Source organism: Salvelinus fontinalis, chromosome 13 (assembly GCF_029448725.1).
Source record: "Salvelinus fontinalis isolate EN_2023a chromosome 13, ASM2944872v1, whole genome shotgun sequence".
NCBI lineage: Eukaryota > Metazoa > Chordata > Actinopteri > Salmoniformes > Salmonidae > Salvelinus > Salvelinus fontinalis.
Window position 1 is genome coordinate 46,608,411 of NC_074677.1, and position 72,089 is coordinate 46,680,499.

Genomic DNA, 72,089 nt, shown 5'->3' on the forward strand with positions numbered 1-72,089 from the left:
ACAGGTCGAAAAGCATTAAACATGTATGGCAATTTAGCTAGTTAGCTTGCACATGCTAGCTAATTTGTCCTGGGATATAAACATTGAGTTGTTATTTTACCTGAAATGCACAAGGTCCTCTACTCCGACAATTAATCCACACATAAAACGGCCAACCAAATCGTTTCTAGTCATCTCTCCTCCTTCCAGGCTTTTTCATCTTTTAACTTATATGGTGATTGGCATCTAAACTTTCATAGTATTACCACGACGACCGGGAAAACAGTTAGTCTTTCAATCACCGACGTGGGTATAACCAATGAGATGGCACGTGGGTACCTGCTTCTATAAATCAATGAGGAGATGGGAGAGGCAGGACTTTCAGCACGATCTACGTCAGAAATAGAAAGGAGTTCTATTTTAGCCCTTGACATCGCAGACGCTCGTTGGCGTGCGCGAGCAGTGTGGGTGCATTAATTGAATAACATGTATTTCTAAATGTATTTTGCGACGCTCGCGCATGCGACGTGTCCGGTCTGGTCAGAATGTAAACAATTCCCCCTCCACCATACTCGACACCCTTGACCCACTACACAACGCCCTATCCCACCTGGACAAAATTAAATACCTACAGTATGTGAGAATGCTGTTCGACTACAACTCAGCTTTCAACACCAAAGTGCCCTCCAAGTTCATAGCCTTGGGTCTGAAGTCCTCCCTGTGGATCCTAGATTTCCTTATGGGCCGACCCCAGGTGGTGAGGGTAAGCGAACAACACCTCCCCCATGCTGATCCTCAACACAGGGACCACCCGGCTATCACCCAATACTCAACCTTGCACCTTAGACTGCTTCCCTATGTAATTAGTCATTGAACACTGGTCACTTAAAAAATGTTTACATACTGTTTTACCCAATGATGTATATACTGTATTCTAGTCAAGGCTCATCCTATATACACTTGATATACTGTAAGTCCAAATATTTTACAGTGGGTACATTGCAAAGTTCTGGGAATAAACACTCTACCAGGGTAGTTCACATATGTCATCTGCACTCAGATTTGGAGAAACAGACAAACTTCTCCTTCCTGCCAGCCATTTACCATCCAATTTATTTTACGTACCTCGACCACTCCATTAATCTTTTTCATTAGAGCAATGTCGAATTCTTCTGTACTCCAGAATGACTCGTTTGACAGGTGCCCTGCTTCGTAAATCGAAGCACAACACATCATATCCATCAATTTGCGTGAGATCCAACATGTTTCTTCTGACCAACAGATACAAAAAAAAATCCACTTCTAGTGATTTTCACAGATTTAACTTTCTCCACCAGTTTTGATATTTCAAACGGATCCACGAAGTTTGGCATATCTTGTTTACCCCAAAACATATTCCTACTATATAAAATCGGGAGTCTGCAGAAGTAGAAGTATTTTTCACATTTTTTGAACGAATGTCCATTTATCCTTATTTCCACCGCTATCAGATTCAAGCTCAAATTCTGCTTCCACCATCTTTCGTGAAGTTGTCAGCTAACATGCTGTCCAAACCACCTGCGTTGCTTGCGAGAGCATTGTAAAATAAATGTACATGTTATTCAATCATTTCATCCAAACTGCTCACGCTATTGCATAGCCAGGTGCATAGCTCGCAAATCCTGCCTCTCCCAAAGATTTGTTATAACTAACCCAAGATAGACCAGAACCTGTAATTTCCAATGGGAGCAAGTTAATCATAGTGGGCAGAATAAGCAAGGAGGTGGGCAGAGCCAAGCACGATCTAGTGAGATCATATTGGCTCATTCTAGCATTTACTTGCTTATTTCCGTTAGGGAACCCCTACTCTGTGAAGTGCGCATGTGCAATAACTCCATTTACCCATGCACTCCTTCTAAACAATGCAATTGTTACAAAATTTGGCATAGGGTAAAGTCTACTAGATGCAACCCACTATGTTACAGATTCTAGTTTTGGAAACAGAAAACTGTATGGATATCAAATGTTTGATCAATGAGAAAATGTGCAGAATCTCGGCCCAAATCCATCTCGCTCCATCTTCTCCACTATCTCCTAGGACTATCTCCTAGCAACAGCGAGCTAGCTAAATAACTATAAATATTTCGACCCCTCCCCATATTCATATAGTTTGTTTGTTTTGGTACTTTAACCTGCGAGTCATGGACGCTGCTGGAGGACAGACAAAACAACATGCGCACGCGAGGAGCCGGTTTAGTCAGCATGTAATCCATCTATTATGCAATGCATTCGAATTTGATTGGCTAACCGGAGATGTTAACATTTTGACCAATTAGGTTGAATGAATGAGTCGTTCGCAAAAAGTTCACGCGCACGCAACTCAAACTATCCAATAGGAGGACACCAACTGAGGCTGTATAAAAATTATTTTGTATGACGCGTTTAGTTGATCGAGTTGCAGCCGCCATCTTCTGACATAAAAAAGAAGAGTGGAAACGTCGATTACAGATGTAAAGGGAATACAAATAATTCGTAACGAGTTGGAAAATAAATATAAAGTCAAATGTGTTTATGGACTGCCTCGTAATAAATGGTTATGTTTCTGATAAGATTGGTTTAGTATTTGATCGATCACACATCGCAAAGATGGACGACGCGGCGAGGGAAGATGCCTGCCGAGAGTATCAGTCCTCCCTCGAAGATTTGACATTCAACAGTAAACCTCACATCAACATGCTGACCATTCTGGCAGAGGAGAATCTGCACTTCGCCAAGGATATCGTCGCAATAATTGAAGCACAAATCACCAAGGTTTTTATGAATATAGAATTTTCAATTTCAGCTATTAACTTCGATGAAGAAAGCTATGTGTAAGCTAACAGTAGCCTTGAAACAGCTGCCCATGGCAACATCATGGCGGCAACACTGTTGAATCGCTGTTCTTGGTGTGGCGACATAACGTTGGCTAACGTTTCTTGTCAACAGTACCAGTTTCGTTTCAACAAAATATTAACGTTATAGCAATTAATTTCATGCTGATTACATTTAGAAAGGTAATGTAACATTACCTACGGCTAGCTAATGTTATCCCCTGAGCTAGCTAGCTAACGTTAACATGTCATTTCGGAAAGCCGATTTGCGTTTGCTAGGAAATTATTCAGAAATTCAGTCGCCAGATCAGAGTAACGTTAGGAAGCCACCATTATTTGTCAAATCTTATATAAAGACGTTATGCTGTGGGATATTTTTCACATTTCAGAACTTAACGTTATTTGGAAACACGTTAACGGTACCGAAACCGAATCAAATATGGCGACATGACGGAGGAAACTTAATGTTGGCTATTTCAGTTAGCTAACGCTAGCATGCCAGTGCAAAGCATTCCACAAGTTTGACAGGTTTACACACGTGGTTTGGCCACATCAATTGCCAAATTTAAACCAGTACACACTGGCCTACCTAACAATGCAAAATAGTTATTGCATACATTTAGGCCTTGTTTCACTTTATACATAAATTACTTGAACCAGAATCTGGTACAGGATACGTTGAATATGGGGAGTCTCCTTTAAGGCCATGAAGCAGATTTTCAGGCTTAATAATGTCAAAAAAAAGTCCGCTACTTACCAAATAATGGAGTTTCGCTGAGCAACGATTGTAATCACTGCCGTTACGGCTGGTATGTACTTCCACAAAATTTGTAACCGAAAAAATGTATCGTGTGGAAAGAAACTATTGTTTTTGAAATCCACCTCTTGTGCACCTCCAATAAAATAACTAATTACTGCCATGCACGGGTCGATCGGCTGATCCAGTAGCAGGAAAGGTAATCTGTTTGTAACTTCAGGTGGCCTACAGGCCTAACGTTACTGCTGGTAAGTTATTGTTAGACAAAAGTATCTAGCTAGCTGAAGTAATAATAACAAAACAAATAATAGGTACACACAGATGCAGACCGAATATGTAGCTGTTGAAATTTAGAACAGTGTCAATAGTTTTCTTGTGAAAGTAAACTGGTCTCTTTCAATTTGACTTATCAGCTGCTTTTGATATTATCTATTTGAATTTTGAAATGTCAATGAATGGTAAAATGTGATAATAAAAAATATGAAATATGCTTTTTGTCTTTTTTATTTCCCAGTGTAATTTATTGGTACAGAATCAGATCTCTGGTTATTGCCTGATTGGTGTTCAAATCCGTTTTTGATCAATGTGATGATCATTGTCACTTATCAGAACCAAGGCGTTCACCGTTTATATGGGAATGTCTATTGGCTTAAATGCAGTATATTTGTATAGTTTGAATTATTTTGTGTTTTATTGACATGTGAATTGGGTTTACAACTGAAATTGGCATGTTTACTCATGACCATTTATCAAGTAAAGTCCTAGTGATTTGCTTTTCATGTCACATTGTTCATGGCACATTGTTCAAGACTTATCTTGCAATTGCACATTTTAAATGAACCCACCCCAAATCCTGCTCTATTCTTGTTGACCGCCTCTTAGTGTGTTACATCCTATTTTTGTTCTAAAAGGGAGATAATACTTCTTCAAATGGACTGCCCCTCAGTGGGATGTTATAACAGTGACTTCATTCAATAAAACGGGAACGGTACATGGAGTGATCTCTCTGCCAGAGACACTCTTTGGAGGTAATAAAAAAAAAAAAAGGAAAACTTTAACCATTTCTTCTGGATGGACAATATTTTTATTTTTTCCTGCGCCCAATACAAGACACAAGTAATAGTTGAACAAAGTACTTTTTATGGACATTCAATGTTTTGTTCGAGAATGAAGATACTTTTGGATTGGTATTTTCCCAATGGATTTTTTTTTTTTTTTTTTTTTTACACCTTGATCCTGTAACCGGTGCATTGCACAACAGTTCATGTGAAAATAGACAGATTTTTATAACAGTTTTCCCCCCTACATGACAATTGTTTTGCAACTGTTTTTTCCTACAATATTTTTTTTTTTATCATGCCACGGACAATCAATTGATTTTGACATTTTTTTAAAATAACTTTGCAATTATTACCCAAGACTGACAAGGATTTTTTCCCTAGCCCAAACACTTCTTACGTGTTAACTTTTTGCTTAACTAATACATAATGAATGTGAAGCCTTTTATCTGAAATGTTGGTATTAACCCCTGTTGTTTTCTAAACTTGTTGAGTTTTCTATTACCCTAGGCTCCAGCTGCCGAGAAGCTTCCAGTTTTGTACTTAGTGGATTCCATAGTGAAGAATGTTGGAGGCGAATACCTTGCAGTGTTTGCTAAAAACCTAGTCACTTCATTTATATGTGTTTTTGAAAAGGTATATACTACTTTATATTTTTGTGCATTCTTGAAGATTAATAAGCACCTTTTATAAAATTAGCTGACCACTGTACTGCTTGCTTTGAATGTCTAGTCTCTTCTATCTCTTTCCTTGTATAATGCATTTTTACTAATAAAATGGTGTTGGTGTGGTTCCCCTTTGATTTGGGGAAGTGCTTGATTTGGAAAATATCCAAGTCATTAATTGTCTTTGCATTAAAATGCAGTGTGGTATACGGAATGTGTAATATTTCACACTGTTTAACAGTTAATACAAAGCACCTTCGTTAGTGTAATTAGACACATTTTCCAAGTGCCTTCTTGATCTTGCCTGAATTCAATGTACTGCTAAACTATAGGCCTTTGAAGGTAGAATGTGTTAGTTTGTGAAGTACTGTGCTGCAGGTCTTTGAGTTGAACTGTGGTCCAAGCTGTGTCCTCTGTTTTGTAGGTGGATGAGAACACTAGGAAAAGTCTGTTCAAATTACGCTCCACCTGGGATGAGATCTTCCCGCTGAAGAAACTCTATGCTCTGGACGTGCGAGTCAACTCGCACGACCCGGCCTGGCCCATCAAAGCACTGCCCCCTACTGTGAACGCCAGCATTCATGTCAACCCTAAATTTTTAAAACATGTGAGTAAACTGTCTGTGTATCTGTATGTGTCCGAGAGGAGGATCTGCTGTTCTGAAAGCATCTGTGGATAGAGGAAAGTAGAAACTGCGCCCAAGTTATTCAAGTTTTGCTGTTTATTGCACAACCTTCGTGACAATATGATCCATAAAGTAAAAGACATCCTGACCCTTTGCAACACTGGACATTTTGACATTTCTACACAAACACACACTCCGCTACCTGTCGACCTGAGTCCTTCCCATCCCTGAATGTTTTCTCCCCGCTCTAGCCTGAGGAGGTGACCTCCCCTAGGGCCCTGTCCCCCGCACCCCTAGTCCGTGCCCCAGCCCCTGCTCCCCAGCCTGCAGTGGTCCCCAGCGTCAGTGAGAAGAGCATCACCCAGGAGCAGGTGATAAGGCAGCAGCTGCTGGCCAAGCAGAAACAGCTACTGGAGCTACAACAGAAGAAGATTGAGCTTGAGCTGGAGCAGACCAAAGCACAACTGGTGAGACTCACTATTGTACCCATTTCCCCCTTTTGAAAATCTAATTTAAATGTTAAAAAAAATAGGTTTGGTCCTCAGGGTGAATGTAGACACTTTCAGAAGTGTTGGTGTTTTGTAACTTAAACATTTAAAATCTATTAATAATACAATTTTAAACAGGTAGGTTTCTGTTATATTTTCTTCGTGTCTTCTGGTGCACTGTCTCGTTTACTAAACACAAGATGTTCTCAGTCCTGCCCCTCTTTTACATTTCAGGCTGCTAACGTGGTGCTGTCAACTCCAGCAATAGTGCCAAAGGCCACCCTGCCTCCCTCTGTCATCAAACCCTGTATCCCGCCTGTCTCTGACCCCAAACCCCCCACCAGGGACCCCCGCCTCAACCGGGCCGGCCCAGGGGCCCTCCAGGCCAAAGAATCAACCAGCCATAAGAAAGAAGGCCACGGTATGGGAGGACCAGCACACACACCGGAGAAACAGCTGCCAGAGCGACCCGGTAGGCCCGAGAGGACACGGCCCCCCAAGAAAGAACTTCTAGAAGTGAAAACCAAGTCCAAGTCCCTCTCTCCCATGGCTAAAGGGGTGCTTGGGAAGAGCAAGCACTATGAGGCTGAGAACGTGAAGACGACAGCCGACACCGCGGGCAAGAAAGACCCCAGGCTGAGGAAACATCTCCATGACAAGGCCGAACCGAAAGAAGAGGTGAAAGAGAAGAAGAAATGCACTGATAAGGAGAAAGAGCTGGATGAGGCAGTGATGAAGGCATCAGGCAGGGGGAAGATGGCCAACGGCACAGTCAGCAAACCGGAGCGTGAGAAACCAGAGCCTGTAGAGAAACCGGAGAACCAGATCAGAGGGAATGCCAGGACCAACGCCAGGAAACGCTCCCGTTCCCCCTCGCTGCACCTGCACTCACCTAAGAGGAAGACTGAGAGGAGGTCCCCCAAGAGGAGAGCCAGGAGCATCTCCCCCTCTCCTCCTTTACACAAACCTGGGAAAGGAGGGAGGCAGTCAGGAGGCAAGCACTCCTCTCACCATGAGGACTTCCCCCAGCACGGGACCACCAGAGAGGAGAGGGTAACCCCCAAGAAGAGCTCGTCTGAGCCCAGGAGAACCAAGAGGCCGGCTGAGGAGAGGCCGGTTGAGGCCAGGGACACTCATTCCTCCCCCCGCACTACGTCAGAGGGCAAGGAGACCAAGGAGAATGCCAAGCGCTGGAGGAGTGGCTGGGAAGAGAACAAACAGTGAGTAGGCTGATATATCATGTGAACTATCTGTCTTCCAAATGGGCCATGGGGCTCTGGTCAAAAGTAGTACACTATGTAGGGAATAGGGTGTTATTAGGAATGTACCGAAGTCTTGATATTGGTATGTTCTCAGTCTGCTGTGTACTAGTATATGTGGCATCACGTCAGTTTATTCTTATCCTCGCCTAATGGTATTTAGTGCCTTGAAAAAGTATGTGCCCCCTTTCAACAAAAAAAAAAAAACGTATTTTGATATTCTCTATATTTTTGATACTGAATGTTATCAGATCTTCAACCAAAATGTCATTTTAGCTAAAGGGGACCCAGGTGAACAAATAACACAACATTTGCATACTTATTTCATCAATGAAGTTATGCAACATCCAATTCCCCAGTGTGAAAAAGTAATTGCCCCCTTACACTCAATAACTGGTTGTGCCACCTTTAGCTGCAATGACTGCAACCAAATGCTTCTTGTAGTTGTTGATCAGTCTCTCACATCACTGTGGAGGAATTTTGGCCCACTCTTGCATGCAGAATTGCTTTAACTCGGCGACATTTGTGAGTTTACGTATGAACTGCTCGTTTCAAGTCCTGCCACATCTCAATTGGGATTAGTTCTGGACTTTGACTAGGCCATTCCAAAACTTCTAATTTGTTGCTTATTAACCATTTTCATGTAAGACCTAACCTAATATTAGGTTTTGGTTAAAGGTCTAACATTCGGTATCAAAAAATATGCAAAAATAGAGAATTATAAAGGGGGGCGAATACTTTTTCACGGCACTATCTGCCTCTGAACCTCAGACACACATAGTCAGCTTGTTATCTGGTGGTGTTAGTTAGGTTAGGGTGTGTCGCAGATAATACAGGTACAAGGCGTGTTCTCACTCCTAACCACTGCTCTTACATGTGTCTGCATATCTGTGTATTTTTGTACTCACAAGACTGAGGCAACGAAGGGGTGGTTTCTCAGACAGATTGGGCCTAGTCCTGGACTAAAAAGCGAGATTCTCTGTCGTCGGGAAACTGCCCACATTTATTTAAAATTGTCAAATAAATTAACTAATTCCTTCATCAGTCTGAAGTTGTCGTCAGAGGAGGCTCATGGGAAGGCGGCAGGTCCTCCACAGAGACGGCCGTCATACTCCAGCAGCAAGAGACCTACCACCCCCAAACAGCATCGCCTTAGTGTCGATGCTAACCTGCAGATCCCAGAGGTGCTTCACTCTGCCAGCAAGAGAGACCTGCTCAAAAAGGTACACCCACAAAAAAACATGGGCCTATCTCCTCAGCTTTTCCTCCCCACAATTTGAGTAGGTAATAGATGCCGCATTTAATTGCAAAGTATACAAGGGAGAATTGCTCAAAAGGTATGCCTCAACACAGGTGCTTCTTAAATGGGACCCTATTACCTGTATAGTGCACTGCTTTTGACCTGGACCAATAGGGCTCTGGTCAAAAGTAGTTCACTATATAGGCAATAGGGTGCCATTTTGGACGCAAAAATGGAAGTAGAATTATGTTTTACACATACAATTTAATCGAATTGTAAGAACATCCCCTCAGCCTTTTCCCACCCTCATGTTTTGTGTCGGGAATAGGTTCAGTATTTTTTTGTAGTTCATTGTATATTTATCAGGGTGTGTTTCAGTCCTTAAATTAAGTCTTAAATGTCTTAGATTTCATTTTCAAAGGTCTTAAAAAATGTGATGGAGATGATTAGTGTTTCCATATTGTGTCGCTGCTTAATTGTTCCCACCATGGCAAATTTTGTAATTTTTTAAAATAATACTTAAAGCGCACTTTCAAGATGTTTGTTATTTTGGTTCGGAAGCCATTATTTGGTCGACAGCAATGTTCATTAACCTGCTTCCTGCAATGAAAGTATCTGCCCTGTCCCGGTTTCGCTGCTGGCTCTCACTCCCGCTCCCCCCTTTGCACACGACGTGAAGAGAGAGATGCATTCTGATAAGCGACAGCATACTGACATGACAGTTGAGCTACATTTTGAAACGTAATTGCGAGCAAGACAGTTTCTAAAACAAACTACTGTTGCTGTTTTCAAAAGGAGGAGTCTCAGCTTAATGTGAGTAATAATTATTTCTTAACTGTCAATAAAGGAAATGACACCACTTTACAAACAGTGTAGTTGATGATACAGAGCGAGCCATTTGCGTTGAATAGGCCTACACCAAGTAGCCTATATAGGCCTACCTATGGAACATTTTTGTAGGATTACATTTAATGTTAGATCAATTTCACTGCCATCTAGCAATACTATCCGATTTAGAGTTAGCAATTTAGATAATGTGTTTTGAGTTCCCACTTCCTCAGTTGGTAAATCATGTAGCATAGGCCCTACAGGCATAGCCTCGGCCAGGGAACTAGTTTCAGCCGCTGGACGATTTTTGTCGAAACTAACTGAAAATAATTTGAATAATTTGTACACTGTCAATTGACTACAACTAAGCCCCAAAATAGATTGTATTGTAAAATAACAATTTCATACGTTGATTACTTTTTTTTTGTGGGAATACATATTTCCTAAATAAAATGTATTTTTAGCTGAATCCCTGATGATTTTAGTCTTTTTGTCCAAAACACATGCAAGCAAAATCATTTCTAAAGAGCCCAAAATATCTGATTGTTCTGGATCCCATTTAGACATGTTGCACATCAAAATATCCAGCATTCCCTGAACCTGTTAGATGAAACGGCTACCTTTCATGTCTTACTTGGCACTGGAAAAAAAGTCTGTCTAGAACCCTCCCGCTTAACTACCTTGCTTTGAAGTATAGCCATTTGATACCTGAATGAGGAATTACTTTATTAGACTTTTTGGTTGTTGGCTAATGTATGTTATAGCACAGAGTTGGCCAAACTCTTTGGCTCAAGGGCCACATTGAGCTTTTCAAACCACGTGAACGGTCACATACTATATACTTGACAAAACATTTGAAGCCTTTGTTCACCTTGACAAAAATAACAGGCATATAGCTAAAACATTTGGCTTCATGATATGAATGGAGATAGATGAAATCCGATTTACTGAACAGTTCTCAAATAATCTCAGCCAAATAACATACAATCTGAGCCATTGTAGTAAGTGCTCAATGTCAAATGAATGGGTGCAAGGCCAGTGTCCAAGTGCATCACTGGATAGTGCTGTAGTTCTCACATACTTTGTCTTGTAGTCTTTTTAGGTTTAGGGAGCCATCTGTTTGCTCCACAGTATAATTTTTCCCCCCAAGCAGGCAGACACTGTTGTGTATGTCTGAGCCTCTGGGTTGTCCAATCATCGATTCCATTGCAAGAAGTTCCTCTGTTATTTCAAAGTTATCATTCATTCCTCTGACAAAAAAAAATGTAAAGTTCAGCAGTGTCTTTGTCAGTTCTCTCATCCAGGGCGATAGAAAAAAGATTGTAGCCCTACGTTTTCTTTTTTAGCTCTGAGGTAAGTGCCTCGCCTATCACTTACACACGTCGGTGATGGATCGGTGTGATAAGCACATTTTCTCCACTATCCGGACAAAGTATGTTAGCAGTCTCCACCATAGTCTCAAACTCCTCTTTGGTGAAAGGCTTTCTTTGCGTTGCAATTTTATGTGCCACTATGTAACTTCCCTTATTTACCGATTCTTGAGTAGAGGACAGTTCGGTAAAAATATTTTTTGGGGCTTGCACGTTCAGAGGCCTAGCTTGCCTTTTCCTTGGAGGACAGATTGCTAGCGTAGTTATTAGCATGCTGGCAATGTTATTTTTTTTACTGAGGTTGTTTTCTTTCAAAACGGTTTTACTTTCTTGGCATATCAGACTGCTTTCTGTCCCACATAAGTGAAAAAGTATTTTTGATTCCACTGTTCTCTTTTGACGCACCAATTTTTCATGTCAGTGTTGTCTAGCATGGATAGTGAACGTAGATTCGAATTGAGAGCGTAAGCACCGAGTGACTGTGAGTGACTGTCTGAATGTATGCCTAATACCAGCAGCTGCAAGGCTACAGGACCATCTATCTGAGTTTTTGTATAGCATGGAAGAAGTACATTTTAGGGCAGAAAGCGCAATTGAAATAAAAAGACACGTTCAGTTTTAAAATGGCTCACCGGTCGCATTGAAGTGCCTGTAATTTGCCCCCTTCTTATAGCATATTACCTCTAAGAGAGCTACTGGGTGTATAGAACAGCGTTTCCGTTAGCTGGTAATTGCTAGCTTTTGCCCATAAAGAAATGGTTTCTGATTAATTGGCTGGGAGAAAAAAAACACGGTAGGCAGGCTATTAGCGCGTTACCAACCACTTTACAATGCGAGCTGGAGGCAGTATGCATTTTGAAAACATATTATGAGGTATGTCTTACCTTGCTTGAAAATCCAACCATAGAAAGGTGCAGGCAAATATTTTAGAAAGACTTTATATGCAGCGCTTGAGTTTCAAGTTTGGGGAAGCAAACAAATGATCTTACCATTTCTACCGATCTGCGTGTCAGTTATGATTTTCATTGAACAGTTTCATTTCAATAACATTTTTGTTTCTCAACATCATTGCCAATGGTTAATCATAAATCTTTGTTAAAATTCCGCTAATGCGAGAGCACCAGTCTTTGCCATATGGACTAGAGGTCGACCGGTTAATCGGAATGGCCGATTAATCGGGGCCGATTTCAAGTTTTCATAACAATCGGAAATCGGTATTTTTGGGCGCCGATTTGCCGATATATATTTATTATTTTTTTTACACCTTTATTTAACTAGGCAAGTCAGTTAAGATCACATTCTTATTTTCAATGACGGGCTAGGAACGGGGCAGAACGACAGATTTTTAACCTTGTCAGCTCGGGGAATCCAATCTTGCAACCTCACAGTTAACTAGTCCAATGCTCTAACACTGATTACATTGCAATCCACGAGAAGCCTGCCTGTGCCGCGAATGCAGTAAGCTAAGGTAAATTGCTAGCTGGCATTAAACTTATCTTATAAAAAACAATCAATCAATGACTGTCATTGCTCCAATGTGTACTTAACCATAAACATCAATGCCTTTCTTAAAATCAATACACAAGTATATATTTTTAAACCTGCATATTTAGCTAAAATAAATCCAGGTTAGCAGGCAATATTAACCAGGTGAAATTGTGTCATTTCTCTTGCGTTCATTGCACGCAGAGTCAGGGTATATGCAACAGTTTGGGCCGCCTGGCTCTTTGCGAACTAATTTGCCAGAATTTTACGTAATTATGACATAACATTGAAGGTTGTGCAATGTAACAGGAATATTTAGACTCATGGAATGCCGCCCGTTAGATAAAATACGGAACGGAATAAATGTTTTGTTTTCGGGGTGATATTTTCCAGATTAGTTAAAGGTATATGGTTTAGAGAGAAATAGTCGACGCGTTATAATTCCTGTAATAACTTGCGGCTGAACTTGAAAGGGGTTCCTTCGTTATTTTACCGTTCATGTCTTCCATAGAGAATGTCTTGATCTACTTCAAATAAGTTCTGTGTTTCGTGCAGGCTTAAACCGCCTCGACGTTTTGATACCCGTGTAAATCTCACTAGGATAAGGTAACGTTTGTCAACATATTTTCATAAATCCACTCTACAAAAAAAATGATCTTCGCTTATATTTAGCCAATATTGATCAGAGTTACCTTGTCCTATGGATATCTACACAGTTATAAAATTGGCAAGGTGGTGTAAGCCTACATGAAGCACAGACCTTATTTTAAGTGAATCTAAAAATATCCTATGGAATAAATGAAGGAACCGCTTTTCAGATTTTGCTAGAAGGTGTCATGGTAATTATGACTCGCGCTTTGGTCGTCAATTCTTACCATGCCCATTATTAAAATAGAATTTCCTGCATATAGAAATGACAGTTTTTGTTTTCAACATTCATCACAGGTAACTTAAACTCTATTTTTATTCAAACAGTTGAGAGTATTTGTCTCCTAAGCAGACTCTTCAGTATCATTGTCACTTCAGAGCAGTGTGTGTGTGTGTGTATTTATGTATTTTATTAAGTTAAAATAAAAGTGTTAATTGTTCATTCAGTATTGTTGCAATTGTCATTATTACAAAAATGGGCGTGTGTATGATATATATATATATATATAAAACATTATTTTTTTTATATATATAAATCGTCCGATTAATCGGTATCGGCGTTGAAAAATCATAATCGGTCGACCTCTAATATGGACACACTGATATACCATGATCATTGGCATCCGAATGGCCTAAATGAGCGCATGGAACTCAGATGGCTTATGCAGCCGTTGTCCATTATCAACTAAGTAAAAGTAGCCTACATAAAGCCGTCAAATAAATAATACAGAAAATATATTGAGGAAAATTCCACTTCTTTCAATCACATTTATCTCTACTCAGCCTGTTTGATTCCCTTTCTATCTGTCTTGACTTGAGATATCGCTAGTGAAGTGCAACATTGTGTCAACTGGATCTGTCCTGTAGCTGTCTCTTGCGAGCTTGCAACATTTATTAACTAGCCTTATTCTGGTCCCAGAGTTTCCCATTCCATTGAGCACTGGACAGACATCTGTTTTTGCGCAAGGGAAAGATGTATTTTATGACCGTTCCATTGGATATATGTGATCATTAGATTATATTTTACTCTTTCACACAGGGACTTGGTGGTTATCGAGGAGGAGATTTTTGGAAAGATTTTTCAAATGGACCTACTGTGAGGAACTATTAGGCCATCATTCGCAATGGCTGTTTAAAAAAAAAAAAAAAAAGATTTTGTTGACTTACTGTGTGAGGTGAAGAAAAAATTACTGAGAAGCTTATTAGTGGTGAACATGACGATCAGAAATCAAACATCCCAAATGGGCACTAACCTAGAATTGCGCGCAGCAGGCTAGCTAGGCTACTTCTATGCTTGCTCAGGCGTGCGTGCTCCCTCAACATTAACAAGACAGAGAAACCTAACCCATGTTCATTGCTCACATGGAGCACCAAACAAGACCATGAAGAAATTTACAATTTGTAAATTATTCTGAAATAAATCAAAACTTGTTTCTCAAGTGTAGAAGGTTGTGAACTCTGCAAACAATGTTTCCACTCTGAGAATGAGAACGGTAAATGACTGTAGGCCTAATTTAAGTGAAAAAATATATGTAACCAAACCAAATGACAAGGATTAACAGTTCTGGTACATTTACTACTGGTGACAAATGTAATAGGGAAATGTATATATATTTTTTTTAAATAAACGATCAAAGAGCCAACAATTCACATGAAACAATGAACCCGCAAGAATTGTCGGGAGACAGCTGAGTGGATGCATTCTGGAGAGACGCCTATAGGCTATCTTTGCCACAAACCCCTTCCCTTTTCAACATTTTAAATTATTTTTAAGACGCATTATCTTCACACATTTTAGATGCTTTTCACTGACAGCCGCAACTCAAATCAGCTAGGCATTTTGCCATGTGTGCTGTCTAATGACACTTCCTCATGACGTTTCTTTCGTTGTCCAGAAGCCAAATGCATAATCCTAGTCATATTAGCAACCCTTCATCCTAGTTGTTGCATCTTTAGAGTAACCTCAAATTTAGAAATAGGGTGTTCACCGCTGTCATACCGCCCGCATCAGGTGCATTGTTTATAATGGTGTTTCCCTTTTTCCTGCGAATTGCAGTTTGCCATGTTTTTTGTTAAGATGAATCACCAGAAGTGTGATTTTGGTGTCATTCTGAGCAGCGTGGGTGGATGCTCTGAGTAACACACCCAATGCAGATGTGTCCGGTACATTTCTCTCATGGCCGGTATATTGAAATCTTTCAGGTCATGTTGTCCAGGGCAACATTTCCTAAAGGAAACCCTGGTGTAGACTCCAGCCCTACTCTCACACCAGATTCTACAAATCAACTGCTCCACAGGACCTTGTTAAGCTGACTCGGGTGTGTTTTAATAAGCAGTGCTGGATTAAAAGCCTGCACACCCAGTGACCTAGCTCTCCAGATGGAGAGTTGACCACATGTTTTATACAGTAACCGTGCTGTATATTTGACTAACTTCTTATGGGCAGGTGGGACGGTAGCGTCACACCTGGCCAACATCCGGTGAAATTACAGAGCGCCAAATTCAAAATACAGAAATAGTCAAATTAAACATTCATAAAAATACAAGTGTTATACATCGGTTTAAAGATTAACTTCTTGTTAATCCAGCGACTGTCAGATTTCAAAAAGGCTTTACGGCGAAAGCATACCATGCGATTATCTGAGGACAGCGCCCCGCTTACAAAAGCATACAAACATTTTACAACTAAGTTTAGGAAATACAAATGTCAGAAATGGCGGTAAAATTAATCACTTACCTTTGATCTTCATATGGTTGCAGTCACGAGTCCCTGTTACGCAATAAATGTTTGTTTTGTTCGATAAAGTCCCTCTTTATGTCGCCAAAAACTCTGTTGTTGGCTCATTTTGTTCTTCCACTGGCTCGAAGGCGGTCAATACATGCAGACGAATACATCCTAATAGTACCGGTAAAGTTCGTCGAAACATGTCAAACGATGTTTATAATTAATCCTCAGGTTGTCTATTGTCTAAATAATTGATAATATTTCAACCCGACACTAGCTTCTTCAATAGAAAGGAAAAACAACAAACGACGCGCAATCAGTCATGCGCGCAAACTAGCTCTGGTTCATTCTAGACTCCACTGAAAGAATGGTCTCATTCTTACTCATTTTTCAGAATACAAGCATAAAACAGTCTAAAGACTGCCATCTAGTGGAAGCCATAGGAACTGCAATCTGGGTCATAACCATTTAGATACTGTATAGGCATTCAATAGAAAAGAACCCACATCAAAAATATCCCACTTCCTGGATGGATTTTCCTCAGGTTTTCGCCTGCCATATAAGTTCTGTTATACTCACAGACATTATTTTATCAGTTTTGGAAACTTTAGTGTTTTCTATCCAATACTACCATGCAATACTACTATATCTAGTTTCTGGGCCTGAGTAACAGGCAGTTTACATTGGGCACCTCATTCATTCAAAATACTGCTCCCTACCCAAGAGAGGTTAAGGAATTTGTTTCACTGTGCCATTGTTATGGTATTGAGTATTATTATACTGTACTAAGCTGGCATTGGTATGAAGCCACAATTCTGATACTTCATTTGTGAAGATTGTTATTGATTAGCCCATTGGGTTAGCTTAAACAAATGCAGATGGGCAACCCGACCCCATGCTTCAGCCATCTATAGCCAAGCCACTATGCTACTACATCCATTAAGCTACAGGAGAATGCTCATTGCTAAAATGGTACACCTGCCTGATAATGAGCCATACAGGCGATAGCCTTTGAAAGAGCCAACATGCGTTCATTTCTGGAAAGGAATCTTAGCAGGGGTGTGGTGTGTGCACCCCTGCTAAGATTCCTTTCCAGAAATGAACGCAAAATTTGTATCAAATTGGGACAAAGTGAACTTCTTCTACTAGATAATAGATAACTTTATCTTCTTCTTCCCTTTCTCCCTGTAGGCCAGTAAGCGTCTGGAGAACGGAGAGATCAGCCATGATGACTTTCTGAACGTGGCTCACCAGATCAAGCAACTGTTCCAGTACCAGGAAGAGAAGCAGCGAGGAGGAGACTCCTGGGAGGGCTCCAGTGAGGATGGCCACGGACACGCCCACCCACACCACCTCCCACCAACCAGGAAGAAGCCCCTGCTGGCCACACCCACAGGGGGAGTGTCCTCTGGGGCGGACTTGTCCGACGCGGAGCTTACCTACTATGAACACAAGTCCAAGCTGAGGAGGACCCAGGTGCTGTGGCAGCAGGAGCAAGGAGGGAAGGGCTGGGACGGAGAGGACAGCCAGGAGGAGGGAGAGGGGGTGCTGGGGAGGGCCGGGGAGGGCCCTGGGGGTGCCAAGACTGAGGTTAACAGGGAGACTAACGCCCTTCCTTCAGGGATGAAGTTCACCAGGCTTCCTAAGGACAGGCTGAAGGAGGTAGAGGAGGAGCAGCCCACCCCAGCAGCCATCATCCAGGAGTACAGCCACGGCAACGAGTTCCCCAGGCTCAAGTCTCTGCCAGGGCTACGCTTCAGGAGGATACAAGACCCCCGGGAGTCCACCGCCACCGACAGACTCAAAGGCAAGTGGAGTTTCATGTCTAATGATGGGACTATTTTATGGATACGTTTTGTTATACGCACACATGGTTGGACACCCAAGCCAAGGGAATATATTATGAATCAGAAGTATGTCTGTAAATGCAGTGCTTTATGACTTAGTTTTATTACTATCCGATGATAAATAGTTCCTGTTCTCATTTAGTAATTGTTTTTATTTCTTAGCTGGTGAAAGAGAGCGAAACTCTCCCCTCAGTGAGCGGCTGCCCAATCACAGACCACCGTATGATGAGAGGGAGGAGCCTAAGAGCGGCTACAATGCCCCTCCCAGGCGGTACGGAGGAGGTCCACTGTCTGAAGATCACTCTGTCAAACCTACGTACCCCCGTTACGACGACCCTCGCAAACACGACCGCAAACCCCCCAGCGGCCCCGTGCTCCAGAACTCAGTCAGCCTGGCACTGGACGGCCCCATTAGGAAGTCCCCGGTTCCTTTACCGGTACCAGCATACGAGCGGGAGCGCCTGTCCCCGTTACAGCAGATGGATGCGGCAGAGATGAGCCCTGTCCCACGCTTTGAGAGCCCCAATAGCGAGCACTCGTGTGAAGAAGGGCCCCTGGACACCCCCCCTCTACCCAGAACCCACCACCCAGGAGGTCCCCCCCGCGGGCCTGCGCTCTCCTCAGTACGCAGCAAACACAGTGAGTCTCCAGGACACACCCCTCCTCACACCGCAGATGGGCCCCAGAGATACGACGGTGGTCCCAAAGGAGGACCACCTTCGCCACGCTATGATGGACCCCACAAGGGTACTCAGTCTGTGTACGATGGGCCTGGTCACATAGGTCAGCCTGGCAGGCCTCATCCTGGGGGCCGTTACGAGGGCGTCCAGGGGCCCGGTAGGTACGATGGACCAGGGTGCTCCTCACAAGGCCCATCAAGGTATGATGGGCCCTACCCTCAGGGCCCCGGCAGGTTCGATGGCCCCCCGCTACATAAAGGACCAGAGAAGTTTGACGGACCAGGAAGATACGACGGCCCCTCCATGCCTCACGTTCCAATGAGAGGGGACTCACAAGGCATTGGGGGAAGGTTTGACGGCGGTCCGCCACATCCGCAGCAAGGTAGACCATCGGGGCGATATGACGGTAGATTTGACGGACAGGGGCCTGGGCCAATGCGTTTCGACGGCCCCATGCAGTCCAACCGCTTCGACGGTCCAATGAACTTCAACAACTCCCACATGCAGCCCGGCCCTGGTAGGTTCGAAGGACTAATGCGGTTCCAGCAAGGCCCCATGAGATTCGACGGCGCTCCCAACCAGCCAGGCCCGATGTGTTTCGATGGCCCAGTGAACCCCTCCACCCCAATGGGCCAGCCTGGCCCCATGCGCTACGACCCCCTGCCCTCTCTGCCCCCCCAGGGCATGCCCCCACGCTTTGACTGCCCCTCCGGCCAGCAGGTGTCTCCCAGGTACCACGCCACTCCCAACCTGCAGCCCCCACTTCGGCCACTAGGGACACCCATGTATGACCCAGTCAACCCCGGAGGCCCCCAGCAGTTCCAGACGTTCCCAGTGCAACAGAACGTGGTGGGCCAACAGGGGGCTAACTTCACGGTGTCTCCCGTCCCTGTGTCCCAGGCTGGGTTCAACAACTCCTACGTCAGACCTCCGTTCTACACCCCTGGTGTGCCTCTGCCACCGGCAGGGAACATGCAGCAGCCGGTGAGAACATCTTCTTGATTTATGACATAGGGGATGAGTCCCAAATGGCACTCTATTCCCTATTTATTGCACCACTTTTGACCAGGGCTATTTGGGACGTACACCACATAGTGATTATCAGAAAGGTCGAAAAGTACATTAGACTTTAATGATTTCATCAATTGAGAAGGTTTCATATTTGTGTTTGTACGTGCACGTATGTGTGTATCATTTTTCTTTGTGTGGTTAGTATTTTATTTATTCTTTTATTATTAACACAGCAGCTACTCTTCCTGGAGGGATCCTCAAAAAGCACGAATGATACAAAACATCAATAGACAATAACTCAAGGACATAGCTACATACATTTTAAATAAAAATACACAATTTTATGCACTAATGCTACTCTGTCACTATAGTGTTTAAAAATCTTCCGTCTGGATTTTAATGATTTGTATGTTTTTATATATCGCAACGCACTGCTCTAACCTAAACCGCATTCAATCATACATTCACATTTACGCCATCACATACATACACTTTAACTATCCTGCTTATGGGTCGTTCTATAAATAATGGGGCCAATGTGTTACATTGGGATACAAATTTTAGTTTGAAACATTAGCTTATTACTCCACTTATACAACAAGATAGGATTATGCATCCTTGAATTTGACTTGCCAGTGTCTGTATGAACCCTGCTTAAAGCACAATTGTAATTTTAAGGACCTCAATGTTATACAATTGTATAATTTATAGAATTGTACATATCTAGGCCTAATATAGAACCCCCCCCCCCCCCCCCCTCAAAAGCATGCAAAAAGTGTCAGTAGGCCATTACCATTTTAAGAATAAATGTTTAGGGCTTGCCAATGCATTGATATTATTACATTGTAAAATATGTGAGAATAATGTGCACATTGCCTGGTTAAATAGATTGGATGCAACATTGAATGTCATCCTCATAATAAGCACACATGGATTTACTGCAGCAGAGTAGCGCAGCACCCTTTAGCGGGAAACAAACGAAAGTGGACACATCTGTCACAAAAACGGATAAAAAAATGAAATCACAGATAGTTATAAGGGAGTAGGAGTACATCAATTGACTACAATAATTACTATAAAGCATTACTTAAAGCACCAAATTGAGGAAATGAAAGGTAGGTAGGCCTATTCCAGTACTTTAATTTCTGAGCTACTTCAAGTCAAATTTAATTTGTCACATGTGCCGACTACAACAGGTGTCAACCTTACAGTGAAATGCTTACTTACAAGCCCTTAACCAACAATGCAGTTAAGAAAAAAGAACCCCAAAAAAATAAGAAATAAAAGTAACAAAAAATATTAGAGCAGCGGTAAAATAACAATAGGGAGGCTATATACAGGGGATACCAGTAAAGAGTCAATGTGCGGGGGCACCGGTTAGTCTAGGTAATTGAGGTAATATGTACATGCAGGTAGAGTATTTAAGTGCCTATGCATAGATAATAAACCGAGTAGCAGGAGCGTAAAAGGGTGGGGGCGTGCAATGCAAATAGTCTGGGTAGCCATTTGATTAGATGTTCAGTAGTCTTATGGCTTGGGGGTAGAAGCTGTTTAGAAGCCTCTTGGACCTAGACTTGGCCCTCCGGTACCACTTGCTGTGTGGTAGCAGAGAGAACAGTCTATGACCAGGGTGGCTAGAGTCTTTGACAATTTTTAGGGCCTTCCTCTGACACCGCCTGATATATATGTCCTGGGTGGCAGGAAGCTTGGCCCCAGTGATGTATTCGGCCGTATGCACTACCCTCTGTAGTGCCTTGCGGTCGGAGGCCATGCAGTTGCCATACCAGGCAGTGATGCAACTTGTTAGCTTGCTTTCAATGGTGCAGCTGTAGAACTGTTGTCATCTGCAAACTTAATGATAGTGTTGGAGTCGTGCCTGGCCGTGCAGTCATGAGTGAACAGGGAGTACAGGAGAGGACTGGGCACGCACCCGAGGGGCCCTCGTGTTGAGGATCAGCGTGGCGGATGTGTTGTTACCTTCCCTTACCACCTGGGGGCGGTCTGTCAGGAAGTCCAGGATCCAGTTGCAGAGGGAGGTGTTTAGTCCCAGGGTCCTTAGCTTAGTGATGAGCTTTTGAGGGCATTATGTTGTTGAACGCTGAGCTGTAGTCAATGAATAGCATTCTCACATAGGTGTTCCTTTTGTCCAGGTGTGAAAGGGAAGTGTGGAGTGCAACAGAGATTGCGTCATCTGGATCTGTTGGGGCGGTATGCAAATTGGAGTGGGTCTAGTGTTTCTGGGATAATGGTGTTGATGTGAGCCATGACCAGCCTTTCAAAGCACTTCATGGCTTTGAGTGCTATGAGTCCTGCGGCTTTGTGAATGTTGACCTATTTAATGTTCTTATTCACATCGACTGCGGAGAGCGGAATTGCACTGTCGTCTGGAACAGCTCATGCTCTCATGCATGTTTCAGTGTTACTTGCCTCGAAGCAAGCATAGAAGTAATTTAGCTCATCTGGTAGGCTTGTGTCACTGGGCAGCTCTCGGCTGCGCTTCCCATTGTAGTTCAATAGTTTAAGTCCTGCTTCATCCGACGAGCGTCGGAGCCGGTGTAGTATGATTCGATCTTAGTCCTGTATTGACATTATTGCCTGTTTGATGGTTCGTCGCAGGGCATAGCGGGATTCCTTATAAGCTTCCGGGTTAGAGTCCCACTCCTTGGAAACGGCTGCTCTACCCTTTAGTTCAGTGTGGGATATTGCCTGTAATCCATGGCTTCTGGTTGGGGATTGTACGTGCAGTCACTGTGGGGACGACGTCATCGATACATTTATTGATGAAGCCAGTGACTGATGTGGTGTACTCCTCAATGCCATCGGAAGAATCCTGGAACATATTCCTGTCTGTGCTAGCAAAACAGTCCTGTAGCTTAGCAAGCCCCTTATATTTCTTTAAATTGCAGGTCTAACATGGGAAGCTAAATATATTTGTCATGTTATTGCATTACCTGATCATATTTTGAATAAGCCCACTAGGCTACTTTTTTTTATGTTTATTATTTATTTATTTTATCCAGAATATTTTGTTGGAATATCGTTGGGTGTTGCTCAGTAGTCTATTCTACACAATTGTCCAATCCGAGGCATGAAAACATGAACTCGTTACTTTTTCTGTTAAATCTGACGGCCTGCTGTAAATCAAGCAGACTACAACAGATGATCAACATCAATTCGCTAGGGATGTTTTATCCAATGTGGATCCAGTCACAATTATCTTCACCGGCGTAACAAATGAGACCCAATTTTTTTCTTCTTCGGCACTTCAGCTGTTGCATTCCATGCATTATCACTTGTCACTTGACTATCATTCGGAACATTCCTTCCTTGGATCAGATTATCACGATTTAATTAATCTCCCGAGTGGTGCATCGGTCTAAGGCACTGCATTACGACAGACCCTGGTTCGTTCCCAGGCTCTGTCACAGCCGGCCGTGATTGGGAGTCCCATAAAGCGGCGCACAATTGGCACAGCATCACCCGGGTTCTGGTAGGTGGTCATTGTAAATAAGAATTTGTTCTTAACTGACTTGCCTAGTTAAATAAAGGTTAAATAAAAAAAATCCGCTGGACGCCAAATGTGCATCCAACAATGATCACATCTATTTAGGTTTTAAGTATCAAGGCAAGGTAACTTTTGGTTAGAAGCCTTCGGTTTTGCAATGCATACATTATTTTGGATTTGTGTACACATGAAGAAAAACAGTTTTCACCCCGTAACAACATAAGACATGGAATGTTACACTGCATTTCTGAGATCTCTATACTAAAAAGTGTCTGACAGCTAGATGGGGGGGGGGGGGATCTAAGCATTTTTATCAATGACTTATCAACAGCTGTAACAAGTTGTCCAGTGAAAGAAATCCTCACTGGTGCCCTAGTTTATAGAAATAAACAAATAGTTATAGAAATAAACAAAATGGTGAAACTCTGATGCACTAAAGGTCATTCGCTCCCATTCAGTTCATAAATGAGTAGAACAATTAATTGGATGAGGCTTCACCCCCCCCCCCCCCCCAGCTAATATAGAACAAAATATTTTGGCTCATTCTGTGTTAGTTATCACCCACAGTGGGTTCTCTTTACGGTGAAATGTAGCTTGGTGAAGCACTTCATAAAAATTAGTCACACTGGGGTGGAGCCATTCATATAATGAACAGAACAATTCATTGGATGGAGAGTGTTCCTCCCAGCTAAAGCTTCAACTATAGTTTTCACCTCTGCAATCTTGAATCTCTTAAACTTCATAATATGGAACGCGACCGAAGTCCTTACTCTACTGAGGCTTTGCTTACAATTATTTTCTCTAAGCAGGCCCTGATATCCTAATGCCAAACGAACGTCTTATATTTAACTCAAACGCCCGATGTGCTCGGGAGGGAGAGGACTGGATACAAGCTATTTAGGTCAGTTGAAGGCTAAATGTCTGTTTTGTCCTTGTTCCAGATGAACATGCTTTCTAACCTTGGCCAGCCCTTCATCCCTCCCAGCACAGTGCCTTTCAACCAGCCTGGTAAGATCATGTTCACTTTTTATTTCACCAAGATCTACTTTCTCTTCTCAACGTTGTTGTTTGATAAAGGGCTCTTTATTTCATGTTACAGCATTTGGTATCGTGATAGTCTTTCATCCTCTGCCTTTTGAAGTGATTCATCTTGATTAGTTGATTTAGAAATCTGTGAGATCTGGATGACTTTAAAAAAATAAAAAATAAAAAACATGGACATTCTCAATGTAAAAAGCATTTTAGTCCAGGAGTGCTTAATCTGGGTTTGTGAAACTGGCCTTCTGAGATCAGATGAATCGCATGCCCAGTATGAGTACCTATTGCTGTAAATCCATCACTGGGTAAGGATCAAATCAAGTTTGTCATGTACAGCGTAGTGTACGCAGTACAATTAACTGCTTACTTGAAAACACTCCTCTCAATGCAACAGATCTAAAATATTCAAAGAAAATAAAGGGGGGGGGGGGGGAAACACACAATACAAGTGTTTGGTAATTGCTTGATGTCAGTTGATTTCTGGTTTGTCATTCTTCCCCAGCTCCCCAGTTCCCTCTTCCAGAGAGTCACTTTGGGCAGGTAGATGTAAACGACCTGCTGTCCAAGCTCATTTCCACCGGCATCATCTCTACCGGAGGCATCAAACCAGCTCAGAGTACAGACACTGCTGCAGCGCCCAGCGGTACAGAGTCAGCCGCCACCCAACCGACCCCTCCCATGGTAGAAGAGGAGGAGGAGGAAGAGCAGGAGGAGGATGAGAATGTCCCAGACCTCACCGGCTTCGTCATTGAAGACATGAAACAGTACGTTTGCTGAAATGCACCATGCTGGTCTGATTATGAAGATGTCAATCTACCATTGACATCAATGAATGCTTCACTCTAGTTAGTTATGCATGAGAATTCTCTAGTTGTGCTTTGTCCAGTGGTCCTCTGAGTAAGATAAATAAAATGTATGGTTCACATGTGTTCATAAAATGGTCATGTATTTGTCTTTATATGTAAAATGTATGACTGTTAACCACTGGTTCTGTTTGTCCATTTCCCCAGGCGGTATGACAGCGTGGTGACTAAGCTGTACACAGGGATCCAGTGTTACTCCTGCGGCATGCGTTTCACCGCCTCTCAGACAGACGTCTATGCTGACCACCTGGACTGGCACTACCGGCTGAACCGTTCTGAGAAAGACATCAGCAAGAAGGTCACCCACCGCCGCTGGTACTACAGCCTCACGGTAAGAGAGATGGACACGCGCACACACTCTCACCTTGTGTCTGAGCCGCCACAGCTAGAACTACCTCATTGTAAAACCATTACCTTCTACCCCAATATGAACAATTAACACTCACTTTTTTACAATGAGAATGATTAGTTATCGCCTTGTAATAAAAAGTTGATCATGTTTTATCAGTCTTTCTAACCCTTGCCCATCATCTGTCTCTTCCCCGTCCTCAGGACTGGATAGAGTTTGAGGAGATAGCGGACCTGGAGGAGCGGGCCAAGAGCCTGTTCTTTGAGAAGGTGAATGAGGAGGTAGTGCAGAAGACCCAGGAGGCCGCCAAGGAGAAAGAGTTCCAGAGTGTTAAAGCAGCTGCAGATGTGGTGGATGAGGTGGGTAGCAACATACTTCTGGTCATGTAGTGTATATGGACACCTGCTTGTCGAACATCTCATTCCAAAATCATGGGCATTAATATGGAGTTGGTCCCCTCTTTGCTGCTATATTAAAAAAAAAATGTATAGCCCTTACATCAGCTGATATCTCAAAGTGCTGTACAGAAACCCAGCCTAAAACCCCAAACAGCAAGCAATGCAGGTGTAGAAGCATGGTGGCTAGGAAAAACTCCCTAGAAAGGCCAAAACCTAGGAGGAAACCTAGAGAGGAACAAGGCTATGAGGGGTGGCCAGTCCTCTTCTGGCTGTGCCGGGTGGAGATTATAACAGAACATGGCCAAGATGTTCATAAATGACCAGCATGGTCAAATAATAATAATCACAGTAGTTGTTGACGGTGCAACAAGTCAGCACCTCAGGAGTAAATGTCAGTTGGCTTTTCATAGCCGATCATTCAGAGTATCTCTACCGCTCCTGCTGTCTCTAGAGCGTTGAAAACTGTCTGGGACAGGTAGCACGTCCGGTGAACAGGTCAGGGTTCCATAGCCGCAGGCAGAACAGTTGAAACTGGAGCAGCAGCACGGCCTGGTGGACGGGACAGCAAGGAGTCATCATGCCAGGTAGTCCTGAGGCATGGTCCTAGGGCTCAGGTCCTCCGAGAGAGAAAGAAAGAAAGAGAGAATTAGAGAGCATACTTAAATTCACACAGGACACCGGATAAGACAGGAGAAGTACTCCAGAAATAAGAAACTAACCCTAGCCCCCAGACACATAAACTACTGCAGCATAAATACTGGAGGCTGAGACAGGAGGGGTCAGGAGACACTGTGGCCCCATCCGATAATATCCCCAGACAGGGCCAAACAGGAAGGATATAACCCCACCCACTTTGCCAAAGCATAGCCCCCACACCACTAGAGGGATATCTTCAACCACCAACTTACTATCCTGAGACAAGGCCGAGTATAGCTCACAAAGATCTCCGCCACGGCACAACCCAAGGGGGGGCGCCAACCTAGACAGGAAGACCATGTCAGTGACTCAACCCACTCAAGTGACGCACCCCTCCTAGGGACGGCATGAAAGAGCACCAGTAAGCCAGTGACTCAGCCCCTGTAATAGGGTTAGAGGCAGAGAATCCCAGTGGAGAGAGGGGAACCGGCCAGGCAGAGACAGCAAGGGTGGTTCGTTGCTCCAGAGCCTTTCCGTTCACCTTCACACTCCTGGGCCAGACTACACTCAATATGACCCACTGAAGAGATGAGTCTTCAGTAAAGACTTAAAAGTTGAGAGAGTCTGCGTTTCTCACATGGGTAGGCAGACCATTCCATAAAAATGGAGCTCTATAGGAGAAAGCCCTGCCTCCAGCTGTTTGCTTAGAAATTCTAGGGACAATTAGGAGGCCTGCGTCTTGTGACCGTAGCGTACGTGTAGGTATGTACGGCAGGACCAAATCGGAAAGATAGGTAGGAGCAAGCCCATGTAATGCTTTGTAGGTTAGCAGTAAAACCTTGAAATCAGCCCTTGCCTTAACAGGAAGCCAGGAGTCTAGCACTGGAGTAATATGATAACATTTTTGGGTTCTAGTCAGGATTCTGGCAGCCGTACTGAAGTTAGTGCTATAACTATAACAGCTTCCACTCTTCTGGGAAGGCTTTCCGCTAGATGTTGGAACATTGCTGCAGGTACTTGCTTCCATTCAGTGATTTAGGCCTGGCTCGCAGTCAGCGTTCCAATTCATCCCAAAGGTGATCAATGGGGTTGAGGGAAGGGCTCTGTGCAGGCCAGTCAAGTTCTTCCACACCGATCTCGACAAACCATTTCTGTATGGAACTCGCTTAATGCACGGGGGCATTGCCATGCTAAAACAGGAAAGGGCCTTCCCCAAACTGTTGCCACAAAGTTGGAAGCACCGAATCACCTAGAATGTCATTGTATGCTGTAGCGTTAAGATTTCCTGGAACTAATGGGCCTAGCCCAAACCATGAAAAACGGCCCCAGACCATTATTCCTCCTACGTGCTTCAGCACTCGGCGGTCCCATTCTGTGAGCTTGTGTGCCTACCACTTCGCGGCTGAGCCGTTGTTGCTCCTAGACGTTTCCATTTCACAATAACAGCACTTACAATTGACCGGGGCAGCTCTAGCAGGGCAGAAATTTGATGAACTGACTTGTTGGATGCCATGTTAAGTCACTGAGCTCTTCAGTAAGGCCATTATACTGCCCATTTTTGTCTATGGAGATTGCATGGCTGTATGGTCGATTCTATACACTTCATCTAGTGATGCATTTTTGGCCAATACGTTATCCAATATTTTCCTTGACAAAAAAAACGATACCGATAACCAATATTTAAAATTTTAGGGACCTTTTAAGCATTCTAGTACAGTAAATAGTTAACACACACACATGGACGCAGGGGTCTCAGGGCACTGCATCTCAGTGCAAGAGGCGCCACTACAGTCCCTGGTTCGAATCCAGGCTGTGTCACATCCGGCTGTGATTTGGAGACCCAGAGGGCGGCGCGCAATTGGCCCAGTGTCGTCCGGGGTAGGCGGTCATTGTATAATAATAAGAACTTGTTCTTAACTGACTTGCCTAGTTAAATAAAGGTTACCCACACACCACACACTGACCAAAAAGTTATTTTGTTGGCATTTATGTATGTTCCCATTACCAGTAAAACATAATCAAAACCTATTTATTTCACTTACTTGCTGTGCTGTTTCGTTCAGTTTCATTCTCAACCAGGATTACTATGGAACGCTGTTTGGGTCAAAAAAAGATACAAATAACACTATTTGACGTGTCAAATAAGTTTGTTGACCAATCAGGACTATATAAACTCTTGTTTTCTTCGCATAACGCAACTGTTTGGACTAATGGTTACATCCCAGATCTCACACAGGGCCTCTTAGGGCTACAACTGACTGTTTTCATTGGCTTGTACTAGTCTTGACCCATACTCTGCTCAAATTTCATTGGATCTTTGTTTTGTTGCTGTCTTTGCCATTCTAGAAGTTAAAACAACTAAAGCTTCAACCGTGAAGATGAACTTATAGTTCAAGTTGATTGAACCTCCTTTCTTGGCATGCATGCTGTTCCTTTGTACTCGTGTGTATGTGTTATGGAGGTAGAACAAGTGCAGTGCCATGGCTTCGGTGGCAGAGTGTTCCCTGTCTTCTGGTTCTATCCTCAGTAGCTGGGGCATTCTCGTATCATGTTGCTGTAGCCTGTATATTGCCATATCATTTTGATGGTATACACTGCACGTTGTCAGAATGTTGTAAGATTCCATTCTTTCCCCCACTGTCTGTGTGTAGACGTGTGAGATCTGCCAGGAGCAGTTTGAGATGTACTGGGAGGAGGAGGAAGAGGAGTGGCACCTGAGAGATGCCATCAGAGTCGACGAGAAGGTGGGTGTTCACTACAAAGATCACTCGTAGCGTGAGCCTGCTGTTAGCAAAATCGTTCTCTTTGTAAAGGAAAAACGAATAAAATATTATGTTTTTGTCTTTATCTTTTTCCACAGACATATCATCCTTCATGTTTTGAAGATTATAACAATGTAAGTAACCACTTGATCTGTTTGTTTAGTTTGGTCTGTGAAATGAAGTGTTCCAAGTCTTTCTATGCTGCTTTAACTGATCATTTCTCTTCCTCCTTGTCAATCGCCTCTCTTCTCCCGCCAGACATCTTCGTTCCTGGACGTCACCCCGTCCCCCATTAAGCTGATGGAGAACCCGCTGGGTGCGTTCATAAAACGTGAGAACGATGAGGTCACTTCTTGCTGTGCTGCGGTGAAACAGGAAGTGGAGGCTTCGTTGTCTGAGACGGGCGGTGAGGCTCAAAATGTGAAGGATGAAGTTCAGGTGAAAATGGAGGGAGAAACGAGTGCAATTTCCTAAAAAAAAACAAAGAAAAACCATGCTGCTTTTTCTTTTCCTCTTTTACGGGCTGCTCTCCCTCCATTCCTCCCTTTGTTTTGTAAGGAAGAGGTATTTTTTATATTTGACCACCTCTGAGGCGGGGCCCTCAGCCATAACTTTGAATACATTTTTGTATTTGGAATCTGCCTGTGAATGTCAGGTGTTTTTTTGCTGTGTAAATGAATGAATGATGATTGCCTGAACTTAAACATTTTACCTTTGCAAAAAATATGTACTTTTGGGGAAAAGATGTATGTAAAAGATTTAATTTATAAATAAAGCTATTTTTGGTATTCTTTTGTTGTAATATTGATGAAAGGGGGTGGACTTAAGAATCCCAGAAGATCGCTTTAATGAGTTTGTCCTTTCCTCCCAGGTAAAAAATAATTTCTGTATATATAAATAGATTTTGGTTGCCATTGAGGCAAGGAATTGATGGAGAGAATTAATGAATTACTAATTTGGCTTCTGAATTAGCCTTAATAGTAAATTAATTTCAAAAGAAGCAGTCAGTGGTTAGTTTACAAAAGGTAAGGAGGAATAATTTTTCAACCATCTCTCTACACTGCTGTGTACATACGGCACGACATGGCTAGCAACTAACATTTCTACACAATTCTGTGATCCTGTTTTCTAGTCGCTTTCAGTTGGATATCTTTTTTTGACTTTTTTTTTTTGCAGAAGTTTCAGGGGGGAAAATGCTATTTTGCTTGGTAATGCGGAATATCCAATAAAAACAAATCTGAAAATGTGTTTGTGTGAACAGTGATTGGTGTGGCTTTTCTGTATTGCTTCTCCCTGGTTTCCCCTACCCCTTATAGAAAGTTAGCTTTTTAATTTGTCACTTTGGCTTGAATTCTAAATAAAGTTCTCTAGAATTAAAGTAGTTTGTCTTTTCTCTTATTTCATGTGATTGTGATTATAGATAATTATATTTCAAATAACTTTATTGGTCGCTTACACATTTTGCAGCTGCTTATGTACCTAGCTCAAAGTGCATTAATACCTAACAATACACAAAAAAAATAGGAATATAAATATGATATGTATGGACATTACATTAATAGAAAGTGTGTACCGCAGGAGTTAAATGCAGACGGGAGGAGCCGAGATGTAGGAAAGAGCATTATAAAGGAGATAGTGGAAGAATGGAAAACCAAATGTAACTGGTGGAGATCATGAAGCGAAATCTGTTGAATGCCCTTAGAGGGTGAAAAACAGGTTGCAAAATATTAGGGCAGTTGAGTCAAAAGGGTAGAAAGATCTAGTAGCTTTGAAGGTCCCATGCTGATGGATAGACCTGCACTGCAACCTGCGGAGAGTTCCTATCACCAGCAGGACCCAGAAATTCTTATTGTGAAGGAATTTTTACTTTTAGAGAAATGGTGAGAAATGGCACGGCTCAAGTAGAGAGAAAAAAAAGTATAGGAAAATTGACTGTTTCTGATGCTGAATGATTTTGAGGGGTTAAAGATTGCACATACAAGGAGCTACATAAAGTTGTGCTGTCCCACCTGCCCCAGAGCCTGTGTAGGGAGTTAGAGTTTTGAATGACTGAAGTGGGATTCTTTTACATTTTAAAATATGTGAAGATTAATGTTTTTTTTCCTTTCTCCGTAATAGAATTGACCTTTTTTGAAAATGCTTCCATCCCTGTCCAGTTGGTGGCGCCAATACAATAGTTGTAATTATCAGTCCATTGTCCTTGGTATTATAGATAAGAAAATTAATTGCAGGGAAAAGCAGTTCAATTATGTATGGGGAAAACTGTTCCAAAAATCTGTTTAAGCCACATGAAGTGTTGGGAAACGCACTGTTTCAGGAACTGCGTTACATAGGTTGTATTAAAACAATTCATAAGGAAAATGCCAATACCCCATTCTGGATCAAAACATTGAATATCCATGAAGTAATTTGTTAAAATATTACCATAACTTTGGTGTCTTGTATTGGAATTAATGATATAATTAACAGATGCCAATGATATAGATGGACACTGAAAATACAATATAAAAGAGGGAATATAGCATATAAGTCAATAATTGTCAATACTTGTACTATGGGTGTGCACGTGTGCTGTGGGTATGTGTCTGTTCATATGAGGAGAGTGAAGGAGGATGACTGTGTAGGAGGGCGGGAGAGACTGGGTGTGCGGAGGCATAGGGTATATGTTGTGTTTGAATGGATGAGTAAGTGGATGTATAGAGGGGTGTACATCCTCTACGATACGCACTTCCGGGTTGGAGCGAGTAGTTGCATTCCGCTTTGCTCCACAGGTAGTATAACATTTCATTTCATTACAGTACAACAGTTTGATTTGTTTGATCTTAGCTGGCTACATAGCCGTCTTTGTATCCAAGATAATTGTGTAGTCTAGAGTAATTGTCGAGGTTACCTAGCCAGTTAGAGGTTACCTAGCCAGCTACACTTTCAAACAAAGTCAACAACGCAGCCACTGCTAGCTAGCCTATTTCACCAGCCAGCAGTACTATATCATTTTAGTCAATAAGATTTTTTGCAACGTAAGCTTAACTTTCTGAACATTCGAGACGTGTAGTCCACTTGTCATTCCAATCTCCTTTGCATTAGCGTAGCCTCTTCTGTAGCCTGTCAACTATGTGTCTGTCTATCCCTGTTCTCTCCTCTCTGCACAGACCATACAAACGCTTCACACCGCGTGGCCGCTGCTACTCTAACCTGGTGGTCCCAGCGCGCACGACCCACGTGGAGTTCCAGGTCTCAGGCAGCCTCTGGAACTGCCGATCTGCGGCCAACAAGGCAGAGTTCATCTCAGCCTATGCTTCCCTCCAGTCCTTCGACTTCTTGGCACTGACGGAAACATGGATTACCACTGATAACACTGCTACTCCTACTGCTCTCTCCTCGTCTGCCCACGTGTTCTCGCACACCCCGAGAGCTTCTGGTCAGCGGGGTGGTGGCACTGGGATCCTCATCTCTCCCAAGTGGACATTCTCTCTTTCTCCCCTATCGCCTCCTTTGAATTCCATGCTGTCACAGTTACCAGCCCTTTCAAGCTTAACATCCTTATCATTTATCGCCCTCCAGGTTCCCTTGGAGAGTTCATCAATGAGCTTGACGCCCTGATAAGTTCCTTTCCTGAGGATGGCTCACCTCTCACAGTTCTGGGTGACTTTAACCTCCCCATGTCTACCTTTGACTCATTCCTCTCTGCCTCCTTCGTTCCACTCCTCTCCTCTTTTGACCTCACCCTCTCACCTTCCCCCCCTACTCACAAGGCAGGCAATACGCTTGACCTCATCTTTACTAGATGCTGTTCTTCCACTAATCTCATTGCAACTCCCCTCCAAGTCTCCGACCACTACCTTGTATCCTTTTCCCTCTCGCTCTCATCCAACACTTCCCACTCTGCCCCTACTCGGATGGTATCGCGCCGTCCCAACCTTCGCTCTCTCTCCCCCGCTACTCTCTCCTCTTCCATCCTATCATCTCTTCCCTCTGCTCAAACCTTCTCCAACCTATCTCCTGATTCTGCCTCCTCAACCCTCCTCTCCTCCCTTTCTTCATCCTTTAACTCTCTATGTCCCCTATCCTCCAGGCCGGCTCGGTCCTCCCCTCCTGCTCCGTGGCTCGACGACTCATTGCGAGCTCACAGAACAGGGCTCCGGGCAGCCGAGCGGAAATGGAGGAAAACTCGCCTCCCTGCGGACCTGGCATCCTTTCACTCCCTCCTCTCTACCTTCTCCTCTTCTGTCTCTGCTGCTAAAGCCAATTTCTACCACTCTAAATTCCAAGCATCTGCCTCTAACCCTAGGAAGCTCTTTGCCACCTTCTCCTCCCTCCTGAATCCTCCTCCCCCTCCTCCCCCCTCCTCCCTCTCTGCTGATGACTTCGTCAACCATTTTGAAAAGAAGGTCGACGACATCCGATCCTCGTTTGCTAAGTCAAACGACACCGCTGGTTCTGCTCACACTGCCCTACCCTGTGCTTTGACCTCTTTCTCCCCTCTCTCTCCAGATGAAATCTCGCGTCTTGTGACGGCCGGCCGCCCAACAACCTGCCCGCTTGACCCTATCCCCTCCTCTCTTCTCCAGACCATTTCCGGAGACTTTCTCCCTTACCTCATCTCGCTCATCAACTCATCCTTGACCGCTGGCTACGTCCCTTCCGTCTTCAAGAGAGCGAGAGTTGCACCCCTTCTGAAAAAACCTACACTCGATCCCTCCGATGTCAACAACTACAGACCAGTATCCCTTCTTTCTTTTCTCTCCAAAACTCTTGAACGTGCCGTCCTTGGCCAGCTCTCCTGCTATCTCTCTCAGAATGACCTTCTTGATCCAAATCAGTCAGGTTTCAAGACTAGTCATTCAACTGAGACTGCTCTTCTCTGTGTCACGGAGGCGCTCCGCACTGCTAAAGCTAACTCTCTCTCCTCTGCTCTCATCCTTCTAGACCTATCGGCTGCCTTTGATACTGTGAACCATCAGATCCTCCTCTCCACCCTCTCCGAGCTGGGCATCTCCGGCGCGGCCCACGCTTGGTTTGCGTCCTACCTGACAGGTCGCTCCTACCAGGTGGCGTGGCGAGAATCTATCTCCGCACCACGTGCTCTCACCACTGGTGTCCCCCAGGGCTCTGTTCTAGGCCCTCTCCTATTCTCGCTATACACCAAGTCACTTGGCTCTGTCATATCCTCACATGGTCTCTCCTATCATTGCTATGCAGACGACACACAATTAATCCTCTCCTTTTAAGAAAGGGCAAGGATGGAAGGTGGTGATAAGCTTGGCTTGGGGCTGCATGTTGGGTAAGGATGGGAGGGTGGGACAAGCTTGGTTTGGGTGTGGTTAAAAACAAAATTTGGAGAACTGGGAAGGGGTGGTGGAGAGGGATGGATTTGGTTTGGGAGGGAAGGAAGGAAAGACAATTATACTACAATGTAATTGTATTTCTTATTTTATGACGTAAACCCGTTGTAAAATGAATAAGAGTTCTGGACAGATTGGGATAGGATGTCGAATCATTATTATTTTTTGTTTGTCATTACAACTAAGATTTAATGGTGGTTATTGGTGAGAATGGAGAGAGGCTATATCTGGGGGATTGGGATGGGGTGACTGGGAGGGCATCAGACACTTCTCTGAGGTGTGCGTGGGGCCTCCACTCATCCCATTTCAGTCTCTCGGAGGACCCACTCACCCCAAGTAGACCCTCACCAGCCACTATACTTTCATTTCTAAGGTAATACAACCTAACCACAGTACTTAAGTGGCAGTCTTTCTTCAAATGTATGTTCAATGTATGTATCCACAGGTTGTGTTGGTACATTGCGAGGAGTCGGAGATAAAAAAGGCATAGCGCCTCAAATACAAAGACATACTTTGCTCCGTTTTTTTGTTAAATGTCTGCTCAAATGTTTTATTTGGTTCTTCAATGATAGATTGAACAGATGAGGTTAACTTTGATTCTATACAAGACCAACAAAATCCAACTTATCACATGGAATGTGCACAGGCTCCGTGATGGCGGAAAAAAAGGCATTCGGTTCTCGAATACTTAAAGATATTGTCAGCGGATGTGGTATTCTTGTAAGAGTTACATTTAAAAAAATTGAAATTGAACCTTTAAAGAGGAGCTGGGTTGGAGAGGCCTATGCTGCCACCTACTGTAGTAACAGCAGAGGTGTAGGCATCCTGATAAATAAGAAGACACCATTTTCCCTTATATCGCAGCACATGGATCAAGAAGGCCGTTTTCTAATGTTGAATTGTACCTTACATGGTGAAAAATACATATTGATTTCATTGTATATCCCAGCAGGGGCAAATCCGACCCCCAATATAATTTGGGATGCCTTTAAGGCGTACATTAGGGGAATGATAATTTCATACTCGGAAAAGTAAAATCAGATTTAGAAACTAAAATTAATGAAAAATAAATCACTATCTTCAAAAAAGACCATAAACAATCTTTACAAGATAAAGAAGAAAAGAAAATGTCTGAACTTAAGCAGGAATACAATCTTTTACTTTTGAAGAGAGCCAACAACTACAGGTTCAACTCAAACAAAGCCTACTACTTAATGGCAAATAAACCTGGTAAATATCTCACAGCTCTCACAAAACGAATACACGCTAAACCAGTTATAATTTAAAAAGGTAAAGATACAAAAGCAGTAATTAGAAACAACAACGCGATTAATGAGGATAGGGTGAGAGAGAGAGAGACAGCTGCATGTGAGCGTTCACATTTTTCAACATGTTTTTTACAAAAAAATAGATCCGGTGTCAGATAAACTTGTATTTTTTGGCAGGGACATACACAGGCTGCTACCCTCCACAGCATAACCTTCACTGCAGATCAAAACTCCAAACCTACAACCTAATTTTGGACAAAATTACATGGAAGGATTAATACTATCAAGGACACCATCCAACCTGGAACTGAGACATCTGAAATCTGCCTCCAGAAATCAAAGCTTCTCCCAAGTGGGTGTGACACCTACTCCCGTTGCCTGCTGCACTGCTGCTTTGATTCCACCTAGCAATCTGTTCACCATCTCCCCAGTCTGGTACCCCCACCACGCTCCCCCCTCTCTCCCGAGCTTTTGCTCGCCTCCAGCACACAGGCACTGTTGGGGCGAGTGACTCTGAACTAAAAATGACATGCCCCAAGTCGTTGAATTTTTTTCTTGTGCATTTTGCTATTTTGCTATGACTCCTGCATGCTTTGTTGACTGTTTACCCAACTGTGGGACAGACTATGTTTGTTCCCACACTCGGGACTCTGACTCTCTATTGGTTACACTGACTTTTGGCCTCCCATTCTATTCTAACCACCTCTCGCCGGCTTCGTATTCATGTTACCTGATGAAATTGCTGTATAATATGATCTTGTTGCAATCTAATGCACATTCATATGTCAAAAATAAGCACTGCAGAGCTCTCCCTGTCCTCTGCCGTGCCTTGATTGTATTACTGTTGATGATATCTGGAAATGTGCATGTACACCCTGGCCCATCTACTGTTGCTAGCCCCAATTCTGACTTGTGCTCTGATATCTGTTTCACTGATTTCAGCTCTTGTTAAAAGCCTGGGTTTTCTGCACATTAACACTAGAAGCTTATTACCTAAAATGGATCAATTGAAAGTGTGGGTTCACAGCTCCAATCCAGATGTTGGTCATTACTGAGATGTGGTTAAGGAAGAGTGTTTTAAATACTGATGTTAACCTTTCTGGTTATAACCTTTTCCGGCAATCAGATCTTCCAAAGGTGGGAGAGTAGCAATCTTTACCAAGGATCACCTTCCGTGCTCGGTTGTCTCCACCAAATCTGTCCCCAAACAATTTGATTTGCTGGTTTTAAGCATTAAACTTTCAAATAGCTCTTCATTAACTGTTGCTGGGTGTTATCGTCCTCCATCAGCACCGGCCTGTACCCTACCTGCCCTAAGCTCTCACCTGGCCCCTTACACTAAGTGAATTTGTCCTGCTAGGTGACCTAAACTGGGACATGCTTAAACCACCTGACCAAGTCCTGAAGCAATGGGACTCCCTAAATCTTTCTCAGATTATTACCAATCCCACAAGGTATGACTCCAAACACCCAGAAAAGGCTACTCTCCTCAATGTTATCCTCACAAATAATCATGATAGGTATCAGTCTGGTGTTTTCTGTAATGACCTTAGTGATCACTGTTTTACAGCCTGTGTTTGTAATGCCTGCTCAGTGAAACGACCTGTCCTAATTTGTCATAGACGCTTGCTAAAAAACTTCCGTCATGACCTGGCCTCTGTACATTGGTACAGAATCAGCTTGATCCCCACTGTCTTTTTTTAATATTTTCAGTGATATTGTTAACAAACACGCCCCTATAAAGAAAATGAGAATTAAAAACAGGTTCAGCCCCTCGTTCGACCGTGATCTAGCAGAGTTACTCCACCTTAAGAATTGTATTTGTCGAAACGCTCGGCACACGCATACTTATGCTGACTGGCTCTCGTTCAGGCAAATGAGAAATAACTGCACTCAGGCTATCCGGAATGCCAAAGTTAGTTACTTTAATAAGGAGCAGTTCTCTCTCTGTGGGTCTAACCCCAAGAAGTTCTGGAAAACGGTTAAAGACCTGGAGAATAAACCCTCCTCCTCACAGCTGCCCATGTCCCTTAATGTTGATGATGTGGTTGTTACTGACAAAAGCACATGGATGATCTTCTTAATCACCACTTCATTAAGTCAGGATTCCTATTTGACTCAGCCATGCCTCCTTGCCCGTCCAACATTTCCTCACCTCCCACCCCTTCTAATGCAACTAGCACCGATGATCCTCCCTCTTTTTCCCCTGCCCCGCTACAAAGTTTCTCCCTGCAGGTGGTCACTGAGTCCGAGGTGCTAAAGGAGCTCCTTAAACTTGACCCCAAAAAAACATCTGGGTCAGATGGTTTAGACCCTTTCTTCTTTAAGGTTGCTGCCCCTATAATCGTCAAGCCTATCTCTGACCTTTTTAACTTTTCTCTCCTCTCTGGGGAGGTTCCCATTGCTTGGAAGGCAGCCACGGTTCATCCTTTATTTAAAGGGGGAGATCAAGCTGATCCTAACTGTTCTAGGCCTATTTCTATGTTGCCCTTTATATCAAAAGTGTTGGAAAAACTTGTCAATAATCAACTGACTGGCTTTCTTGAGGTCTATAGTATTCTCTCTGGTATGCGGCTAGATGTTCTTTACCTTTCGGCCATCAGATTTGCATCCAATGCTCCTTATATGCCACCAATGATCCTCCAATGCTCCTCTGTATACCCGTCGCAAGACCCACTGGTTGATGCTGATTTATAAAACCCTCTTAGGCCTCACTTCCCATTATCTGAAATATCTAATGCAGCCCTCATCCTCCACATACAATATCCTTTCTGCCAGTCACATTCTGTTAAAGGTCCCCAAAGCACACACATCCCTGGGTCGCTTGTCTTTTCAGTTTGCTGCAGCTAGCGACTGGAACGAGCTGCAACAAGCACTCAAACTGGACAGTTTTATCTCAATCTCCTCATTTAAAGACTCAATCATGGACACTCTTACTGACAGTTGTGGCTGCTTTGCGAGATGTATTGTGGTCTCTACCTTCTTGCCCTTTGTTCTGTTGTCTGTGCCCAATAATGTTTGTACCCTGTGCTGCTGCCATGTTGTGTTGCTACCATGTTGTTGTCATGTTGTGTTGCTACCATGCTGTGTTGTTGTCTCTTTATGTAGTGTTGTGTTGTTTCTCTTGTTGTGATGTGTGTTTTGTCCTATATTTTTTTTTTGTCTTTTTGGTAGGCCGTCATTGTATATAAGAATTTGTTCGTAACTAAGTTGCCTAGTTAAATAAAAAAAATATTAAAAAAATAATGACAATTTTAAAAGCTTCTATAAACATTTACAGTTGAAGTCGGAAGTATACAAACACTTAGGTTGGAGTCATTAAAACTCGTTTTTCAACCACTCCACAAACTTCTTGTTAACAAACTATAGTTTTGGCAAGTCGGTTAGGACATCTACTTTGTGCATGACACAAGTAATTTTTCGAACAATTGTTGACAGATTATTTCACTTATAATTCACTGTATCACAATTCCAGTGGGTCAGAAGTAAGTTACACTAAGTAAATACACTAAGTTGACTGTGCCTTTAAACAGCTTGGAAAATTCCAGAAAATTATGTCATGGCATTAGAAGCTTCTGATAGGCTAATGGACATCATTTGAGTCAATTGGAGGTGTACCTGTGGATATATTTCAAGGCCTACCTTCAAACTCAGTGCCTCTTTGCTTGACATCATGGAAAAATCAAAAGATATCAGCCAAGACCTCAGAAAAAACATTGTAGACCTCCACAAGTCTGCTTCATCCTTGGGAGCAATTTCCAAACGCCTGAAGGTGCCAAGTTCATCTGTACAAACAATAATACGCAAGTATAAACAACATGGGACCAGTTAGCCGTCATACCGCTCAGGAAGGAAACGCGTTCTGTCTCCTAGAGATGAACGTACTTTGGTGCGAAAAGTGCAAATCAATCCCAGGACAGCAGCAAAGGACCTTGTGAAGATGCTGGAGGACACAGGTACAAAAGTATCTATATTCACAGTCAAACGAGTCCTATATCGACATAACCTGAAAGGTCGCCCAGCAAGGAAGAAGCCACTGCTCCAAAACTGCCATAAAAAGCCAGACTACAGTTTGCAACTGCACATGGGGCCAAAGATCATACCTTTTGGCGAGATGTCCTCTGGTCTGATAAAACAAAAATATAACTGTTTGGCCATAATGACCATCGTTATGTTTGGAGGAAAAAGGGGGAGGCTTGCAAGCCAAAGAACACCATCCCATCCGTGAAGCACGGGGGTGGCAGCATCATGTTGTAGGGGTGCTTTGCTGCAGGAGGGACTGGTGCACTTCCCAAAATGGATGGCATCATGAGGTAGGAAAATTATGTGGATATATTGAAGCAACATCTCCAGACATCAGTCAGGAAGTTAAAGCTTGGTCGCAAATGGGTCTTCCAAATGGGTAATGACCAAAAGCATACTGTCAAAGTTGTGGCAAAATGGCTTAATGACAACAAAGTCAAGGTATTGGAGTGGCCATCACAAAGCCCTCAATCATATAGAAGATTTGTGTGCAGAACTGATAAAGTGTGTGTGATCAAGGAGGCCTACAAATCTGACTCAGTTGCACCAGCTCTGTCAGGAGGAATGGGCAAAGATTCACCCAACTTATTTTGGGAAGCCTGTGGAAGGTTACCTGAAATGTTTGAGCCCAAGTTAAACAATTTAAAGGCAGTGCTACCAAATACTAATTGAGTGTATGTAAACTTCTGACCAACTGGGAATGTGATGAAAGAAACAAAAGCTGAAATAAAATCATTCTCTCTACTATTATTCTGACATTCCACATTCTTAAAATAAAGTGGTGATCCTAACTGACCTAAGACAGGGAATTTTTATTTTGAATAAATGTCAGGAATTGTGAAAAACTGAGTTTAAATCTATTTGGCTAAGGTGTATGTAAACTTCCGACTTCAACTGTATATACATCTGAATTAAACAGTCGGACAGATCTTATAGCCTTCTTAGACTCAATAACTGAAGCAATTATCATCAGACAAAAAGGAATCATTTAAAAACTGAGATCTCGCAAAAATACATTTTAGATACTGTTAGAACATTTGCACAGAGAAAAGGCATCAGGAATGAATGGCTTTCCCATATAATACTTTTTTTTGTACGATTTTATTTGTACTTTTATAAATATCATACCAACATTAACTTCATCAGACCTGCCCAGACCCACTAGCAGACAACTTCATCACTTTCTAACACATTGCCTGAAACTGCATAATTTTGTTTCTCTCCATAGCCCACCCACTTTCAATTTTGGGACATTAAATATTGTTACTTCGACAGTCTGCATCTGGGTCTTACTTTGATTCCTGATGTTGTTGCGCTTTCCAATTGTTGCCTGCCGTATAGCCTCCTGCTGCTCCACCGACAGCGCCATGCCAGCCAGGATGCCTGAATGCCCCAGGTGCTCTTGTTTTTAACAAAGCCCGGTACATACAGAGATGACAGGGAGGGTAGCGGTGATTCTGGCTCAGGTTCAATGAGACATGCCATTCCACTGAACCTGAAGATTGTAGTCTTTGGCCGGGTACAGGTCCTCGACTGACTGCACCTGGTCAATGCATGACTTTGAACACCTTGAAATGCATTTGTTGTAATGTGCTATATAAATAACGTTTTGATTTGATTGATGACATTACGGCTGTAGAATATTTAATATACTGTAATTTCCATGAGGAAGTGAAAATGCAGTGAAGGAAGTGCAGTTTTTAAGTTATCAATTAAACGTGTATCACATCAATCATATAGTAGGAAGAATTGTATAAATCAAGACTGTGTGAATGCATGTTCCACTCCGAATAAATAAATACTGTGCCTTTGAAGATTTGTCTCTTGTCATGAAACTACAATATAGGCTGGGTGTCCATACAAACTCAATTCTGAATGTCAATAGATTTTTTGATTCATTCTCATCAATGACAACATTCTAGAAATGAGTTATCACTCATCGAAGTCTGGTATCCGAGGTAATAGGGTTAATGATTTTTTGATTAAGTGGCTTTTTCCTTGTAGAATGTTGACAGCTGTATAGAACACATTATATTGCTAAGATGCTCAAACTTAACTTAATAGCTGTTCTCACCGACACAGGAAAAACGTCATTCCTCATGCTGGCCCTGACCAAACCGGCAAGTTGCCCCTCACATTCAGAAAGTATTCAAACCCTTGACTTTTTCCACACTTTGTTTACGTTACAGCTTTATTCTAAAATTGATAAAATAATTTTTCCCACTATTCAATCTACAGACAATACCCCATGATGACAAAAAGAAAACAGGTTTTTAGAAATGTTTGAAAATGTATTATAAATAAAAAACGGAAATACTTTATTTACGTAAGCATTCAGACCCTTTGCTATGAGACTCAAAATTTAGCTTAGGTGCATCCTGTTTCCATTCATCATCCTTTAAATTTTCCTACAACTTGATTGGAGTCCACCTGTGCTAAATTCAATTTATTGGACATGGTTTAGAAAGGCACACACCTGTCTATAGAAGGTCTCACAGTTGACAGTGGATGTCAGAGACCAAGCCATGAGTTCGAAGGAATTGTCCGTAGAAATCCGAGACAGGATTGTGTCGAGGCACAGATCTGGGGAAGGGTACCAAAACATTTCTGCAGCATTGAAGGACCCCAAGAACACAGTGGCCTCCATCATTCTTAAATGAAATAACTTTTGAACCACCAATAATCTTCCTAGAGCTAGCTGCCAAACTGAGCAATCAGGGGGGAGAAGGGCCTTGGTCAGGGAGGTGACCAAGAACCCGATTTTCACTCTGACAGAGCTCTAGATTTCCTCTGTGGAGATGGGAGAACCTTCCAGAAGGACAACCATCTCTGCAGCACTCCACCAATCAGGCCTTTATGGTAGAGTGGCTTGACGGAAGCCACTCCTCAGTAAAAGGCACATAACAGCCCGATTGGAGTTTGCCAAAAGGCACCTAAAGACTCTCAGACCATGAGAAACAAGATTCTCCGGTCTGATGAAACCAAGATTGAACTCTTTGGCCTGAAGGCCAAGCGTTACATCTGGAGGAAACCTGGCACCATCCCTACGGTGAAGCATGGTGGTGGCAGCATCATGCTGTGGGGATGTTTTTCAGTGGCAGGGACTGGGAGACTAGTCAGGATCGAGGCAAAGATGAACAGAGAAAAGTACAGAGATCCTTGATGAAAACCTGCTCCAGAGTGCTCAGGACCTCAGACTGGGGCAAAGGTTCACCTTCCAACAGGACAACGACCCTAAGCACACAGCCAAGACAACGCAGGGAGGGCTTCGGGACAAGTCTCTGAATGTCCTTGAGTGGCACAGCCAGAGCCCGGACTTGAACCCAATTGAACATCTCTGGAGAGACCTGAGAATAGCTATGCAGCAACTCTCCCCATCCAACCTGACAGAACTTGAGAGGATCTGCAGAGAAGAATGGGAGAAATTTCCCAAATACAGGTGTGTCAAGCTTGTAGCGTCATACCCAAGAAGACTTGAGGCTGTAACCACTGCCAAAGGTGCTTCAATAAAGTACTGAATAAAGGGTCTGAATACTTATGTAAATGTGATAATTCATTTTTTATAAATTTACAACAATTTGTCAAACCTGTTTTGCTTTTCATTATGGGGTATTGTGTGTTGATTGAGGGGAAAAAACAATTTAATCAAATTTAGAAAAAGGCTGTAATGTAACAAAATGTGGAAAAAGTCAAAGGATCTGAATACTTTCCGAATGCACAGCATATACACTGCTCAAAAAAATAAAGGGAACACTAAAATAACACATCCTAGATCTGAATGAATGAAATATTCTTATTAAATAGTTTTTTCTTTACATAGTTGAATGTGCTGACAACAAAATCACACAAAAATTATCAATGGAAATCAAATTTATCAACCCATGGAGGTCTGGATTTGGAGTCACACTCAAAATTAAAGTGGAAAACCACACTACAGGCTGATCCAACTTTGATGTAATGTCCTTAAAACAAGTCAAAATGAGGCTCAGTAGTGTGTGTGGCCTCCACGTGCCTGTATGACCTCCCTACAACGCCTGGGCATGCTCCTGATGAGGTGGCGGATGGTCTCCTGAGGGATCTCCTCCCAGACCTGGACTAAAGCATCCGCCAACTCCTGGACAGTCTGTGGTGCAACGTGGCGTTGGTGGATGGAGCGAGACATGATGTCCCAGATGTGCTCAATTGGATTCAGGTCTGGGGAACGGGCGGGCCAGTCCATAGCATCAATGTCTTCCTCTTGCAGGAACTGCTGACACACTCCAGCCACATGAGGTCTAGCATTGTCTTGCATTAGGAGGAACCCAGGGCCAACCGCACCAGCATATGGTCTCACAAGGGGTCTGAGGATCTCATCTCGGTACCTATTGGCAGTCAGGCTACCTCTGGCGAGCACATGGAGGGCTGTGCGGCCCCCCAAAGAAATGCCACCCCACACCATGACTGACCCACCGCCAAACCGGTCATGCTGGAGGATGTTGCAGGCAGCAGAACGTTCTCCACGGCGTCTCCAGACTCTGTCACATGTGCTCATGTGCTCAGTGTGAACCTGCTTTCATCTGTGAAGAGCACAGGGCGCCAGTGGCGAATTTGCCAATCTTGGTGTTCTCTGGCAAATGCCAAACGTCCTGCACGGTGTTGGGCTGTAAGCACAACCCCCACCTGTGGACGTCGGGCCCTCATACCACCCTCATGGAGTCTGTTTCTGACCGTTTGAGCAGACACATGCACATGTGTGGCCTGCTGGAGGTCATTTTTCAGGGCTCTGGCAGTGCTCCACCTGCTCCTCCTTGCACAAAGGCGGAGGTAGCGGTCCTGCTGCTGGGTTGTTGCCCTCCTACGGCCTCCTCCACGTCTCCTGATGTACTGGCCTGTCTCCTGGTAGCGCCTCCATGCTCTGGACACTACGCTGACAGACACAGCAAACCTTCTTGCCACAGCTCGCATTGATGTGCCATCCTGGATGAGCTACACTACCTGAGCCACTTATGTAGGTTGTAGACTCCGTCTCATGCTACCACTAGAGTGAAAGCACCGCCAGCATTCAAAAGTGACCAAAACATCAGCCAGGAAGCATAGGAACTGAGAAGTGGTCTGTGGTCACCACCTGCAGAACCACTCCTTTATTGGGGGTGTCTTGCTAATTGCCTATAATTTCCACCTTTTGTCTATTCCATTTGCACAACAGCATGTGAAATTTATTTTCAATCAGTGTTGCTTCCTAAGTGGACAGTTTGATTTCACAGAAGTGTGATTGACTTGGAGTTACATTGTGTTGTTTAAGTGTTCCCTTTATTTTTTTGAGCAGTGTATATAGTTTGGGGGCACCTACTCATTCCAGGGTTTTTCTTGATTTTTACTATTTTCTACATTGTAGAATAATAGTGACGACATCAAAACTATGAAATAAAACATATGGAATCATGTAGTAACCAAAAAAGTGTTAAACAAATATATTTTCAAAATATATTTGAGACTCTTCAAAGTTTCCACCCTCTGCCTTGATGACAGCTTTGCACACGCTTGAAATTATATATATATTAAATTACATATATATTAACAACCCCACCCACTCTGTCATCACAACAGTTAGCTAAGTAACGTGTACAGAGTTGTTTATTGAACGTGGTCTCCAGCATTGAGAACGTGTCCCCATTCTTTGCTTTGTCTGCCTCTCTAACCATTATTATATTTAATTTTCATTCTAATCTAGATGTTGGATTTGGATTTGTGGCTACACAATAAGAAGACGTCAATTGTTCCAGAAAATGATATACGAAATCCAAATATGTTGACTAACCCAGATCTTGTTGGGAAAGCCAAATGGGTCACAGCATGGAAAACCTCACTACATAATGAGGTTAAGTGATGTGGGTCATAAACTGTTCCTTCTCCCTTCATGTGATCTGACCTGACCTCGGCCCCCATTCCTCACTAATCCACAGCTATCCACCCTTATCAGTGACCTCAACCATGCGATTGCCTTTTCCTTTACTTAGTAACTCTCCAAGCCCATGGCTCATATCCAACCTCAATCGATCCCACCATATACATTCCTCCTACAGATAACCATTAACTTCTGGTGCAGGAAGTATTTCAAATTAGAACCCAACACTCCCTCCTATTTGAATAGTAATTCCATATTGTTCAACATCACATAAACTTTGAAATTACTTAAAAATGAACAAAGAATAAAACATGATTAACAATTCACAGTTGATATTAAAGGTTTACACCATCACACTATGCACACTCTTATTTCCATCTCTCGTCGGACGACTGATAATGACATTTCAGCTGGAGCTTTTGAGTTCCTCCATTTCCTCCATTGGGTTCCTAAGAGAATGATAGCACAAAACTTGAAAACCAAAAAGAAATACAAAACATAACGAGTATTAATAATGTGTTAAGTTATGCATAACTATATATGCAACGAAAAAAGTTTGATAACATGACAATTCTCAATCTCTCTTCGCCTGACTCTATGCCTTCGGGATACTTTTCTGCTGGGTTCCACAAACATGAAGGCCCTAAGAAACCTCCTGATTCTTTCACCCAGTATTCTCCCTGTCAGGCCACAGGTTCCAAGAGGTGTTTCCAAGCCATGTCATTTTCACTTTGTTCCCCATCTTCTTCCTCCATAGCCACTCAATATACACGTGCGGTGGCTTTAATCAACTTTACCTCATCTTGAGGTAACTCAACACTGTATATATATTTCACATCAATGCCCTCAGAAGATGATATCCCAACAGTGTTACCAAGGTAACCCCTGCTACAACTAACACTGCCCTCAGAAGATGATATCCCAACAGTGCTACCAAGGTAACCCCTGCTACTACTAACACTGCCCTCAGAAGATGATATCCCAACAGTGCTACCAAGGTAACCCCTGCTACTACTAACACTGCCCTCAGAAGATGATATCCCAACAGTGTTACCAAGGTAACCCCTGCTACTACTAACACTGCCCTCAGAAGATAATATCCCAACAGTGCTACCAAGGTAACCCCTGCTACTACTAACACTGCCCTCAGAAGATGATATACCAACAGTGCTACCAAGGTAACCCCTGCTACTACTAACACTGCCCTCAGAAGATGATATCCCAACAGTGTTACCAAGGTAACCCCTGCTACAACTAACACTGCCCTCAGAAGATGATATCCCAACAGTGCTACCAAGGTAACCCCTGCTACAACTAACACTGCCCTCAGAAGATGATATCCCAACAGTGCTACCAAGGTAACCCCTGCTACTACTAACACTGCCCTCAGAAGATGATATCCCAACAGTGCTACCAAGGTAACCCCTGCTACAACTAACACTGCCCTCAGAAGATGATATCCCAACAGTGCTACCAAGGTAACCCCTGCTACTACTAACACTGCCCTCAGAAAATGATATCCCAACAGTGTTACCAAGGTAACCCCTACTACTACTAACACTGCCCTCAGAAGATGATATCCCAACAGTGGTACCAAGGTATCCCCTGCTACTACTAACACTGCCCTCAGAAGATGACTGTCCACACTGCCCATGATGCATACTTCACAATACCCCTAATTTGCACCGTAGTCCAGTTCCATGCTGTTACTATAGCATCCGTCACCACTACTACCTCTCCTTCAGTTACTGTCAGACGTGGATGTCGATTATGGCAGCCCCCCACAACTCTCTGATTCAGAGGGGGTTGGGTTAAATGCGGAAGACACATTTCAGTTGAATGCATTCAGTTGTACAACTGACTAGGTATCCCCCTTTCCCTACAGCGACTTCTGTGAGAATAGCTATTGCATGGAATCTGTCTCCTGGTCTCCTATTGTCTTCGTGGTTCACTGATAGATCTAGGACGGAACCTTTCAGATTCTCCCTACCTGTCTCCCAACTCATACCCGCCCGCCCGACTAGCATCACTACTCTGGACAGTTCTGACTTAGAATATGTGGACAACTACAAATACCTAGGTGTCTGGCTAGACTGTAAACTCTCCTTCCAGACTCATATTAAACATCTCCAATCCAAAATTAAATCTAGAATCGGCTTCCTATTTCGCAACAAAAATACCCTCGTAAAACTGACTATCCTACCGATCCTCGACTTCGGCGATGTCATTTACAAAATAGCCTCCAACACTCCACTCAGCAGACTGGATGCAGTCTATCACAGTGCCATCCGTTTTGTCACCAAAGCCCCATATACTACCCACCACTGCGACCTGTATGCTCTCGTTGGCTGGCTCTTGCTACATATTCGTCGCCAGACCCACTGGCTCCAGGTTATTTATAAGTCTTTGCTAGGTAAAGCCCCGCCTTAAAAATCGCTGAAGTTGGAGACTTATATTTCCCTCACTAACTGTAAACATCAGGTATCTGAGCAGCTTACCGATCGCTGCAACTGCACACAGCCCATCTGTAAATAGCCCATCCAACTACCTACCTCATCCCCATATTGTTTTTATTAACTTTTTTGCTCATTTGCACACCAGTATTTCTACTTGCACATCATCATCTGCACATCTATCACTCCAGTGTTAATTTGTTAAATTGTAATTACTTCGCTACTATGGCCTATTTTTTGCCTTACCGTACGCCATTTGCACACACTGTATATAAACTTTTTCTATTGTGTTATTGACTGTACATTTGTTTATTTCATGTGTAACTCTGTGTTGTTGTTTGTGTCGCACTGCTTTGCTTTATCTTGGCCAGGTCGCAGTTGTAAATGAGAACCTGTTCTCAACTGGCCTACCTGGTTAAATAAAGGTGAAATATATATATATATATATATATATATATATATGTTTAAATACCCGGTTCCCTAGCCACCAACATCCCCAATGACCTCCTGTGCTCTACTGCAGTCGGTACCTGTGGATAATACTTCCCTGTGCTCAGGTTATGTAAACATCTCTCATCCCAAGGCCGATCTACACCCCACTCCTTTGTGAACAGCCTCGTTACAGTGTAACCTTTGGGTCTGACGGTTGATAAGCAGTCACCTTCAGACACTTTCTGTTTACCAACACTCGGTCCCAATCTTCTGAGAGATGTGTCAAGTGTTAGCTGGCTGTTAGGAATGGGGGAGAGATTAGTGGCGTTGGAAGAGTATCCAACCTTACAAAACTCTGAGTCACATGTTTCTGGTGATGTGGCCTCCTGGTTACAGGGATCTGTGGCTATTCTTTCAAGCATTGCACCATCTTTAACAAAACCCTCGCTGAAAGTTGACAATAGTGTCTGAAAGGACAACACTATCTCTGCTACATTCAATTTAACTTCATAGTAGACTCTATATTGTGCACAGTTAGCTGTCCTTCCTCTCCTATGAGCTATCTCCTGTAACAATATATATAGAAGAGTGGCATCATCCCCAGGGACTCTATTACCCACTTCCTTAATTTATTAGCCACACAAATCTCTGCCCCAGTCATTTTAATTCTGCTTTCCCAATTCCCTGTAACGTTAATGCCTTGGTTTTTGGGACTCCATAGAATGCACTGATATTAGTCCTGCCAGAATCTGAAACTAACACTCCATAGGACTGACCCTTGACCCCCCCCCCCTAGTGAAAATCTAGTTTGGTTCTTTAGACTCTGTGTCATTACGTTCCTTCCACACTCCTGTTTGTCATAAAACGACACCTTGTTCTGAACAACCTACGTCCAATGTACTAGTCTTGTTATCAAGTAGCTCCACCCAGATCACCATACCATTGTGATTAGTGACCTGTCTGGTATCTGTAGCATTAGTACTGACTCTACCCTAATGTATTCTCTTGTCTTCATATTTGGCAAACTAACTATGCTAATAATCAATCTATCCTTTTTCATGGTTCAGTAAACATTAAAGCAAAGACTATGGCGGTTAAATTAGCTCCCAGAACCCACCGCTTGTTTACAGTGGAATCTAGTCTTCCTCGCTCTCTTTAGCTCCTCTTCCTCTGTCATGGCGGCTTCCAGCTCACCCATTATGCAGCTGGATCTCTTTTCACGTGAGAAGTGTGAACCCACCGAGGAGAGGCTGTGGTCTTTACTGCTGCAGGTGCTGTAAGGAGTACTGCGTTGTCCAGACCAACGCCGTCCCAACACCCCTGCCTGGTGATTTTGATGTACACTCGGTCTCCAGGATTCAGCCCGTGCTCTCGGTTATCTCCTGGCATTTGCTCATGTGCTACTTTCACCTGGGAAAATACACACTGCAACGCATGGGTAATTTTCTGACAATAGGACAACATAGACTCTCCCATTATTGCCAGATCACTAATTTGTGATGTGAATAACAGCTCCTGGTACTCTCATCGGTTTCCCCGTTACCACTTCATGTGGCGTGAGTCCTGTGGTGGCGTTAGTTGACGCCCTCATTGACATCAGTACCACGGGTAAATTCGTAACCCAGTCTTTCCCTTCGGTGCTCAACGTCTTGAACAATTTTTCTTTAATTGAACAATTCTGACACTCCGTAATCCCCGCCGCTTGCGGACTATATGGACAATGAAAAGCATGGGCGATTCCCAAAGCCTTACACACCGCCAGTGGCACTTTGGAGGTGAAATGTGTCCCTTGATCAGAATCTAATGTCCGGAATAATCCCCATCTCGGCATCACTTCCCTTAACAAAGTTTGTGCTACAAAGTTCGCTGAAGCTGAGGAAGTTGCAAATAATTCTGTCCATCTGGAGAATCTGTCCACCACCACCAATGCATGAGTCTTTCCCCTGCTTCGAGGGGGTGGCCCTATAAAGTCTATCTGCAATGCATGAGTCTTCCCCCTGCTTGCAGGGGGTGGCCCTATAAAGTCTATCTGTAATGATGTAAATGGTCCAGCAGGGGTTGCTGTCGGGCAGGAGTAGGCATTGTACAGTAGGTGCAATATTGTGTTGGGCACATATCACACATCTTTTAACCCAGTCCCGAAATGTTCCCAACACCCCCTTTGCCCACCACTTCGTCCTGAACTGAGAATACATGTTCACAGTCAATTGATGTATTGGTCCGTGATACGTTTCAGAGAGAGTAACATGTATCCCACTTGGTGCTACAGGTTTTCCAGTGGTAGTATTATACCACAACCCTTCAGTGTCTACTTGGCACCCATGTTCTAACCACTCCCACATTTATTTCTTGTTAGTTTGCTGCTGTAACTCTTTTAGACTTGAATCCCAGCCCTCATATTCACAATATTTACATGCGGTTCCTTAACACCTTCCCATCAAATCAAATCAAATTTCATTGGTCACATGCAGATGTTAATGCGAGTGTAGCAAAATGCTTATGCTTCTAGTTCCTGTATTGAAAAGTAAGGAAAAAGTAAGGATAATTTAAAAAATGTAATTCCGCGATTGTATTAAGAATTAAATTGTCTATCAATCGCTGTCCACCCTATATTTTTTAGTCAAGTTTATGAGTATTTATGTATAAGACTAGATCACTGTCTAATATGGTGCACGACATTTTCTGACCAGCTGGGCTACTTTTGTCATTGTCTAACCATGATTTCGGTGGCTAAATATGCACATTTTCGAACAAACTCTATATGTATGTTGTAATATGATGTTACAGGAGTGTCATCTGAAGAATTCTGAGAAGGTTAGTGAAAAAATTAATATATTTTGGCGATGATAACGATATCGCTCTCTTTGGCTTGAATCAGTGCTCGGGTAACGTTTGCATATGTGGTATGCTAATATAACAATTTATTGTGTTTTCGCCGTAAAACACTTAGAAAATCTGAAATGTTGTCTGAATTCACAAGATCTGTGTCTTTCCATTGCTATGTGCTGTGTATTTTTAAGAAATGTTTTATGATGAGTAAATTGGTAATACAAGTTGCTCTCTGTAGTAATTCTAGTCGCTTTGGTGAGATTTGTGATGGTGGCTGCAATGGCAAACTATGATTTATACCTGAAATATGCAAATCTTTCTAACAAAACCTATCCTATACCATAAATATGTTATCAGACTGTCATCTGATGAGGTTTTTTCTTGGTTAGTGGCTATCAATATCTTAGTTTAGCCGAATTGGTGATAGCTACTGGTGGAGAGAGAAAATGGTGGACAAAGAAAAATTGTGTCTTTTGCTAACGTGGTTAGCTAATAGATTTACATATTTTGTCTTCCCTGTAAAACATTTTAAAAATCTGAAATGGTGGCTTTATTCACAGGATCTGTATCTTTCATTAGGTGTCTTGGACTTGTGATTTAATGATATTTAGATGCTACTATTTAATTGTGACGCTATGCTAGCGATGCTAATCAGTGTGGGGGGGGTGGGGGGTGCTCCCGGACCCGGGGTAGAGGCTCGTGAAAGGTTAACAGTCTGATGGCCTTGAGAAAGAAGCTGTTTTTCAGTCTCTTGGTCCCAACTTTGATGCACCTGTACTGACCTCACCTTCTAGATGATAGCGGGTGAACAGGCAGTGGCTCGGGTGGTTGTTGTCCTTGATGATCTTTTTGGCCTTCCTATGACATCGGCTGCTGTAGGTGTCCTAGATGGCAAGTAGTTTGCCCCCAGTGATGCGTTGTGCAGACCGTACTACCCTCTGGAGAGCCTTGCACCAGAGGGCGGTGCAGTTGCTGTACCAGGCGGTGATACAGCCCGACAGGATGCTCTTGATTGTGCATCTGTAAAAGTTGAGTGGTGACAAGCCACATTTCTTCAGCCTCCTGAGGTTGAAGAGGCGCTGTTGCGCCTTCTTCACCACGCTGTCTGTGTGGGTGGACCATTTCAGTTTGTCCGTGATGTGTACGCCGAGGAACTTAAGAAACTTTCCACCTTCTCCACTACTGTCCCGTCGATGTGGATGGGGGTGTTGCTCCCTCTGCTGTTTCTTGAAGTCCACGATCATCTCCTTTGTTATGTTGACGTTGGGTTAGGGGTTTTCCTGACACCACACTCCGAGGGACCTCACCTCCTCCCTGTAGGCCGTCTCGTCGCTGTTGGTAATTAAGCCCTACCACTGTAGTGTCGTCTGCAAACTTGATGATTGAGTTGGAAGCGTGCATGGCCACGCAGTCACGGGTGAACAGAGAGTACAGGAGAGGGCTGAGAACGCACCCTTGTGGGGACTCTGTGTTGAGGGTCAGTGGGGTGGAGATGTTGTTTCCTACCTTCACCACCAGGGGTCGGCCCGTCAGAAAGTCCAGGACGCAGTTGCACAGGGTAGGGTCGAGACCCAGGGTCGCGAGTTTAATGACGAGTGACGAGGAGGGTACTATGATGTTAAATGCCGAGCTGTAGTCAACAACATTCTGACACAGGTATTCCTCTTGTCCAGATGGGATAGGGCAGTGTGCAGTGTGATGGCGATTGCATCGTCAGTGGACCTATTGGGGCGGTAAGCAAATTGGAGTGGGTCTAGGGTGTCAGGTAGGGTGGAGGTGATATGGTCCTTGACTAGTCTCTCAAAGCACTTCATGATGACAGAAGCAAATGCAATGGGGTGATAGTCATTTAGTTAAGTTACCTTAGCTTTCTTGGAAACAGGAACAATGGTGGCCATCTTGAAGCATGTGGGGACAACAGACTGGGATAAAGATTGGTTGAATATGTTCGCAAACACACCAGCCAGCTGGTCTGCGCATGCTCTGGGGACATGGCTAGGGATGCCGTCTGGGCCGGCAGCCTTGCGGGGTTAACACGTTTAAATGTTTTACTCACTTTGGCCACGGAAAAGGAGAGAACACAGGCTTTGGTAGAGGGCTGTGTTAGTGGCACTGTATTGTCCTCAAAGCGAGCAAAGAAGTTGTTTAATTTGTCTGGGAGCAAGACGTCGGTGTCCGCGATGTGGCTGGGTTTCTTTGTGTAATCCGTGATTGACCGTATACCCTGCCACATAGGTCTCGCGTTTGAGCCGTTGAATTACGACTCTACTTTGCCTCTATACTGACGCTTTGTTTGTTTGATTGCCTTGTGGAGGGAATAGATCCACTGTTTGTATTCGGTCGTGTTTCCGGTCACCTTGCCATGATTAAAAGCGGTGGTTTGCGCTTTCAGTTTCATGCGAATGCTGCCATCAAACCACGGTAATATGCTCGGAAGCGGTGGATGGTCTGCTCGCCTTCTGAGTCTGACCAGTAAGCCGCTCTGTCAGCCTCTCCTGCGGCGACCGCATTGTTTTGGGTCAGTCTCAGGGATAAGATCGCATGTCCAGGGTGGAGGTCCGAACAAAGGATCCGCTTCGGGAAAGACATATTCCTGGTCGCAATGATGGTAAGTTGACATCGCTTTTATATCCAATAGTTCTTCCCGGCTGTATGTAATAACACTTGAGGTTTTTCTGGGCTAACAATGTATGAAATAATACATTAAAAAAAAAGAATAACTGCATAGTTTTCTAAGGACCTGAAGCGAGGCAACCATCTCTGTCGGAGTCATCTTGCAATGGGTATTGTTACTGGACCTATGTTCAAAGACATAGGTAATAGCTGTATCGCCTTAGATTCTGCACCTGTTACCCCGCTAAATGTGAAACTTTTCACTGTCGCAAAGTTTGCCAATTTCTCATCGTAAGGAAACAGTGATATTTGAACGCAGGTATCTATTCGAAAGTTGTGTGAGACATGACCTCGTATGTCCCGCTTCACATAGAAACCGTCATCTCTATGAATCACTATACACCGCTATGTGAAAGTTCCCTACCCCGCTGCTTTCAAAAGTGTTTACTGCTGTTCTTTTGTCAAAGATGCAAACGCTTGCATCAGAGCATTCCCTCCAAATGCAGCGGGTGCAGTAGGCTCCAGTACTACCCTACTGTGGAGGATGAATCAGAATTATTTGGGTAACATAGATAAATAAGATGTTTTATTTACATAATATGCTTATGTGAGATACTTGTCATTAGAATGTCTCCCTTTGGACTATACTGTTTTTCAGTTGCACTTTTCCCTTCTCAGCTAGGGAAAAGTCACTTGGGGCCCAGAGAGGGGAGAGGTCAGAATGGAACATTGTCTTCATATGTGAATGTATCTGTTAAACCATGTGAAGGGATGGCGTGATTAAGGGGGAACCAATTATCTCTTGGCTCCACAATGTCTGTACGCCAGTCACTCCCTCCTTTTCCCATTGGGGGGAGGAGTATGGCAGTGTCTGGAACCATTGTATGTCCCCTATGATGTTGCACTAATCTTGAGATAGTATATGACCTAGAAGTCACTCCCCTCAGTGAGCTTGTCCAGGAGTGGGGAGAAGAAGGGTTTAATTGAGATGGGGTTTACTTGAGATGGGAGAATATAGAGTTGACAATTGAGTTATGCCTTGGATGAGGTAATGTTTTGGTACTATGAAGTACCAGGAACGAGATTAGAACCTCGTCTTAGAGACCAAACTGAACAATAATTTATAGCTAATGCTATCTGGCTATGGGATACTCCTTTCCCAAGTAAAAGGCCCTTTGTGATGTTTTCCTAAGATCTGTGGTTCGTCATGTAAGTTGAGAGGGGTGTATCTTGGCTATAAAAGATCTTGGTATTCTTTTATAGGGACTCTCAGAATTCATTATAGACACTGAATTGATCTGAGAGTCAAAGGGCTATGGTGAAGCTCATATAATTAAAGATGAAGTTAAAGTATAACTCTGACTGGTGTGTGGTTTGTAAACTCTCCTCATTTGGTAATACAGGAAATTGCCACAACACTACACTCCCTTTTCCAATAACCAACAGCCCCACACTTAAAACAGGGCTCTGATGATTTGCCCTTTCCTCACTGTTTCTTTGTCTTACTTGGGCCATTGAAACCACTGTTAGTGACTCACTGTAGCGGCATTAACCACTCGTATGGCTGCGGAGTGAGTGGAACCACTCTCAATGCCGCCTGTACTATTTCATCCCAGTGAGAATGTTGGTCCACTACCCCTGCAATAGCCGTTTTGATAACAGGTTTCAATCCAACCATCAAAGCAGACGTACAAATTCCTGCATTTTGATCGTATATATCCCCCCCATTGTCAGATTAGTACATAACGCATCATCCATCCGATCCACATAATCGCACATTCCTTCTTTCGGACCCTGAGTACAGTTACAAATTTTACTCACATCTGGTTGAACTAATACATTCCCAACTGTAGTTAAGAATCCCTCAATTTTGTAATTTGCTGTCGCTTGATCACACTCTTTGCGTCCCGATGACCAAGCAGATGTTTGATATCCGTGTACGAGTGTTGACAACATGGCCCTTGGCAAAAGCAAGCGTACAATATGATCGGAATCACCAGCACGGAACCCAAAAATTCGACCCTGTTTCATTAGGAAACGGATAAATTCCTGTCCCTCTCTTACTGGATCTGGCACCTCTTTCATAATATTGCGCATTTCACTCATGCTCAGTGGCTGATGATGGTGATGCTGAGTTTGGATCCGTACTTGGGAATGCGCGTCAATCCCAGATAATATGTAACCGGGTGCACATTTCTATGATTACCTGGATCATGCTGATCCACTATCCAGACTCGTAATGTGCCAGTCCTCTGCCTCTCACAAACCATTTTCCTCTTTAAGAGAGGGGTATAATGGTGGCCCACCAGATGTGACCTGTTTCACCTTATAGCATGGGGAAAATTGCGGAGGAGTGGCAATTGCATACTCCTCCACACGTGTTTTGATACTGTTGAAGCGCAACCCTGAGTTGTTTTATTTGTTTTTGTCTATCCTCAAGGGCTCTCTCTAATGCCTGGTTTAGGCTTTTACTATTTTTTTGCGCAATAGCCAATTCCTGCTTCTGTTTATCTAATCTATGCGCATGCCTTTTGGATATGCGTAATTCGGCGCCGACAGAGATGGCCGCCTCGCATCGCGTTCCTAGGAAACTATGCAGTATTTTGTTTTTTTACGTGTTATTTCTTACATTGGTACCCCAGGTAATCTTAGGTTTTATTACATACAGTCAGGAGAAACTACTGAATATAAGAGCAACGTCAACTCATCATCATTACGACCAGGAATATGACTTTCCCGAAGCGGATCCAGTGTTTTGCCTTCCACCCAGGACAATGAATCTGATCCCAGCCGGCGAACCTAAACAACGTCGCTGTAAAAGGGGCAAACGAAGCGGTCTTCTGGTCAGGCTCCGGAGACGGGCACATCGCGCACCACTCCCTAGCATACTACTCGCCAATGTCCAGTCTCTTGACAACAAGGTTGATGAAATCCGAGCAAGGGTTGCCTTCCAGAGAGACATCAGAGACTGTAACATTCTTTGCTTCACGGAAACATGGCTCACTCGAGAGACGCTATTGGAGTCACAGAAACAAGCATCTTTCTGGTAAGAAGAGGGGCGGGGGGTATGCCTTATGATTAATGAGACGTGGCGTGATCATAACAACATACAGGAACTCAAGTCCTTCTGCTCACCTAACTTAGAATTCCTCACAATCAAATGTCGACCGCATTATCTACCAAGGGAATTCTCTTCGATTATAATCACAGCCGTATATATTCCCCCCCAAGCAGACACATCGATGGCCCTGAACGAACTTCATTTGACTCTATGTAAACTGGAAACCACATATCCTGAGGCTGCATTCATTGTAGCTGGGGATTTTAACAAGGCTAATCTGAAAACAAGACTCCCTAAATTCTATCAGCATATCGATTGCGCAACAAGAGCTGGTAAAACCCTGGATCATTGTTATTCTAACTCCCGCAATGCATATAAGGCCCTCCCCCACTCTCCTTTCGGAAAAGCTGACCACGACTCCATTTTGTTGCTTCCAGCCTACAGACAGAAATTAAAACAAGAAGCTTCCGCGCTCAGGTCTGTTCAACGCTGGTCTGACCAATCTGATTCCATGCTTCAAGACTGCTTCGATCTCGTGGATTGGGATATGTTCCGCATTGCGTCCAACAACAACATTGACGAATACGCTGATTCGGTGAGCGAGTTCATTAGAAAGTGCATTGGCGATGTCGTACTCACAACAACTATTAAAACATTCCCAAACCAGAAACCGTGGATTGATGGCAGCATTCGCGAGGAACTGAAAGCGCGAACCACTGCTTTTAACCAGGGCAAGGTCACCGGAAACATGACCGAATACAAACAGTGTAGCTATTCCCTCCGCAAGGCAATCAAACAAGCTAAGCGTCAGTATAGAGACAAAGTAGAGTTGCAATTCAACGGCTCAGACACAAGAGGTATGTGGCAGGGTCTACAGTCAATCACGGATTACAAAAAGAAAACCAGCCCCGTTGCGGACCAGGATGTCTTGCTCCCAGACAGACTAAATAACTTCTTTGCTCGCTTTGAGGACAATACAGTGCCACTGACACGGCCCGCTACCAAAACCTGCGGACTCTCCTTCACTGCAGCCGACGTGAGTAAAACATTTAAACGTGTTAACCCTCGCAAGGCTGCAGGTCCAGACGGCATCCCCAGCTGCGTCCTCAGAGCATGCGCAGACCAGCTGGCTGGTGTGTTTACAGACATATTCAATCAATCTTTATCCCAGTCTGCTGTTCCCACATGCTTCAAGAGGGCCACCATTGTTCCTGTTCCCAAGAAAGCTAAGGTAACTGAGCTAAACGACTACCGCCCCGTAGCACTCACTTCCGTCATCATGAACTGCTTTGAGAGACTAGTCAAGGACCATATCACCTCCACCCTACCTGACACCCTAGACCCACTCCAATTTGCTTACCGCCCCAATAGATCCACAAACGACGCAATCGCAACCACACTGCACACTGCCCTAACCCATCTGGACAAGAGGAATACCTATGTGAGAATGCTGTTCATCGACTACAGCTCAGCATTTAACACCATAGTACCCTCCAAACTCGTCATCAAGCTCGAGACCCTGGGTCTCGACCCTGCCCTGTGCAACTGGGTACTGGACTTCCTGACGGGCCACCCCCAGGTGGTGAGGGGAGGTAACAACATCTCCACCCCGCTGATCCTCAACACTGGGGCCCCACAAGGGTGCATTCTGAGCCCTCTCCTGTACTCCCTGTTCACCCACGACTGCGTGGCCATGCACGCCTCCAACTCAATCATCAAGTTTGCGGACGACACTACAGTGGTAGGCTTGATTACCAACAACGACGAGATAGCCTACAGGGAGGAGGTGAGGGCCCTCGGAGTGTGGTGTCAGGAAAATAACCTCACACTCAACGTCAACAAAACAAAGGAGATGATTGTGGACCTCAGGAAACAGCAGAGGGAGCACCCCCCTATCCACATCGACAGGACAGTAGTGGAGAGGGTAGTAAGTTTTAAGTTCCTCAGCGTACACATCACGGACAAACTGAATTGGTCCACCCACACAGACAGCGTTGTGAAGAAGGCGCAGCAGCGCCTCTTCAACCTCAGGAGGCTGAAGAAATTCGGCTTGTCACCAAAAGCACTCACAAACAAAAACACTCTACAGATGCACAATCGAGAGCATCCTGTCGGGCTGTATCACCGCCTGGTACGGCAATTGCTCCGCCCATAACTGTAAGGCTCTCCAGATGGTAGTGAGGTCTGCACAACGCATCACTGAGGGCAAACTACCTGCCCTCCAGGACACCTACACCACCCGATGTCACAGGAAGGCCATAAAGATCATCAAGGACAACAACCACCCGAGCCACTGCCTGTTCACCCCGCTATCATCCAGAAGGCGAGGTCAGTACAGGTGCATCAAAGCAGGGACAGAGAGACTGAAAAACAGCTTCTATCTCAAGGCCATCAGACTGTTAAACAGCCACCACTAACATCGAGTGGCTGCTGCCAACATACTGACTCAACTCTAGCTCACTTTAATAATGGAATTGATGGAAATTGATCAAAAATGTATCACTAGCCACTTTAAACAATGCCACTTAATACACTGCTCAAAAAAATAAAGGGAACACTTAAACAACACAATGTAACTCCAAGTCAATCACACTTCTGTGAAATCAAACTGTCCACTTAGGAAGCAACACTGATTGACAATAAATTTCACATGCTGTTGTGCAAATGGAATAGACAAAAGGTGGAAATTATAGGCAATTAGCAAGACACCCCCAATAAAGGAGTGGTTCTGCAGGTGGTGACCACAGACCACTTCTCAGTTCCTATGCTTCCTGGCTGATGTTTTGGTCACTTTTGAATGCTGGCGGTGCTTTCACTCTAGTGGTACCATGAGACGGAGTCTACAACCCACACAAGTGGCTCAGGTAGTGCAGCTCATCCAGGATGGCACATCAATGCGAGCTGTGGCAAGAAGGTTTGCTGTGTCTGTCAGCGTAGTGTCCAGAGCATGGAGGCGCTACCAGGAGACAGGCCAGTACATCAGGAGACGTGGAGGAGGCCGTAGGAGGGCAACAACCCAGCAGCAGGACCGCTACCTCCGCCTTTGTGCAAGGAGGAGCACTGCCAGAGCCCTGCAAAATGACCTCCAGCAGACCACAAATGTGCCACAGCTCGCATTGATGTGCCATCCTGGATGAGCTGCACTACCTGAGCCACTTGTGTGGGTTGTAGACTCCGTCTCATGCTACCACTAGAGTGAGAGCACCGCACACACTGAACTCTGTCTGAGAAGTAGTTGGTGAACCAGGCGAGGCACTCATTTGAGGAACCAAGGCTATTGAGTCTGCCGATAAGAATGCAGTGATTGACAAAGTCGAGCCAGGTCGATGAAGACGGCTGCACAGTACTGTCTTTTATCGATGGCGGTTATGATATCGTTTAGGACCTTGAGCGTGGCTGAGGTGCACCCATGACCAGCTCCGAAACCAGATTGCATAGCGGAGAAGGTACGGTGGGATTCTAAATGGTCGGTGATCTGTTTGTTAACTTGGCTTTAGAAAAGCAGGGCAGGATGGATATAGGTCTGTAACAGTTTGGGTCTAGAGTGTCTCCCCCTTTGAAGAGGGGGATGACCGCGGCAGCTTTCCAATCTTTAAGGATCTCAGACGATACAAAATATTGAATACATAATTTAAACATTAATTTAAACATAGGTTGGAAAAAGTATGTGAACCCCTAAGCTAACCTACAAAAGCTAATTGGAGTCAGGAGTCAGCTAACCTGGAGTCCAATCAATGAGACGAGATTGGATATGTTGGTTAGAGCTGTCTTGCCCTATAAAAAACACTCACAAAATTTGAGTTTATTATTCACAAGAAGCATTGCCTGATGTGAACCATGCCTCGAACGAAAGAGATCTCAGAAGACATAAGATTAAGAATTGTTGACTTGCATAAAGCTGGAAAGTGTTACAAAAGTATCTCTAAAAGCCTTGATGTTCATCAGTCAGCAGTAAGACAAATTGTCTATTAATGGAGAAAGTTCAGCACTGTTGCTACTCTCCCTCGGAGTAGCCATCCTGTAAAGATGACTGCAAGAGCACAGCTCAGAATGCTCAATGAGGTTAAGAAGAATCCTAGTGTCAGCTAAAGACTTACAGAAATCTCTGGAACATGCTGACATCTCTGTTGACGAGTCTACGATACGTCAAACACAAAACAAATCAAATGTATTTATATAGCCCTTCTTACATCAGCTGAAATATCAAAGTGCTGTACAGAAACCCAGCTTAAAAACCCAAACAGCAAGCAATGCAGGTGTAGAAGCACGGTGGCTAGGAAAAACTCCCTAGAAAGGCCAAAACCTAGGAAGAAACTTAGAGAGGAACCAGGCTATGAGGGGTGGTGGCCAGTCCTCTTCCGGCTGTGCCGGGTGGAGATTATAACAGAACATGGCTGTTGTTCAAATGTTCATAAATGACCAGCATGGTCAAATAATAATAATCACGGTAGTTGTCCAGGGTGCAACAAGTCAGCACCTCAGGAGTAAATGTCAGTTGGCTTTTCATATCCGATCATTGAGAGTATCTCTACAGCTCCTGCTGTCTCTAGAGAGTTGAAAACAGCAGGTCTGGGACAGGTAGCACGTCCGGTGAGCAGGTCAGGGTTCCATGGTGTTCATGAGAGGACACCACACGGAAGAAGCCACTGCTGTCCAAAAAAAACATTGCTACACGTCTGAAGTTTGCAAAAGTGCACCTGGATGTTCCACAGCGCTCCTGGCAAAATATTCTGTGGACAGATGAAACTACAATTGAGTTGTTTGGAAGGAACACACAACACTGTGTGGAGAGAAAAAAAGGCACAGCACACCAACATCAAAACATCATCCCAACTGTAAAGTATGGTGGAGGGAGCATCATGGTTTGGGGCTGCTTTGCTACCTCAGGGCCTGGACAGCTTGCTATCCCAAGTTTATCAAGACATTTTGCAGGAGAATGTTAGGCTATATGTCCACCAATTGAAGCTCAATAGAAGTTGGGTGATGCAACAGGACAACGACCCAAAACACAGAAGCAAATCAACAACAGAATGGCTTCAACAGAAGAAAATACACCTTCTGGAGTGGCCCAGTAAGAGCCCTGACTTCAACCCGATTGAGATGCTGTGGCATGACATCAAGAGAGCAGTTCACACCAGACATCCCAAGAATATTGCTGAACTGAAACAGTTTTGTAAAGAGGAATGGTCCAAAATTCCTCCTGACCGTTGAGCAGGTCTGATCCGCAACTACAGAAAACGTTTGGTTGAGGTTATTGCTGCCAATGGAGGGTCAACCAGTTATTAAATCCAAGAGTTGACATACTTTTTCCACCCTACACTGTGAATGTTTACACAGTATGTTCAATAAAGACATGAAAATGTATAATTTTTTGTGTGTTATTAGTTTAAGCAGACCGTGTTTGTCTATTGTTGTGACCTAGATGAAGATCAGATCAAATTGTATGACCAATTGATGCAGAAATCCAGGTATTTCCAAAGGGTTCACATACTTTTTCTTGCCACTGTACATTCTTCCTACTTTTTAAGGATCGAACCCTTTTTTCAATTTTCACCCAAAATGACATACCCAAATCTAACTGCCTGTAGCTCAGGACCTGAAGCAAGGATATGCATATTCTTGATATTATTTGAAAGGAAAGACTTTGAAGTTTATGGAAATGTGAAAATAATGTAGGAGAATATAACACATTAGATCTGGTAAAAGATAATATAAAGAAAAAAGTGTTTTTTTGTATTTTTTGTACCATCGTCTTTGAAATGCAAGAGAAAGGCCATAATGTATTTTTCCAGCCCAGACACAAAGTTTTAGACTGACCCAATGAACCATTGCATTATTGTTCAAAATGTTGTATCAAGACTGCCCAAATGTGCCTAATTGGTTTATTAATACATTTTCAAGTTCATAATAGTGCACTCTCCACAAACAATATCATGGTATTTTTTCACAGTAATAGCTTCTGTAAATTTCACAGTTCACAGTTCTTCGTTCTTTCCTTTTCTCGCTGTTTCTCCGCTGAAACAAAGAGACATGATGTAGTTTATGCCAAACGCCTAGCCTGTGGTTGACCAATTAGAATTCATTGCAGTAAAATTGGGCCAATGGCCAAATACAAAGTATACCGTTTCAAGCTTAAATGTAAAGATAGTTTGGCTAAATGAGAACTTGCCTCACAGATTCTAAACATACCATGAACTGAAAAACAACTAGTTCTATTAGTTGGAGACAAGGACAAAGGACAGTATGGAGGGGCTGTCCTCTCTGCCAAGGCATAATGTAAGCACTCTCAAAATGTTCTGCAGTTTTGTTTGATTTTCAAAATAGTTGTGTGTTTGTTTGATGCAGACACAAATGATCAGCAAATGGACAATAATATACTATTTATTCCAGTCTTTCTCCTTAGAATCTTGAAAGTGACCACCTAAAGCAAAGAGTAGAAAGATTGGAGAGAAAACTAGATAAAATGGAAAACATCACAAGACTGGAGAAAGAAAACAGAAGGCTGCTTATGCTTGTGGGAGACCAACCAAGAGGAGGGTTTAGAAACATTTGCTACCTGTATCCATTTGATAATCCAAATGTTTGCCTTCATTTTAAAAAAACAAAGCAAGCACATCAGTTGAAAACAAAAAACCTGAGCAGCTGGTGTGTGTGGTCACCAAAACGCCAGGTTTCAAAGAGAGAGGACTTGGTAAGTATAATCATTTCACTTGTTTGATCTCATTTGTTGAGAGTATGGTTCGTTTCCAAATTGGCAATGTGACACTTAACTGAATCCAATGAAGAAATGCAGCAATTCAACATTTTTCCAGAGCTACTTCATAGCTGTCCTGTTACTAATACAACAGATCACTATAGAGCTCCTTAGTTTATGGAAAACAATAACCTGTCTCTTAAAAATAACGTTCACTGAATAAAGAAAAGTATAATCCCCCCTCACATGCACACGTGTTAGTCAAGTTCAACACAACAAAAGCAATATCTTTGGGCTACACTGCACTATTATTGCATAGTACACTTTCTGCCTGTGGACATCTGTTCTACAATGTGCCAGCAAAAGTGAGAAAGAGGGAAAGTGTGTGGTGTTCCTTTCACCTCTATAGTGGCATCCATCTTATGCCAGGCCCAGCTCCAGCTCCACTTGATCCCTGAATCCACTTGTTTAACAAGCAATGCCTCATTTTCACCTAATTCTCTCATTCTGAAAATTAACCACATACTATAGAGAGAAAACATTAGTAACAGATAGTGGTTAGTTCGTTAGCTAGTTAACATTTCACAGATTGCCAGGGTACAGTAAGCAACTAACGCGTTATAACTTGAGGAACAACAAGGAGTCGTATACCAGATAACGAATTGGTTAGGTTACTAATGTCAGCTCATCTGATGTAACGTTAGCCGTTAGCTCTGACTTTATTAGAAAGCTAATTTTCACACCAAACTCAACTATTTGATCAGATGAGTTGGCTACTGTTCCTCAACATTTCTCTGGCTAGCTAAGATAGTAAGGGAGAATTGGATCAAGGTAGCAAGTTACCTAACAATGCTAATAGTTGTTCCACCACACTTTCTCCCTTCACCTCAAACGTTCCAAATGCCAGTTTTTCGGTTACAGCTCACGAAGTACGCTTCATCACCTTCTCACCCCAATCTCCATGGTCAGGCTTCTCACCTAACGTTACCTCTTCGTTATCGTTCAGGGGACGCTCTGCTGTAACTGACAAGCTGCCTTTCCAGAGCACTCACTGATGCTGTAACTAGTAAATTGGTTGTCTCTTCAGGTGATTCATTCTGTTGTTATGTAAACGATGGGCTGAGCCTTGGATACAGCCAGTATTGCGCCAAACGCGCATCACTCGTTCGCTTACAGCCAGTTGTGATAGTAATGGTAACAAGACAAGCAGTAACAAGACAAATCTCTTTATTTCTGCTGACACCTTAAATCAATTTGTTTTCCATCTGGGAATGTAGGTGTACATATCAAATGGCACCCATTTCCCTACATAGTGCACTACTTTTAAAGCCCTGGTCAAAAGTAGTGTACTACATATGGAATATGGTTCCATTTGGCACGCACCCTCTTCCGCCTTGAATAACATAATATTATCAACATTGGCCATTGGCACATAATACCAACAGTCAGAAAGTACAAAACCTTTCAGTAGAGAATCGATTCATCTGGTGTAGTCTTCTCTATGGCCCCAGCCTTTGGAAGGAAAAAAAAATGCCACAAACCATATGTTGTTGTTCATAGTCACTCACACAGATACCACATACGATACAGTGTCTGGTTCCACACACAGAGAAACAGAGGGAGCAAGCTCAGTATCTGCCTCTTACTCTGTCACAGTTCTTCTGTAGTCAACTTCACAGGAGGTTATAGAGACATTTATATTGCTCATTAATGATTGGACATGTAGGTAGGCTATCAGAGGGTGAAATGTCATGGGAACAGGTTTGATCAGAACAACAGTCCCATGGGCTGCAGAGATAATGTAATACAAAAACAAAATGGCCTCCTGTCCTGAAACAGAACGTCTCAGTCTTTCAAAAAATTCTGTCCAGTTTAGTTTCTCATTTCTCTTTATAGAGTCTTTTCTTTTATGTTTGTACGATGGATCAGGCCACAGTGACAGGGGCCCAAGGATCAAGAGTCCTCCAGACACTGAGAAAGAGAGGTAACTCAAGAGGAAGGCGAGGGTGGATGATCACCTTTCTGCTCTAGATGAAGGCATGACCAAATCCACACATCTCCCACTCTTTCTTTCTCCCCCTCGGGCTCAGGAGTCTGAGTCAGATCCGTTACTGCTCTCCCGGCTGATCTCAATCTGTAGTGAGGGCAGGTTGTCAAGCCGACTCTTCTTCATCTTGTGGGTCTGCTGTTCCTTCTGTTTGATCAAGGCCCCCCACACCTTCTGCAGTGCAGAGTCGTCCTCCTCCTCATTTTCCTCTTCTCCTTCCTGCCCCCCCAACCTGGAGCTGGCTGATCCCGACCCCGCACGGCGACTAGAAGGCTTCCGCTCGGGAACACCACCCTTATGGGAGGAGGGGCCGAGCCTGCTCCACAGACGACCTGGGGGAGGGAGCAAGGGTTACATTTTAAAGCACTTTCAGTGTCTTTTCAACTAATGTACTGCATTATTGACTAATAGCGGTAGATGTGTTTTTCTTCCTTACTTGATTTCCTGTCTTTGGACGAATCAGAGTAGAGGCCGCGGGAGTCGAGTTTGGCCATGCCCAGTCGGCTGTGCACGTCTGTGATTGGCTCTCGGGGAGGGGGTGAGTCTCGGGAGGCGACAGGGGAGGAGTGTCGTCTCTCAGGAGAGTAGGGTCTCTTCCCTAACCTCTGCCTCACATCTACACACAACACAAGGTTAAATACACTATACACACAAACCAGAAAAAAAAAACATACCACATCATTGATATTAACCTGGTCCCCAGGATATTGCGCACATAAGTCTGGGACATCAATGATTCAAAGTTGGCCTAAGTGACCATAGATATCTTTAGACGGGTGGGTTGTTTAGCAACCGTAGAGCAAAACAGGTGAGTTGGCTTAGAATCAAAGGATTGTTGGCAACATGGAAACTATATTTCTTCTCCAAATCGTTATTGAAAACAAATACATTGTTACTAGGGATGTGCATCTTTCCTTTCAAGACGATTCGATGCGTATCTATCTAGACACATGGACTCCGATACGATACGTTTTAGCTTGATTTGAGGAATGAATCGATGCGATTCGGTGCACTAACATTTGTTGCATAAACACATTAAATTCCAAATTAAAATCTGTTGCTGATGGAGCTCAAGAGCTGGGTCTCTCTGAGCTGGATCAGGCTGAGCCAACTTTTGTGTGTGTGTAATTCAAGTACAGTATATGTCTATGTTGTATGTAGGCACCTGAGCTTCGCAATAAGGGAAACTGGACATCTACCACCCCACTATCAGGACAATGTTTGCGTTCTGCCCCCCCCCCCCCCCCTTTGATCTGAAATCACCCACTAACTAATTTGTAATTTTGCAGATTAAAAGTGTTAATAGCTAGTAATGTATCAATTTTTATCTTTAAAAAAAAAATTGTTATGACATAGTAAATTAATATTGAGCACAACTTTGGATTTCATCCATCTTATAAATCACATGACAGACAGTGAGCTTCTGCTTCTGCTGTCCTCGTTATGAAATGATCAACTTTACCCTGTATATCTAAACATGACAATATATACTGATTGTTCCAGGCAAAAATACCAAAACTATTGATGAACCTGAACAATCAGATGTAATGTAAGCTTCGATTAGCATGTAGCCTACCTATAGCCAGATGAGTTTAGGCTACTTTTAAAATCGGGCAAAACACAATTCTCAGCGCATTTTATTAAAAAAGAATCTAGCAAATTACATTGGTTGTCATTCAACTAATAAAGCATAATCTTGCGCAAGCCATTTTACAAAATGCTTAAAGTGATACACAGATGCGCCAGATCAGGACTAGGCCTACCTCTCAGTAAGGTTTGTTCGGCATTTAAAATGACTTGTAGATTAATGTTAACTGTCAAAATAATTACATACAGTTCGACACTGAAGGAGAGGACAAAGTTGTCACAAAAGATGAGTTATTTTCGTAAGGGAGAAAAAGTAATTTGAGAAAATGTTTAGTGAACCGGCAATTAGCAAGGTTTGAATGGATTTTCTGACCGATGCATGCTACATTTGGATCGGTTTGGGGTCCCGCAGACCAGTACACTCATATCTTAAACATTTGAATCGGGGATTGATATGTACCGGTGAATCGTTACATCCCTAATCCTTATAGTTGATGGTGAGCTAGCTAGTGAAATTTTGCCATATTAGCATAGATGTGACAAGAGTCAAAACACCTCGAAACAAGACATGAGTTGTGGGAGATGATTGGTTGGTAGATTAAGCCAATGCATGGAGAGTTTTTCCTGATCTTTCTGTATTGGCTAACAAAGGCCAAGTTTGATGTGTTGGTCCAATAGAGTTTGAAATGTCTTGGAACTAGATTACATTGATATTGACTGTGTAGAGTAGTGGATAACAGACCTGTCTTTCCACTACTGGCCACAGGGGTGCGCTGTCTATTCTGGGTTTGGCTCTGTCTTTTTTCCTCCAATAGCTGCCTCACATCCATCACTTTCTCCACTGCACTGGTTTTGGTCCCGCCCACCAATCCTCCACTTCCACTTCCTCCTCCACCAATCCTGTTCCGGACGCCACTACCCCCCAAGCCGCTGTCACTGCGAACAGAAGAGTGTCTGAAGAACAGACAGGGAGAACATCAACTATTAATTTACTATGTTACCTACGTTAAAAGGTCCGCATTCTGCACACATAAGCATACATGGTCATGTAAGCACACATGGTCATGTCACCCACCTCCACACAAACTTTTGTCCACCACACACACCCACTGACCGTATAGTCTTGAGGTTGGTCTCGACCTCGTCTGCGTACATGGTCATCTTCATGCTCTTCTTGGGAGAGGGGGTTGAGATCATCTTGAGCTCCAGGTCATAGTCCATTTCGTCTGAGTCTGACGAGACAGAGGGGGAAGAGGAGGGCCTGCCCAAACGACTCCGCAGGGCCACCCCTGGACCTCCCCCCCTCTCCCTCTTCTCCTTCTCCTTCTCCTTGTACTCCACCACCCTGTCGTCTGAGTCCATGTCCTCCTCATCTTCCTCCTCCTCTTCCTCAATTGGTTCTTCTGGTAGGTTGACTAGGTCAGCTGGAGAGGGATGAGACAGAAAGGAGGGCGAGAGAGGAGAGGCGGAAAGGAGGGCGAGAGAGGAGAGGCGGAAAGGAGGGCGAGAGAGGAGAGACGGAAAGGAGGGCGAGAGGAGAGACGGAAAGGAGGGCGAGAGAGGAGAAACGGAAAGGAGGGCGAGAGAGGAGAGACGGAAAGGAGGGCGAGAGAGGAGAAACGGAAAGGAGGGCGAGAGAGGAGAGATGGAGGGATGAGACGGAAAGGAGGGCGAGAGAGGAGAGGCGGAAAGGAGGGCGAGAGAGGAGAGGCGGAAAGGAGGGCGAGAGAGGAGAGGCGGAAAGGAGGGCGAGAGAGGAGAGGCGGAAAGGAGGGCGAGAGGAGAGGCGGAAAGGAGGGCGAGAGAGGAGAGGCGGAAAGGAGGGCGAGAGAGGAGAGGCGGAAAGGAGAGCGAGAGAGGAGAGGCGGAAAGGAGGGCGAGAGAAGAGAAACGGAAAGGAGGGCGAGAGAGGAGAGACGGAGGGATGAGACGGAAAGGAGGGGGAGAGAGGAGAGACGGAGGGATGAGACGGAAAGGAGGGGGAGAGAGGAGAGACGGAAAGGAAGGGAGAGGAGAGAGACGGAGGGATGAGACGGAAAGGAAGGGAGGAGAGACGGAGGGATGAGACGGAAAGGAAGGAGGGATGAGACGGAAAGGAAGGAGAGAGAGACGGAAAGGAAGGAGAGAGAGACGGAGGCATGAGAAGGAAAGGAAGAAAGAGAGGGATGAGACAGAAAGGAGGGAAGAGAGGAGAGATGAGACGGAAAGGATGGGGAGAGAGAAGAGTGAGAGAGATGAGAGGAAGAGGAGAGGATGGAGGGATGAGACAGAGGGGGAGGAGAAAGGAGAGCAAGAGGAAGTCACAGATTACCACATGAGATAAATATATAAATGTTAGAGCATAACAATTAGGCCTGGTCTGTAAACGTTTGTGTGAGTCTTCCCACCTAAATGTCTGTAGGGTAGTATGAGTGTGTGTTCGTACCGGAGTGTCGGTGTGTGTAGGGCAGGGTGTGTGTTCTTACCAGTGATGGTGTGTGTAAGGCAGGGTGTGTGTTCTTACCAGGAATGGTGTGTGTTCTTACCAGGGATGGTGTGTGTTCTTACCAGGGATGGTGTGTGTTCTTACCAGGGATGGTGTGTGTTCTTACCAGGGATGGTGTGTGTTCTTACCAGGGATGGTGTGTGTTCTTACCAGGGATGGTGTGTGTTCTTACCAGGGATGGTGTGTGTTCTTACCAGGGATGGTGTGTGTGTAGGGCAGGGCGTGCGTGCGTTCTTACCAGGGATGGTGTGTGTAGGGCAGGGCTTGTGTTCTTACCAGGGATGGTGTGTGTAGGGCAAGGTGTGCGTTCTTACCAGGGATGGTGTGTGTAGGGCAGGGCTTGTGTTCTTACCAGGGATGGTGTGTGTAGGGCAAGGTGTGCGTTCTTACCGGGGATGGTGTGTGTAGGGCAAGGTGTGCGTTCTTACCGGGGATGGTGTGTGTAGGGCAAGGTGTGCGTTCTTACCGGGGATGGTGTGTGTAGGGCAAGGTGTGCGTTCTTACCGGGGATGGTGTGTGTAGGGCAAGGTGTGCGTTCTTACCGGGGATGGTGTGTGTAGGGCAAGGTGTGCGTTCTTACCGGGGATGGTGTGTGTAGGGCAAGGTGTGCGTTCTTACCGGGGATGGTGTGTGTAGGGCAAGGTGTGTGTTCTTACCAGGGATGGTGTGTGTTCTTACCAGGGATGGTGTGTGTTCTTACCAGGGATGGTGTGTGTTCTTACCAGGGATGGTGTGTGTTCTTACCAGGGATGGTGTGTGTTCTTACCAGGGATGGTGTGTGTTCTTACCAGGGATGGTGTGTGTTCTTACCAGGGATGGTGTGTGTTCTTACCAGGGATGGTGTGTGTTCTTACCAGGGATGGTGTGTGTTCTTACCAGGGATGGTGTGTGTAGGGCAGGTTGTGCGTTCTTACCAGGGATGGTGTGTGTAGGGCAGGGTGTGCGTTCTTACCAGGGATGGTGTGTGTTCTTACCAGGGATGGTGTGTGTTCTTACCAGGGATGGTGTGTGTTCTTACCAGGGATGGTGTGTGTTCTTACCAGGGATGGTGTGTGTTCTTACCAGGGATGGTGTGTGTTCTTACCAGGGATGGTGTGTGTTCTTACCAGGGATGGTGTGTGTTCTTACCAGGGATGGTGTGTGTAGGGCAGGGTGTGTTTTCTTATCAGGGATGGTGTGTGTGTTCTTACCAGAGTGTCTATGTGTGTAGGGTGATGTGTCCCCCATGCTGTCCCCTATCAGGGGTTTCTTGCTCTTGCTCACGATTCTGCGCGTGTGATACCGTCTCTTCCTGCAGAAGGTGACAGAGAGATATTAGCAACAACATACCCACCTATATACTTCACCCCGTACAGTCTATACTTCACCTAATACCCACCCTATACCTTCAACGTCTAACCTAACCATATCCCCTTAACCTTCAAGAACAGAAATCTTACCCTATTTGATCTGGCCTATTGCTGGTTTTCTGTTCTACCTGATCATTTATTTAACACACCTGGTGTCCCAGGTCTAAATCAGTCCTGATTAGAGGGGAAGAATTAAAAGCAAACAGTGGCTTCCCGGTCCAGATTTGAATTTGAGGGTTCTCGACTAACCAGCATGTCTTTTTTCCTGATAGCAGGAAGGGTGTCAAAAGCAAAAAAAAAAACGAAAAGAAAATCAGGGAAAACAGATGAGAGAAGTAGAGGAAATGAGAGAGAGATAAAAGTTAAAGATAGAAGGTGGGGGGGGGGGGGGGGGGCAGAATGACATGTTCAAGCAGAGGACGATAAACATAGATGTTGGTACTACTATACACAAACGTTTTTTTTTGGAATACGGGAAGGTGCAAACAAAGAAAAAGTGAAAGAAAAGAAAGAGAAAATGTTAGGAAAGTGAAAGAAACAAAAGCAGTACAATGTACAACAGTGTAGCAGCATATCAGTTACAGTCAGCCATGGTGGTGCTGAGGATCTGGCTGGTGATGCTGAGGATCTACCATGATGGTTTAGAACAAAGAAAAACAATAAACTAATTAAAAGGAACTCAGTCCAGCTTTCAAGATACTCCTGAAGGTTGTAATAGTGGAACGCACAAATTGGGAAGTGCATCAGTTATCCTCGTCTTGTCAGCTATTGCATACCTTAGAGATCTATTTATAACTTGTCAGAAATGTCCAGATCAACTAGCCCATGTCAGATGTTTTTCAGCCCATAGATTTTGTTGTAATGGTTGTCGCTCAAATATCACATGATTACACATTTGAAGTGGCAAAACGTATCAAATTGCAAGACAATTAGCTTTAACAACAGCAACATTTCCTC

General features: G+C 43.8%; 2 protein-coding genes and 1 non-coding gene across 4 annotated transcripts in view; 2 read left to right on the top strand and 1 right to left on the bottom strand.

Moving 5' to 3' along the window:
- Positions 1-2,390: 2,390 nt before the first annotated feature.
- Positions 2,391-30,443, top strand: pcf11 (PCF11 cleavage and polyadenylation factor subunit). 2 transcript variants are annotated; one of them, XM_055943054.1, is made up of 15 exons: positions 2,391-2,769; positions 5,154-5,279; positions 5,733-5,915; positions 6,185-6,400; positions 6,632-7,641; positions 8,726-8,903; positions 17,168-17,783; positions 17,986-19,487; positions 23,961-24,027; positions 24,560-24,821; positions 25,068-25,251; positions 25,473-25,628; positions 28,955-29,047; positions 29,164-29,199; positions 29,324-30,443. In XM_055943054.1, exons 1-15 carry the CDS (start codon positions 2,530-2,532, stop codon positions 29,537-29,539), a joined length of 5,085 nt encoding a protein of 1,694 aa, XP_055799029.1. In that variant the 5' UTR covers positions 2,391-2,529; the 3' UTR covers positions 29,540-30,443. The 2 variants fall into 2 exon arrangements, with proteins under 2 accessions (XP_055799029.1, XP_055799030.1); XM_055943055.1 differs by having other exon boundaries at positions 6,656-7,641.
- Positions 28,709-28,844, top strand: LOC129869141 (small nucleolar RNA SNORA57). Its single transcript, XR_008761863.1, has one exon. It is a non-coding gene; the product is annotated as a small nucleolar RNA SNORA57 (small nucleolar RNA).
- A 34,431-nt stretch (positions 30,444-64,874) lies between the features above and the next one.
- ncbp3 (nuclear cap binding subunit 3) overlaps positions 64,875-72,089 on the bottom strand; it is a 21,170-nt gene continuing 13,955 nt past the window's right edge. Inside the window, exons 9-13 of the mRNA XM_055943056.1 lie at positions 70,974-71,074; positions 68,413-68,722; positions 68,041-68,252; positions 66,148-66,327; positions 64,875-66,043 (exon numbers count right to left, since the gene is read on the bottom strand). Of these exons, the coding sequence (XP_055799031.1) occupies positions 65,751-66,043; positions 66,148-66,327; positions 68,041-68,252; positions 68,413-68,722; positions 70,974-71,074 (1,096 nt within the window). The 3' untranslated portion in view covers positions 64,875-65,750. The remainder of the gene's footprint in view (positions 66,044-66,147; positions 66,328-68,040; positions 68,253-68,412; positions 68,723-70,973; positions 71,075-72,089) is intronic.

What these genes read in the sequence shown, in the direction of transcription:
- pcf11 (XM_055943054.1), top strand. Translation starts at nt 2,530, where the DNA reads ATGGACTGCCTCGTAATAAATGGTTATGTTTCTGATAAGATTGGTTTA. An exon ending in TTGAAGCACAAATCACCAAG is followed by an intron (nt 2,770 to 5,153) that starts GTTTTTATGAAT and finishes CTATTACCCTAG; the next exon opens with GCTCCAGCTGCCGAGAAGCT. An exon ending in AGCAGACCAAAGCACAACTG is followed by an intron (nt 6,401 to 6,631) that starts GTGAGACTCACT and finishes AGATGTTCTCAG; the next exon opens with TCCTGCCCCTCTTTTACATT.